At 41.7% G+C, this 60,948-nt stretch overlaps 1 protein-coding gene across 3 annotated transcripts; it reads left to right on the forward strand.

Annotated features, from left to right (window-relative positions):
- Nucleotides 1–31,713: 31,713 nt before the first annotated feature.
- ARGLU1 (arginine and glutamate rich 1) lies at nucleotides 31,714–57,942 on the forward strand. Of its 3 annotated transcripts, none has more exons than XR_003519007.2 (4): nucleotides 31,714–32,667; nucleotides 40,763–40,988; nucleotides 42,799–43,366; nucleotides 57,079–57,942. XR_003519007.2 is itself a non-coding variant. In XM_027588504.2 (4 exons), the coding sequence occupies exons 1-4, from the start codon at nucleotides 32,321–32,323 to the stop codon at nucleotides 57,241–57,243; spliced, it is 822 nt and encodes a 273-aa protein (XP_027444305.1). In that variant the 5' UTR covers nucleotides 31,733–32,320; the 3' UTR covers nucleotides 57,244–57,942. The 3 variants fall into 3 exon arrangements, 1 of the variants encoding a protein (XP_027444305.1); XR_003519006.2 differs by having other exon boundaries at nucleotides 31,728–32,667; nucleotides 40,763–42,856; nucleotides 43,283–43,366; nucleotides 57,079–57,275; XM_027588504.2 differs by having other exon boundaries at nucleotides 31,733–32,667; nucleotides 43,283–43,366.
- The last annotated feature ends 3,006 nt before the right edge of the window (nucleotides 57,943–60,948 follow it).

Genomic DNA, 60,948 nt, shown 5'->3' on the forward strand with positions numbered 1-60,948 from the left:
GAAAAGTTACGGCGGATGGCCAGCCTCCAGGGCTGGAAGTGGCCCTCTCCGCTCACCGGCAAAGTGACTCTAATAAGCAAGCCCCTTAACTCCTCCATGTCGCTGCTCACCTGTGCCGTGAATAGTAGAGCAGCGCCTAGCTCACCAGGCTGTTGGGAGGGTTAAGGAGTTAACACTGAGCTAAAATAAGAAACAAAGGTCTTTCTTTCAGCTCCTGAACTATACCGCCGGCATTTTGGGGAGAGAAATTTTCCCAAGGACTCGTGAAACATCAATTTTAAGAAGCTGTACCCAAGGAGAGCTGGAGGTAAAGCTAGCTACGCTTTTTTTTCCCACCTCCTAGACTGTGCCCCATCCTCTGTCCGCACGGCTCATTCTGTCTTTTAGCTTCCCCATAGGGTGACCGTCGACCCAGCTCCTTACGGTTCTGTCCTTCCCGCACTTTTCGGTAGCTCGGTGTTAGGCTGTCAGAGGTTTAACCATGGGAAGGACAGAAAGCTGATAATTAATGGATACTAATGACATCTGTCTACCAATATGAACATCTGACTTGAGTCCGAGGTAATTCTATCATTTCGGGCTGAGTGACGCAGGGCAAAATTTTCAGGCACAGCAAGGGTCTTCCTAGCCTTTTTTATATCGCGTGGCTTACGCCATCCTTCTTATGACTTTTCTCAGCCTCGGATATACAGACTTAACCTGGTGTCATACAGTTTTTTTCAGTAAAGCCCTTTCGACTCCACTCAAAGGGCAATCCATATGACCAATACCCAACCTTACGAAATCTACTTCCTTTACAGTGTATTGCAAATACAAACGTTCAGATGAAAGCTTTTCGCTTTTCATCAATTATACTTTATGTCTAATAAGAGAAAAGTGCCTCAGGCTTGATCGTGTAAGTTACAAAGCCTGATTTATATAGCTGTACCTTTTCGTGTGTTTATTTAAGCCAATTAATAGAGGATAATCGTCTCAGTATTTACGACAGGACTGTCTGTGGTGGTTGAGCTGAGAGTGGGACCTCCTCGGAGCGATAAATGCTTGTCTTCGTCCGCTGCGCCCTCTTTGCAGCGTGCATCAGGACAGGGGAGCCTGGCTCCTGGAAGCCAGGCTCTGGCGGGTGATTTATCCAGCTTGCCGCTAGGGGGAGGTGAAGGTAAGCCGTGACCAGGATCTGCAGGAGGGAGAAGGGCGAGGGCAGGGAAGGTAGTGGACACCGGTGCAGCAGCAAGGGGAGAAGAGGAGTCTGGGGCAAGAAGAAGAGCTCTGGCTGGACATCAGGGATATTGATTTATTCATTCACCAAATTCTTCAGATGAGTGATTAGGAGCCCTGATAAATGAGCCGAAGCAAGACGGCCAGGAGCTTCTGTTTCCGAGGGAAGGGGGGTTTCTGCTCCTTCCTTCATCGGTGCTCACCGGCCGTGAGTGCAGGAAAAGGAAGTCACGGTTCCTGATAAGAACGGGGGTCATGGAAGAATTATCAGCCATGACATGGAACCCATTACTGAGAACATGCTTGGTTGCGTTTCGGTTTTGCTCCGTCTTTGTACCCAGCACAAGCTCCTTCCCTAACCTCAGTGACCTAGATTAGAGACTGGGTGCTGGGCTAGGAGGGGACAGTGAGAAGCCTGGGGGCCACAGACCAAGCTCCAGGGACAGGCTCAGTAGAAATGAGCATTGCGTCTCCGGGTCTAAAAAAGAATCTCTCCTCCCAAAAGCCCTGTCCCATTCAGCATTTCCCAAAAAGAATGGCAAAAGTCACCATTGAAATGGATCGTGAATTGTCTGGGTTCAGTCACTGATAAGAATAAACCTGCTGAGGCAGCTAGCTGGCTTTTGTCGCTTTGGCTCATAAGCAACATTGTTCCAGCGCTGGGGATCCCAGGGGGGTACGGGGAGGAAGAGGAGATGGGGAAGGAGGCACACAGAGCAGACGGCCTCACCTCCAGGAAGAGCCTACCATCCAAAACGCCCGAATCCAAGGGGCCATAAGGACCCCCAGTCCAGTCCTCACCAGGGGCCCAGAACTTGTCTCCATGGGAGTCTTTTGTGCCAAACTAGAGTCTGAACTGCACCCAGAAGACAACGGGAAGCCCGTGGTGGTGTTCAGTCGGGCAGCGGATATTACTAGAGACCGGCCCCGCCAGCACTCCATCATATCATTCTAATCCTTCGCATAGCAATTATCACTACCTAATATTTATTTATCTATTCGCTCGTTCATTTCTTCATTCTTACCTCCTGTCTCTCCCATTAAAATATAAGTGCCGTGGTGCGAGAGACTTCATCTGTTTTGTTGACCACCATTCCCAAGTGTCCTCCAGCAGCAGCGTGGATGACGGATTGTGGTTTTGGAGCAGAGAGAAAAACTGGGTACTGAGACCACAAGGAGGACACTCGCAGCCATGTGTCTCATTCCCACTCCCAGCTGGGTTGTGCTGGCGGAGACGGAGGGCAGAAGCCAGAGTCTGTGGCATGGGGGGCAGGGCAGGCAGTTGAGGCACAAGTATGGACGTGGTGTTTGGGATCTAGGGGAGCTCAGAGGGGCGCCTGGGTGGCTCAGTCGTTGAGCGTCTGCCTTTGGCTGAGGCCACGATCCCAGGGTCCTGGGATCGAGCCCCACATCGGGCTCCCTGCTCCGCGGGGAGCCTGCTTCTCCCTCTCCCTTTGCCACTTCCCCTGCTTGTGCTCTCTCTCTCTCTCTCTCTCTCTCTCTCTCGTTCTATCTCAAATAAGTTGAAAAAAAAGAAAAAGAGCTCAGAAAGAGACAGTGGTTGCTACAGTGTGCCCGGGTCCTGCATATCATCCCCCAGCTGCTGGGAGTGTTGGTGGCTGCGGGCTCCCCGCCGAGCCCCTCTCTGGGAACTGCCCTCAGGCAAGAGAGCCACCTTGCCCAAGTTCACAGCAGTGGTATCCAATGACTGGTCAACGAAGGGGGTGGGTGATAAGGGGCCGGCCCCTCCCTTATGGTAGGACACTCGGAAAGGCCACCCCAGATCGGTCTCCCACTGGGATTGGTTGAGGCCCTTCTTATGACCGCAACAACAACGTTCAGATTCTCCTTCTGCCCAGGGTTACTTCCGTCCTTCCTTTATAGGTATGGATACCAAGGTTACTCCTCCATAAACTTGTCTCACACGGATTTTCAAAACTACCTCTGTTTCCCAGAGAACCTGACCTAAGACAGTTGGTGCCCGCAGGGATCTGCAGAATAGCCTCTCAAACTGAATTAGAGAGCGGGATCGCCCACCTGCCAACTGGAAAGGAAGACCCAGCCCTGGTGGTAAGCGAAACCCTGACAATCCCCGGCTCTCTGGAGCAGCACAGCTGTTCAGACCTTCACGGGTGACCAGCTGCGATGGGTTACAAGGTGGAGGGAATGTGCTGGTAGGCTGGGACGTATAATACCCAGGCTTTGGAGAGACTCCGAAAAGCTGCCACTCATGAGAACGACGGAACTGGTGGCTGTTGCTGAGTCACTGACACGTTTTAGAAAGACCGAGTGAGGCCCAGGGCTATGAATCACCACCAGAAGCGTGGGAGTTAGAAAGCCTCATGGACAGCAAGCACCTGAAGAGCTCCTACGCAGCCCGAGGGCAGAAAAAGTCGAAGATAAGGAGCAGGGCCCAAGTATGAGGACAGCAGTGCTCCAGGGAATCGGAACCCCCAGCCCTGGCAGATCTGCTCATCCTTGCCACAGGCTGGAGGGAGTGGGGCCCTAGGATTTGGATGGGGACCTCAGAGTTAGTGCTGATGGCTGAAGCCTGGAAACGCCACGCAGAGCCACGTGGGCCCCATCCTCCCTGTTGAGGCTGCGCTCGTCCCTCGTTCGAGCACGAGGCAGAGAGGTCTCCACACTGCAAGACCACACAGGCCCCCGAAGAATCGACCCCCACTCCCACTCCCACCAGACCAATAACTAGATTCGGGGGCAGACAACTCATGGTGGGAAGTGCTGGGAGGCTGGGGGGAAAGAGGGACTAAGCCCCGAGGGCCTGCGGGGTCCGGCCCACGTGGACGGGCCAAGCTGGAGACGGTGTAACGGTCTGGGTCCTGAGGGTGAGGGATCAAAGGGGGCGGGGGATAAGGTTGGATAGGGAGAATTTATTTATACAGGAGCTGTCTTCTACCACAGGTGGCCTGCCCCCCTGGCAAGGGCTCCGGGAGACGGTTGCCATCATGCTGCTGGGAGGACTCTTTGGAACATTGGAGAAAATCACGGTCCATACTAAGTGAGGCTGAAATGCTAGATCGGTTGACACAGATGGTGGAAGAAGTGATGAAATCAGTCTCAACCCTTGAGCCAGTTTTCTGACCGGGAACCTACTAATGAAAGGGAGGTCGGGTCCTGAGGAGTCCCGATGGCAAGCGAATACAGTAATGGTCCCACAGTCCTTTGCCAAAGAGATCTCCGGTCATTTATTTAGGAAATCACGTACTGGAAAAGTGGAATGCTCAAGTATAGACGTGCCCGGGCACTTTAATCTCATGCCATAGGGCCATCAGGCAAGAAAAGGAGAGATCATCCTGGCAGAGGGGTTGAGCCTTGACCCTGATCATGAACAGGGAGTGCCCTGCTTTGACACAGTGGGGACAAAGAAGAATAAATTTGATACCCAGGTAATCCACTGGGTGGCCCTTTGTGTCCCATGACCAGTGCTACAGGTAAGTGGACAGATGCAGGAGTCACAGCCTAAGAAGGTCGTTGTGAGTGAGGACATAACCCTCTCGGAAATGGAGGTCACGTCACCAGGTAAGCCACCTGTCCCAGCAGAGGGGCCGACTGAGGGGGAAGGCCGTCCGGAATTGGTAACAGAGGAGGAGACGATGACTATCCGTTGTAGTCTTAAGATCAGCTGCAGAGTCTGTATTTGATCCTGCCGTGGACCGAGGGTCTTTGTCCCTCAAAATTCCCATGTTGGAACCTAACCTTCAGTGTGGTGGTATTGGGAGGTGAGGCCCTTGGGAGGTGATTATTAGGCCACGCGGGTGGCGCCCTCACAAATAGGATTAGTGCCTTAGAAGAGAGACCCCACAGAGCTCCCCAGGCCCCCCCCACCATATGAGGACACCATATGAGGACCCCATAAGAAGACGGCCATTTATGCTCCAGGACGCTCTCACCAGACACTGGATCTGCTGGAGGCTTGATCCTGGACTTCCAGCCTCCAGCACTGTGAGAAGTCCATTTCTGTTGTTTGTAAGGCCCCTGGTCAGTGGGATTCTGCTACAGCAGCCTGACTGGACTAAGACACATCCCAGCAACCTTCCTCTTGTAACTTCTAAGAAAAGAGAAGAAGCAAAGTGTTGAGGAAGCTAAAGGATACAATAGCATGAGGCGTGGACTGTGATGGGTGCTGTGAGCCATGCAGAGCCACCCTCCATGAGCTGAAGAGAGCGCCGCCCAAGTGCATGCCCTCCCCGGGGTGGGGCAGGGAGCCCCGACTCCATGACTGGTCCAGGAGCGCAGAGGAATAATAAAGACGCACCCCCCCACTAACCTCAAGGTGAGACAACTCTACAAAACCATCCAGCTCCAGAGCTCTCCATGAGATCAGAGCCTAAGGAGGAGTGGTTAGAAAGAAAAGGTATAATAAACAAGGAAGTAGTATCCCAGAAACAAGAGACGTTACTAAAAGGAGTGTGTGCAAGTCTCTGGGATTTTATTTAATGGAATCTAGTTAGAGGGGCAGAGAGGGCGAGCAGAGGCAGGTAAACAGGAAACTGGATTGGCTTCTGTAATTGTGAAATTGGGTGACGGCCACAAGGAGTTTCATTTACATTTCCTCCACTTTATATGTATTTGAAATATGTTATAATTAAAAGTTAAAAAACAGAAACGGAGTGAATATGAGTGACTATCAATACCAACTGGGTGGCCAATACAGAAAACCAGGAAACTGGGGCACCTGGGTGGCTCCGTCAGTTAACCGACTCTTGATTTCGGCTCAGGTCATGATCTCAGGGTTGTCAGGCTTCACGCTTAGCTCAGAAACTGCTTGTCCCTTTCCCTGCCCCTCCCCCTTGCTTGTGCGCACACACCCTCTCTCTCTTTCTAGAATGTATTTTTAAAATCTTAAAAAAAAAAGAAAAGAAAAGAAACCCAGGAAACCAAGACTTACCTTTTCCTCATCTCTCTGCAGCACTGTCCTAGGCACTGGGAATACAGCGGTGAACAAAACAGGGGAAAATTCTTGTCCTTTATGAAAATTACACTCTAGTCGGGGGAGACAGACAATAAACAAAATAATTAGGACTGGGAAAGTGATTTTGTACACCTCTGTGTTGGCCCTGCCTTTCCCTCCCTCCCATAAAGGTCTAGGATGGAGTCTTGGTGACACATAACTGGTTCAGGGATTGAGGCAGTACAAGAAAAATATTCTGTGAAAGTACCAGGACCACAGATTGCATATACAAGTTCTTCCTGGGCCGTGCCGTTAGGCACCCCCCAACCCAACCATAAAGGAGAACTATAGTTTCCTCCTTCTCAAAGCTAGCAGGGGTTATAGCACGGAAAGAACCAACTGTACGTCACCCAGAGCCAACTATGCATTCCACTGGGCGGATTTTTACTGCGGGCTCTAAAAGATGCAAAATGACCATAGCAGCTCCACGCCCTACAACCCCTGCCGTTCAAGTTGCCAGAGGACGACCAGAGTCTCTTTCCCAAGATGGTAGGCTAAAGTTCCATTATGTGTCATTGGCTCCAACGGACTCATGTGCCCTAAACCAGCCGTTGTCACCAAAAGATACAAGACACTGATTGAGTCAGGCTAAGTCTTAGGCTCCTTTACTCAGCTGAGGGTGGAGTCTTGCTCAAGGACTAATCATATACTAGGAATGGCAGGATTTGTTTCGACAGTGTAGTCCTCAGGACTTGATGATGAATTTTAAACAATAGAGCAGTGATTTCCAATGACGGTACCGCCACTCACAAGGCAGTTTCAAAAATTTGTGGGGGTATTTCTGATTGCTACAATTCTTAAAGGGGAATTTAGTGGGCAGGAGCCAGGGACGCCAGATACCCTGCCTGATATAGGGCAGCTTGCAAAGAGAAGATAGGCCTGCGTCCTGCACAATTTCCATACATCTCGTCCAGAATTAAGCCCGAATATATGCTCTACAACAGGATGGGTTGCAAAGAGATTTGTTCTCTGTGATACTGTCGCCACCCCTGACCCATATCGTAACAAAGAAACTGTTTTGTCCCTACACTTACAAAAAATAAAGCTGCGCTCATTTACAAGGTTACCATACTTCCTCAGTTTTTCACTTCGAGAGTCTCCGGCTGTAACGTGTCTTGACATGTTATCAAGTATCCACTCCAATTAAGGGTATTTCCCTCATGCTCGTATTTTATGCCCTTGTGGGAAACAGACCACAGACTCTGAGGCCCCTGCAAGATTTTCCCCGTGGTCATCAGAGAAGGAAGGGCCTCATACAATCAACAAGGACGATGGGGCATCCTGATGCTCAGAGGAAAAGGTGCAGCTGTCACGAAAAGTTAGCACACATTTGAGGGGGAAAAAAAGGCATTTAAAAGAGTATTGGAAATATGCGTTTTCAAAGGATTACAGTATCTATTCAGGAAAACATTTAGGTTCTAAAAATAAATCACAGTGCTTGTCCAGGGAATTTGCTCATTGTTAGTTTTTTAACTTAGAGTGCAGGGCATGAAGATCGCTCGGCTGACAGGGGCTGATTTTCTTTCTTTCTTTCTTTCTTTCTTTCTTTTCTTTCTTTCTTTCTTTCTTTCTTTCTTTCTTTCTTTCTTTCTTTCTTTCTTTCTTTCTTTCTTTCTTTCTTTTTCTTTCTTTCTTTCTTTTTTGGTCAACATTGGAGTAGCTCTGGTTTTCCTAAAGCTAGTTTCTAATCTAACATTGGTTTTTAATCAGTGTCCACTTGGATCTCTGCTCTTTCCTGTTCCTGAACTTTCTGTTCAGAGTGACTTCTGATCTTCCATCTCTTAAATCCAAATGCTTCCCCAGAAGCAGATGCAAGCATCTCGCCCGTTCATCGCGGACCATTAGTATCTCTGCCGAGGAACTCATTACCTCAAAATTTAGTGGCTTAAGGATAGTATTTATTGTCTCACTGCGTGCCTGCATCAGGCCTATGCCTGTGCTGCCTCATCACGTGATGGAAAGATTAGAACAAGAAGTGGCTGGAATAAAGGGCCATTAAGGCTCCTCCCAACCACAAGAGATCCTTGTAAGAAGACATCTGCACTAAATGCTTTTTGCATTCCCAAGGAGCTTATCTTTCAGAAGAGGAGAAGCTTTGTCTCTTTAGTTCTTGTGTCCCACTTATGTGGAGGCAGAAGTCAGCATCTTGTCAAGCTTACACATCCTAGGAAGCAGAAGGTGCCAACTAAGACAAAGAGAATATGAGGCAAATGGGTATGACCCATCCGAGGGTTGAGTTAAAGAGGTCCTTCATTCAGAATATTTATTGAATACCTTCTCTGGGCCAGATCTGTGTTAATTACTGGGAACTGTGCTGGAGGCTAGTTAAAATTTTAATAGCAAGATACCCTCATCTGTGTGAAACCAGGTCAGGGGACAGCACTCAGGCAGAACTTCGTAAGTAACTCTAAAAATTTCAGACGCATGATAGACCGACGTCTTGGCCAAGGTTAATTGCAATAGTAGCAACATTTCGTATTTGACCCAGATGTGGAAAGTTTCGCTGGACACCCAGTATGGGACAGAGGAACTGTCTTACGTTGGGCTGCTGGAAGCCGAGCCTGAGAGAGGATCTTGGTTCAAGAGGTTTACTTGGTGATCTCGGGAAAGGGGAACAGAGCCGGCAGGGCAGAGGAGGACGAAAGCAAAGCAGGAATGTGGTTTCCTGGAGACGGGCTCCAGTCTGGCGCCACAGGGAGGCTTGGGAGTGGAGCCTGCGCCCAGAGTTTGTCTTACCTTGAGGCCAGGGCAGTGATTTGTACCTCTGGGCCATTCAGTCAGTCACTGGCTGTGTGGATTTAGCAACAGGACTACCAGGAATGACCTTAATGAGCAGGTCCAGCGGTGGGCTGGGAGTGTGTTCAAGAGAGAACGGGGAGTGAGAAACTGCAGGCAGTGGGAACGGGCGACTCTTTCGAGAAGTACAATTGCAAGTGAAAGCGGAGAAGAGGGGTTGTGCGTGGCTGGGTGGGCACATGGGCTCAGAGGGTCTTCTTTAAATGGAAACAATTACGTCATACTTCTCTACTGATAGGGAGAATCTAAGAGAGTGGGAAGATGATGATACTGAGAGAAAAGTGAGAGTTGAGGGGGCAAAGGGAAGAGAAGCCCGTGCACAGGAGGCGGGCGTGACCCTGGTGTGGACAGCGCGCTCGGACGGACGTGGGGGAAGATGGCCTACGATGGGCCGGGCAGGGATGGCGCCCAGCCACATGGACATCCCCTCCGGGCTGCTGTGAGCTCGTCTCTGGACCGGGAAGCATGGTCCTGAGCAGAAAGTGAGGGTGCCAAGAGCCTGAGGAAGAGAGCAAAGGTGATGGAGTTCCGAGGAGAGGACAGAGGGCCAACAGGCACCGAGAGAGTGAGGAAAACAAGAAAAATTCGGTTCACAAATCACTTCTTTAATGCAAACAGATTTTCAGTTGATTTGAGATCCCCTGGGGATACGGTCTGAAAGTAATGACTTCTCATATTCTTTCTGTGTCATAGCACGGATTTTACCTCTGCTACATTCTCATTCTCTAGCCAGGACTTTCCAAGACACAGACTCCTGTTGGCTTTTGTCTCCTAAATATCTCTCATTCTACTTTGTTCTCATCATCTCCACTCCCAGCACCTGAGGACAAGCTGGTGTTTCTGGCCTGGACACTATAACAGCCTCGTCGTTAGTCTCCTGACACCCTGGCTGGCCTTCATCCAGTCCATTCTCTTCCAGAAGCTGAGTGAGTTTCTCCATACACAGATCTGATCCTGCTGTCATCACTCTAAACCTTGCAACGATCCCCACTGCTCTTGGGTGCAAACCCTCCACAACCTGTCCCGCCATGTCTCATACCTGTCCCTTTACTCCTTGAGCATCGGCCATGCAAGCTTCCTCTCGGCTTTGCTCAAGTAACCACATACTCTTCCCTCTGAAACACTCTTGCACCTGCCCACTTTGCTCCATTAACGCCTGCTCCCATTTCTTGTAAAATATGAAAGAGAAGTAACAAGAAGTAGAAGGTACATTGAGTTGAGTAATACATGTTTGGAGCTCCAGAAGTAATGGGAAGAGAAAGAGTGAAGAACAAGAATATTTGGAGACATATTTACTGAGGACTTTTCATAAAGACATCTCTCTCTCTCTCTCTCTCTCTCTCTCTATATATATATATATTTTTTTTTCTCTTTTGTAAAATTCTCTTTGGTAAAAATTCCCTTTTACCTTCTGTAAAATTCCTTGTTTACATTTTTTTGGTTGTCTTTTCTTACTGAATGATGGGAGTCTTTTTATCCTGCAGTATCCGTGATATTATATGTATGTATATACCTCCAGCCAATTTATATCTTGTATGTTTACCTTCTCTATGGCATCTTTTTATGAACAAATGTCTTTAATTTTAATATAGTCCAATTTATTACAAAATCTCTATATTTTATACACACCCACACACACACACACACATACACACACACACACACACGTACCCAATACATACAAACCCCATAAATAAAAAGAATCCATACCTGGACACATTATAGAAAAACTGAAGAACATCAATGACAAAGAGAAAAACATGTTTAAAAGAAGAGGAACCAGAAGAAAAAAGACGGAGTATCTTTAGTAAAGTGGCAGTTGGAGTTTCAGATGATTCCTCAACAGCAACAATGGAGGCCAGAGGACCGAAGAGTGGTGCTGTCAAGAAATAATCCTTCCCCTGAAATTGTAGACCAGTCGAAGTATTTCTTAAGAACAAGGAAGGCAGTGAAAACATTTTCGAGGACTTTCCTGCCTAAAGGCAGAAAAAGTGATCCAGATGGAGAGGAAAGAAGAAATGAAGAGCAAAATGGTAGTACGTAAGTGAATGGGCAGGCTGGCAACATGCGGGACAGCAGGGGCGCCCTTGGAAAGAGATGTAATCTTCTGAGTCCTCTTGTTGTCTCGCTGTAGGATGAAGCCATTGATTAATTTTAGACTCTGACAATGTAGGCATGTGATTGGACTTCTAAAATTCCAATCTTCGTATTTCAGCCAGACCACCTGCCTCTCCTGCATTCGACTACTAAATTAAAGCTTAGCTGTAAAAGGCAAAATTGGAGAACACGAAGAGAAATATGAAAGATATTTACAACCTCGAGGTAAACAAAGATTTTTTTTAAGAAACAACACACAAAGACCATTTATCATAAAATCAAGATTGATAAATTGGACTATATTAAAATTAAGGACATTTGTTCATAAAAAGATGCCGTAAAGAAGGTAAACATACAAGACATAAAGTGGCTGAAGTTATGTACGATACATATAATATCATGGATACTACAGGATAAGAAGACTCCCATCATTCAATAAGAAAAGACAACCAAAAAAATGTAAACAAGGAATTTTACAAAAGAACAAACTCAAATGGTCAATAAACATTTGGAAAGATGATTAACCTTATTAGCAATATGGGAAATGCAAATTAGAGCCATAATGAACCAGCATTTCATATCCAAACAGCTGGAAAATGAAGAAGTCTGATGATACTAAGGTTGCCAAGAGTACAGAGTAGGGGAAACGCTTCTAGAATGCTTCGGGCAATGGACTTTGTAGAACTACCTTCAGGAAAAATTGGCAATATCTAGTTAGCCTGAGAATGGACAAGCTTATTACCCACCATTTAAATTCCTAGAGAATCTCTTGTAGTAAGTTACATACAATAATATTCATAGCAGCATGTTTTGTATTAGCAATAAAAGAGGGAAAAACTGGAAACAACATAAATATCTTTCAACTGTACAAAAGATAAATAGTCTGAATATATTCATGTAATGCCATACTATACTTTGAACATAATTCAGCTACCCACATCAACACAATAGAAATTCGATATTGTTGAGCAACCCCCCCAAAAAAAGAAAACTGGTTTAGGATGTATACAATAATATGTCCTATATAACAGGCAAACTAGAAAATGTATTAATATAGTTTAGGGAGACATACAAAGCAGGAAAACCATAAAGAGAGAGATGATTATCACATCTCTCTGTGGGTTATTCTGAACCCACAAAGTTCAGAAAAGTGGTTATTTCCATGGGGGCAAGGATATGTGATTCAGGAACATCATATGCGGGATTTCTAAGGCTTTGGTGATGTTCTAGTTTGGACATAGATTTCTAAACCTGTTTTATATTTATATAAATAACATACATTTATATATAAACAAATACATTTATGTTTTATGTACTCTCACATGCCTGCTCTATTTCATAATAAATCTCACGATTCAAAAAGTGAAAAGTAAAGAGCAATTGAGTATTACTACTCAATTGAATAGCTACAGTAGCACACTTAGACTTTTTCAGTAAGTTTTGCTGAGACAGCAGAGAAATGGTGTTGTAGTTAGAGGAGTAGGACAGGTCAATAATAGGTCCTTTTAAAGATTGTACTTATTTATTTGAGATTTTAAAGATTTTATTTATTTATTTGAAAGAGAGAGCATATGCACAGGAGTGGGGGGGGCAGAGGGAGAGGGAAAAGCAGACTCCCCGTTCAGCGGGGAGCCCTACGGGAGACTTGATCCCAAGCGCCTGGGATCATGACCTGAGCCGAAGGCAGATGCCTAATGACTGGGTCACCCAGGTGCAAAAAATGGGAAACCAAACAGCCTGCTCAGGTGCCCATGGGAATGAGCCTGTAAAGCAGAAGCAATGGACGATGCATAACAGAGAGACAGACTAGCTTCGGAAGTACGAGCCGCCAGCAGGTGGGAGCGGACAGGGAGTGCAGATGGGAAGGAGAGGAGCTTGCCCTTGAAGAACAGCACTGATGTCTCACTCTTACAACAGGTTGTAGGGCCAGACGAGCGTGGGACTTTGAAAGGAAGGAAAGAAAGGAAGGAAAGATGAGGGGTTGCCCATCTAATAAGTCAAGGCTGGCGACTAAAAGAGAAGCAAGTGGAGAGGAGAGGATATAAGAATCTCGAGAAGAGTTGAGAAAATGGGAAACATTTTGGAGAGTGTAGCAGAACCCCGAAGCAGTGTCGAGTGCCCACACAGAGCTTGTGGTCATGAATGTTCACTGAAACCCTCCCACCTTGTTTATAATTTCCCCAGATCGCTTGTAACTTCCCACAGGTGAAAGCGCCCAAGAACTGGAGGGCTGGGTCCGTGGGTTAACCAGGGTCAAGCTCAGGTTGGCTGGAAGGAGGCTCTTCATTTGGTAATGTTTCCCAAAGTCTGCTCGCGCATTTGTCTCTTATTGTTTCTTGAAACCCCAACTACCAGAGCCCCAATCTCTCCAATGCCCTGAAGGCCATTCTAGGATGCTTTCGAAGACTGGCATTGTGTTACTCACCAAGACAGGAGGGTTTCACTTACTTAACATCTGATACTAAGTTACTGAATGTTAAAAAAAAAAAAAAAAAGCGTTCACTCTCACTAGTCACCAAAAACATACAAATCAATGGAAAAAGGAAAACACAATGTTTTGGCAACCAGTTCGAAAACATGAAACAGATAATGCCCAGTGTGGTTAGGAGTCAAATGAAACAAACACTTTCATGTGCAGCTGGTGGGAAGACAAAAGCTCTGCGGGGGCAATCTGGCAAGAGTGTCGAAAGTCTTTAAAAATGCTTCCCCTTTAACTCAGTAACTTCTAGAAATCGTCACCAAGAAAATACACTGGGAAATATACAAATATTTAACAACATTAGCTTCACTACATTTTTTTAAATAGTAAAAAGTTATAAGAAGCATAAATGCCTAAACAAATTAAGAGATTTGTTAAATGAATTATGGCCCACCAGTAATTTCTTTGCAGCCATTAATAATAATCATATAGTGTGTACTTATTGATACAAATAATACATACATTTTAGAATAAAGAAGAGTTGCAAAACAATATATAGTTTCTATTTTTAGTTATAAATATATTTATGTACTGTTGAGGTCTATCCCAATGGGGCTTTTTCTATAGACCTACATTGTTGGGAATGCCTCATATACATGTGCTTTCCTTTACTCAAAGAAGTCCAACTGAAAGAATTGTGGACTGACAGTGACAACTGTGAATTGAACAAAAATTCTTTTTTAAAGGGCTATTTTGAAGATTATGATTCTGACTTTGGTGGAACTAAGGTGGTTGGCAGTGGAAGGAATTATGGGCAAAATTCCTTAAATAAAAATTTATTGACTTTAAATTAAAAAAATACATTTATGTATTATCTAAACAGAAAAAAAAAAGATACTCTAGTACTATCTGTGTAACTCTTAGGTAAATCTACAATCATTTCAAAATAAAACTGCTAAAGAAAAAAACCTCATCTGTTGAGGTCTTCTTTGCTAAAAGAAAGCATATGAACTCCATAAAGTCAAATCTTAGATCAGCATGTGAATATGCGGGGGTAAACTCTGAGTCCACTAAAGCTAGGACGCAGGTCACACTGGAATACCTAGATTTGGGGTCAGCCTCTGCCTGCTAAAACACAGAGGTAATTGCTCCCCCTCCTATAACTACGCTGTTATGAAATCAGGTGAAGTAAATAGCCTTCACCTTTCGACATGGAAGTGAGATAAAATAAAACGTTTACGGTAAGACACAAGTTCTAGTTGAACAGAAAACACATCAAATTAAAGGAAAATGATAGCCCAAGGACACACACACACACTGAATGCCAGGGAAGACAGGCTACAGGTGCAGAGCGCAAAGCCCTGGTAAGGTCAAGGCGGACGTGGGGTGTAGGGCAGCCCGAGCCTGACTGAAATGACAGGAAGTGTGGGTATTGTGTTTGGGAAAACTGAGAAGAAATGAAAAGAATGGTCTTGTAGAAATGCTGTGAGAGGTAAGGGTGCCAAGGTTTAGATGCTACACACACACACCCCCCTGCAGCATACACAACACACACAACACAACATACACAACACACACACACAACACACACAACAGACACAATACACACACTATACACACCACACACAATACACACAATATACACACAACACACACAAGACACAATACACACACTATACACACCATACACACAACAGACACAATACACACACTACACACAACAGACACAATACACACAATATACACAACACACATTACACACAATATACACAACACACATTACACACAACAGACACCATACACCACACACAACAGACACAATACACACCACACAACAGACACAATACACGCACTATACCACACACAACATACACAACATACATAACACACATACAAAACACACCCCACACACAATACACGCAAACACACCACAACACATACAGCACATACAACACACACCAAACATAACATACCCCCCAAGTACACACAATAGACACAACACACACAACATACACACACCCTGCATACACACAACATACACAATACATATAACATGAACAACACATACACTCACATACACCACACACCATGCCACACGAACTAAACACACACACACATCACACACCACACAAATCATAAGCATAAAGTAAAAGTAAACACCTAATTCCTTGATCCAAAGTTAAGTTCTGTTATGGACAAATTACATTTGTTTGGAATAGAACTTAATTTATTCCCATCTCTGTCATAAGATACTTGTGTGCATCTGTCATGTCTCCCCCTCCCCTCCTCTCTGCTGGGCCGTGCCTCCCGCAGTCTGTGACAAGAGGAGAAACCAGCAGAGTGATTCTTCTTCCTGTCAACCCTTCCTCCCCTCAGCCCAGACCTGCCTCACCCACTACCCCACCTGCCGCCGCCATTGGCTTGCTTCTTCTAAGGTCCCCTTCTAGAAATACTAAGATTCCAGATCCTGCGCCTCTCCTAACTCAACCAGTTACTATTTGGCTTCCATTTTCCCACTTCTAAAAATGCTCTGATCACTCACCTGATATTGTCCCCTCCCCTAGTCTTTTTGTTTTTGTGTTTATTCTTATACCTTTGCATTAAAATGACTTTGTTGCCATTCTGTTGGAGTTTAGGCGGGTCGGGATTGTTAATTACCTACGGGGACTCCTCCTACTTAAAGCCTCTAAAATAAGTTCTAAATGTGGAAATGACAAAGGGGTCTGGGTAACAGTAATGATTAAACCTATTCCCTCTCATCTGCATAAAGTTTTGCTTTTAATCCAACCTCTAAGTTTTTCCCAATAAACGCCCACAAAAGCATTGACTTGCATATCTACCCCCACCCCCACGCACAGCAGAGCTTCTGAGACCAACCAAGGAGAACCACATTTCAAATAAAATGATCTCAGACTCTTGGCAGTAGGAGTGCCCAGCATGATATACAGTCTGTTTAGGCAGAAATAATAATAAATTTCCACACAGATATAAATTGACTCTAAGCGTGCGTGACTTTGCATTTTAATCCTGTCACTATCAGGTGGAACCAACTTTTATTAAACCAACTTAAGCAATGGAAAGAAAAGTCAGTTATTTAAAAATGAGCTGGAGTCCCTAGTCATCCAAACAAATAAGAAGAAGAAAATCATAGACTTAAATTTCTGATAGCATCTGGTTTTGCTGCTCCTTCGGACACCATGCAGGTGAATCTTTAAAGCAGTATTTCCTGCAGATGAATCTTTAAAGCGGTATTTTCTGCCATATGCCAGGCTTTCCAACGGTGCAGCGACTGTCGGCTTTCCAAAGCTGCTGATGCTACCACTCTTACTCAGATATTTTACGCCTTCCTCCCTTACCCACTACCCTCCACTCCCTCTGCAAACACATACCCCATTCAGCAATACCAGAAAGAAGGAGCTGATGAGCCCACAACATTGGTTTTAGGGGTGCTGCTGATAGGAAATGTAAAGGCCTTTTAAAAAAAAAAGGCAGAATTGGTATGAGAAGGGGTATTGAAGAGAGTTTCCAGGAAGTTGGAGGGAAAAAAAAAACAACACTTCAGTTTTGTTTTTGTTTTTGTTTCTGTTTTTAAAGATGATGGACTTAGGGGCGCCTGGGTGGCTCAGTCAGTTAAGCGTCTGCCTTCAGCTTAGGTCATGATCGCAGGGATCCCAGGATCCCATGGGATCGAGTCCCAGGTCTGCTCAATGGAGAGTCTGCTTCTCCCTCCCTCTCTCCCCCTGCCATTCCCCCTCTCCCCCTGCCCTTCCCCCTGCTTGTGCTCTCTCTCTCTCTCAAATAAATAAATAAAACCTTAAAAAAAAAAAAGATGGTGGACTTAGATAATGACTCTGGGCTTCTCCAACTCTAGCCCCGTCATGGACTCTGTGAGCAGAGTGACTTCTGAGGTCAGGAGCCTTGTCTTTCTTGTCATTGCTTCGTCTGCAGAGTCCAGGGTGCATTTTTGTTGGGTGAATAAATAGAACCAGTAAAGGGAAAATAGCTCAGTAATAAGCCTGTATATGTACTCTGAAATATTATGTAGCATTAAAAACTGATTTAAATCTATGTGCACTGACAGGCAAAAACTCTAAGACATATGGCTAAAGTAAAAAGTTAAAGAAAAAAATATATTTGATAAATATAAGAAAAATCCTAGAGGCTTGTGTACCAGATATAATAGATTTTATCTCTGGAAACAGAAAGGCCAAGGAGACCATGTTTCATCCATATTATTTAAATATTTCCAACAAGAGTGCATTCACAAATTACTTGGGTAGATAAAAAATAAAGCAAATGTTTCCAGTTGCCAACTGATGTTTTTATGTTTTATGTACTTGTGGTAAGTTTTCATATTTTTGTTCATCTTTTTAATTTCCTGTTTGCTTTTCATATTTTTTACCTTACCTTTTTAAAATTAATTTTTCGTAATTCCCATTTGTCCTTGGTAACATATTTTTACTGTAACAAGTAACATGCCTGATTGTTTTTGATTTGATCTCATGTAATAAACATACACTTATTAACAAAAATCGAACTATACTATTTTGAATCTGCATACTTTTTAATTACATATTGGATCTTTCCATGTAAGTATCATAGTTCTATGTCAGTATTCGTAATGACTTTGTCTTATTCCTTTGCACAGATATATTAAAATCCTACAATGTCCTATTTTTAGATACTTATATTGTAGCCCAATTTTTTCTTTTTTAAAGATTTTATTTATTTATGTGACACAGAGAGACACAGCGAGAGAGGGAACACAAGCGGGGGGAGCGGGGGAGGGAGAAGCAGGCTTCCCGCGGAGCAGGGAGCCCGATGCGGGGCTCGATCCCACCAAGCCGAAGGCAGACGCTTAGCGACTGAGCCACCCAGGTGCCCCTGTAGTCCAATTTTTAATATAACAATTTTAGGAAATACAAGTTTAGATTTGATTAGTTTATGTTTTTTTTATAAAAAGCTATAGTAGTGCCGGTTACTATCCAGGAAAGTTGCACCAATTTAAATTTGTAGTGTATAGGAACTCACGTTCCCCTTTCAATACAAGGGATCACTTCAGCATTTTAAAAAAACCTTTGCTATACAGTAAGAGAGAAATAGAATCATGTTGTTTTAATGTATCATTCTTTATAAGTAAAAAAATGTTAATATTTGTCTTTAATTCTTTAGTGAAGTAACTGTTCATGGGTATTCGTTTTACCTACTGGGTTTTCATTTTTCTTATCGATTTATAAGCTCTCTTTATATACTAAGGTTATTAGGTCTTTGCAACATATATCGAAATCTTTTTTACTAGGTCATATAACTTTAAACATTGTCTCTAAGTTCTTATTTATTAAAATTAAGTAAAATGTCCCCTTATGGTTTTTTCCTTAGGATCATGGTTTAAACAATCACCCAAAATATACATGTAAGACAATATAAATTCTCAAAGCACTAGCAGAGTTTTGATTTTTACCTTTAAATATTTAAAATATAAATAAAAAAATACACCAGGGGGCACAAAACATAAAAACATAAATTTAAAACATAATTTAAAGACTTTAATTCTCCTGGAATCACTTACTTACCTAATTTATATGCATACAGGTAGGAAATGAAATTTATTTTTCCCTATATGGTTAATTAATTATCCTGATACCAATAAATACATATCATTTACCTATCTAGTGTTTTGTAATACCATTTTCATTATATGCTAATTTTTTGCATAAACTTGAGTTCATTTCTGAATGTTCATTCCTTCCTTCCTTCCTTTCTTTATTCATTCAACCAGTTTTTATTAAGGCAATATTATGTTCTAGGCACTGTGCTAGGCAGAAGGGACACAGCAGCACTGAATAAAATGGATGAGATCCTTCCCTTTTCTGACTGCTGTTCAACAAGTAGTCAGAGGCAATGAACAAATTGGGAAAAGCAGGAAGAAGAAAACAATGCCAAGTAATCCAGCAGAGTGGCATTGTGGACAGGAGGACAGCTATTTTAGCAAAAGGCGTCACAAGCCTCTGTGAAGAATGATAACTGAGCAGACACCTGAAAGAAGCAAAAGGAACATGAAAAACGCAAGGGAGTCCCCCATGGAGTACAGAAAAAAAAAAAAAAACCGTGACAGCCTGGGGGTAGAGGAACTGCAAGCCCGAAGACACTGGGGCAGGATCAGGTTTGGTATTTGGGGGAGGGGAGGGAGAGCAAAAAGGCCGAAGCAGCTAGACGGAAATCAGTGAGCAGAAGTTCAGGGATTTCAATGTGGGTCTTCGCAGGCCATGGGATGAAGATTCGGTAGCTAGGGAGTATGGTTGGATGTCCATTGATGAAAAGAGCACCCTCGGGGAGCACTGCGCGGAGGACAGGCATGGAGAAGCGGGAGCAGGGCTGGGGAGACCAGTGAGGGAGCACCTGAGGTCACCCAAGAGGGGCAGAGGCAGCAGCTCTGAGGACGGCTGGGAGCGATCGAACTCAAACGTAGCTACGTTCAAGCTTGCGGGACTCGGTGATTTGCTGGACATAAGAGAAGGGAATGTGGATACGGTAACTGAGGTGCTAAAAGCTTGGTGACGCGCTAAGTTCCAGGTAGGAATATCCAGAGCTTTGTCTTAAATAAGCTAAGTCTGAATGAAATTCTTTCTCCCTGTCAAGTGGTGGCATTAAGCAGGTGGTAGGACCTCCCTCAGGAGGAAAGTTCTGGCTGGAAATAGAAGTTTGGGAGGGTCATTAGCATTCCCGAGTCTGCAAGGATCAAGGGTCTCCGGGACAGAAAGTGTAAATGGGGGTGGGTGGTGGGCAAGGGAGGAAAGGAGAATGCAGAGGAACAGCCAGTGCGGGAGGCCAGGTGGCGGCTTCCCAAAGCCCAGAGAGGAAAGCGCTTTAAGAAGGAGGGGAGGTCTGCTCCTCCAGAGCTGTTGAGGCGTAAGATGGGCACTGCAAAAGGATCTTTGGGTTTTGTCACTGCAGTGGAGGAGGAGGGCTCCCAGCGGAGGAGAATGGGGGTGAAGACACAGACATAGGGAAAAGAGAAATGCAGCTGGAGGAGTGTGCGGAGACGTGCGTACAGTCAGGGAGCTTTGTTTTGTTTTGCTTTGCTTTTTTACTAGGCGCTAATTCATCCTGTTTGTACCTTCATGAACTGACTCAGGAGAAAGAAGCAGCTAACCAGGCGGGTGAGAGGGGTAAGGGCAGGAACAAGAGGGGATGGGATCTGGACCCATCAGGGGGCTGAGCTGTGTTCAGGGCAAGGATGTCTCTTCAATTTCTGTTCCATCCCATCCATCTGTGGCTCGGACATTGGCCTAGACCCACTTAGCTCTATAACTCTGTGGAACATTTCAATGTCTGATAAAGCGGGAGACACCTTGCCAACATTATTTTTAGTCCTCATTTTAAAAATTAACACATACATTTCCAGCTGACCTGTTTTTTCTTTTATTTTTATTTGTACCAAGTTCATTTCACTTGAAGTGATCATATGGTTAAAAATTCCAAAGTTACAAGAGGCATAGAAATGAAAAAACTCTCCCTTTTGACAGTGTCTCCCAAATACGGATTTTTTCCCCACATGGAGGCCCACAACGTCACCATCTCTTGAATATTATATTAGAAATATTTTATGCATATACAAACACACTTATATTTCTTCTTTCTTTTTCCCTTTTTATATAATCAGCGACACAGAGCTTTGCCTGTTGCAGACTCTACTGCTCAAATATAAATATTGACAAATATATAATGACTGACAAAATCAGGTTATGGATGAAAAAGAGGGAGGGGGAAGATTCAAACGTCACCAATGCTGTCGAAAAAAATGAAGGAGCAAAAGTGTGGGTAATATCATACTTACACAAGGGGCGCCTGGGTGGCTCCGTGGGTTATGCATCAGACTCTTGGTTTCGGCTGGGGTCATGATCTCAGGGTTGTGATATCGAGTCCCACGTGGAGCCCCACCTTGGGCTTCATGCTTAGTGGGGAGTCTGCTTGAAGATTCTCTCCCTCTGCTCCTCCCCCCAATCTCTCACTCAAATAATAAATAAATCTTCCAAAAAATATTATATTTCTACAAGTAGCCAATAAAATGAGACTACACACCTTAAATATAAAGACTCTATACAAAAAGCAAAGAAAACAAACCATATAGAGAAAAACTTTTTTAAAAAAATGCCCAGAAACTGAAATACAACATAAAATAATAGGACAGAGCTAATACCAAATGTATGTGTTAATCATTAAATGATTAGAGGATTAAATCACTTATTAAAAGAGAAAGATCTTCAGGTTTTACCACAAAGCAGAATCCAACTGTACACTGTGCACGAGAGACACACCCCATAAATGTGACTCAGTTCAGTGAACGAGATGAGCAAAGTCCAGCAAAGCATATACAAATAAAAAGAACACTGTGTTCCTCAGAGGAAAATCAGACAGAGCAGGATTCTGCCCACAAACCATTAGAAATGGCGTGAAGGGCACTTTATGATGAACTAAATAACTAGCAGCAATATTCACAAGGAAATGGTAGGAGACGGAAGAGGAAAGAAACACAACCCACCAGCAGGGAGAGATTTTAATTCACCTGTAAGCATACGTCAGATTCATGGGACAATAGGCATCTATAATCAAGACAGAGTAATATGAATAAACTGGGGGAAAATAGTTTCAGTCATGTCTGGGACAGAGGACTGAGCTTCCTGATATGAAAGAGTTCCTAGAAATTGAGGGAAAAAACAAAAACTTAAATAAAAAAGAGAAAAAAAAAAAAAAACCCAACCATGCAAAGGATATAGACAGCTCACAGCAATACCAATGTGAATAACCCTTACACATATGAAGGACTGCCCAACCTCAGCCATGAGAAGAAAATTAGTCCTAAGAATTACACTGAGATGCAGAGTTTCTCACCAAACAGGAGCCAGATTCCCAACTTTTACAATATACTGTGTGGGAAAGCAATTCTCTCACAGAGCTGGTGGGGTGATCACAATGCTCCAGGAGGAGGCAGCCACCTCGGCAAATCCGAAGGGATTTCTGTGGTGTCCATGAAGTATGATCAGAAAGCCGCCACGGTTCACGGGTACAGCAAGAACTGCCTTGACAGAAAGAAAACCAGGAAGGATGTGCTGTTAGTGTGACAAGATTCAGCAAATAAAAATACAGGTCATCCCGTTAAATCTGAATTTCAGATAAACAATGCATTATTTTGGTATATGTATGTCCCCTGCAATAAGGAGGTCCCCTGCAGTATTTATGACATACTCTCGATACCCCCTGGTTAGAGGTTTGTGGCAAGGTACTTGGCATAGGACTTTGGTTAGTCAGGTTAGGCGCAACCTCCTGCCCCTGACCGCTTTCTAGGTTGATAAGCACACCAACTGTGCTTCAGGTGCTCGTAACCTTAGGTCTCTGGCTGAGTGGAGGCCTCCACGGTAAGGGGTGGCCCTGCGCAGATCTACCCCTCGGGAAGTACCGAGGCTGGGCTTGCTGTGAGCATAGAGAGCCAGCGAGGCCAAGAAGCGGCCTCCAGCACTTGCAACGCACGGCAGCCATGTCTGCTACTAATCACCATAGGAAGAAGTAGAGTCCAAGGCCTGAGATCAGACGCATTTCTGCTTCATTCTGCCTTGGACGGCTTTAAGTGGCAGGAACATCACTGCAAAATTCAAACAAGAACCTCTAAGGTTTTGACTTGTGAGATGACAAGGAAGAACCATAAAATCACAGCTCTGTGCAGGAGCTCTGGGGCGGGCCTCCTGTGGCCCCTCCTTTTGCAATTAAGGATTGAGGAACGTGAGTGCCAGGCAGGGGCAGTGTCTTGCTCAGCTCAAACGGAAACCGTTGAATGTCCTCAGCTCAGTGCATCCCCATTGTCATTGCATGCCACGTGAAATGTTTCTTATTTGTAAAGGGTGCCTGTGGGCTGATTTGTACACACGCCTGCACATTCCTCAGACTCATCAAGAGGCAGAGGCTAGACTCCTCACCTTACATCTGGGCCGACCTTAGTGACTCCCTTGTAGCCAATAACATGTAGCAGAAATGAGCGACACAGCTTCACAGGTGAGCAACACAGGTGAGAATAGGCTGGCTTGCTCGCCTTGAAGCACTGAGCTACCACAAGACTGCCATGTAGTGAGGAAGCCCAGGCCACAGGAGGAGGCCACCTGTAGGTGAGACAGCTGACCACCTCCAGGCAACCACCAGCATCAACGTTTTCTTCCTACTGCTAAAAACTTTTAGACAGGAAGTGAAGAACAAAAGTCATTCCTGGTCTACTTTATCTTCACTTGAGGCCAAACAAAAGCCAAAATACTTTTTCTGCTTTGGGAAGACAATGAAATAAAACCTGTTTTTGAAATTTAACTTTCGGCAGCACAGAGTCTTTGGGGAACAAATATAAGGCAATCCCAGGAGATTGTTCTTTTTTAAAGGTCAGGAGATTTTCAGACGATAAACACTTGATCAGCAATCCAGTTCGCAAGCAATACCCAGGCAATTAATCACAGGTAGACAAGATCTTTCCTGTGGAGAAAATTTAGCTGTTTTTGGAAAATACAGCTTTGCTTCAAAAAGTATTTGAAAAGGGGGCGCTTGGGTGGCTCAGATGGTTAAGCGTCTGCCTTTGGCTCAGGTCATGATCCCAGGGTCCTGGGATTGAGTCCTGCATCAGGCTTCCTGCTAGGCGGGGAGCCTGCTTCTCCCTCTGCCTCTCTCTCTCTCTCTCTCTCTCTGACTCTCATGAATAAATAAATAAAACATTAAAAAAAAAGTATTTGAAAAGAAAAGCAAACCAGGGGCTTCTCCGCTCTAAAGCCCAATATGGCCGATTTACTTTCATAATGTAAACATGCTTACTTTTTCCTGATTCTCATGAGCAAAATGAACAGCAAAGTGGGGCGAGGCCTTGAGTGGGTCTAAAGTGTTCTGAGCAGCCCCTGAACCTGCCTGATGACAATCCATCCAGAAACACGGAAAAGCAAAGTGTTGTATTAAGTGTTTCTACTAGTTTCCTAGGGCTACTCTGGCAAATTACCTCAAACTTGGAAGCTTAAGATAACAGAATTTTATTTTCTCAAGTTTTGGAGGCTAGAATCCTCAATGGAGGTATAGGCAGAGCCACATTCTCTCTTAAGTCTCGAGGGGAGAAGGCTTCCCTGCTTTTCCAGCTTCTGGTGGTGTCCGGCCAGCAGTCCTCTGTGTCCCTTGACACGTGACAGCCTTACTTCACTCTCTGCCTCTGTCTTCGCACGGCATTCTTCTCTGTGCATATGTCTGCATCTCCTTTCCATTTCTTATTAGGACACCCATCAGATTGCATTTAGGGCCCCTACCCAGGATGACCCCATCTTCACTTGATTGTATCTGTAAAGATCCTATTTCCAAATAAGCTCACATTCGTGGGTCCTGCAGGTCAGGACCTGAACACACATTTTTTGGGAAACAGAGTTCAACTCATAACAGTGCCCTAAAACAGAGATCTAACTAGAGGGCTGTGGTTGTGGGGATGGCAGGATAATTCACTGGGAGGCATCTCGTGGCTACTTCTTTTGTAGTCTGAAGAACTTGGATTCAAATACTGACTAGCTGTGAAGCTGTGTAAAAGCTATGTCTCCCCTCAGTCTCAGATGAGTTACATATAAGTGGGGATTAATTGAAACAAGTGTGGTCCCAGACCAGCAGCCTGGGCATCACCTCGTGAGAAATGCTAAAGTCAGGTCCCGGCCCAGACCAAATTGAGCTGGAGTTTGCATTTAAAACAAATCTCTAGATGACTCAGAAGCACAGTGAAGTTTGAGGAGTACTTAGCACAGTCCTTGGGACATAATTTGCCCATAAATACTATCCCATCCCCAAAACCATATGAAGGCACTTCAAAAAACAGTTGAGTTAAAAAACAGAGGAGCATAAGGGAAGGGGGGGAAATAAAACAAGATGAAATGAGAGAGGGAGACAAGCCATAAGAGACTCTTAATCGTGGGAAACAAACAGGGTTGCTGGAGGGGCCGGGGGTGGGGGGATGGGGTCACTGGGTGATGGACATTAAGGAGGGCATGTGATATAATGAGCACTGGTGTTATATAAGACTGATGAATCACTGAACTCTACCTCTGAAACTAATAATATACTATATGTTAATTAATTGAATTTAAATTAAAAAATAAAAAATATTTTAAAAAACAGTTAACATTTAATTTAATAACTATGGATGAAAATTAGAAAAGAGAGAGAGGATGAGGGTAGGCCATTTTTAAACTACCCAAAAAGAAATTGGTTGACGAGCAATAGGCTGGTAGTGAGATTCTAAATTTTAGGACTCTTTGAATATTTAAAAAAGAAAAATATTTTTTAATTTATGAAAATATTGCTCATACTAAGTGGGAAAAAGAAATCCAGAGAGGGGAGAGGGTTCAGATACATTTTTAAGACTGTGTTATCTGAGGGGCACCTAGGTAGCTCAGCTGGTTAAGCGTCTGCCTTCAGCTCAGGTCATGATCCTGGAGTCCAGAACCCACGTTGGGCTCCCTGCTCAGTGGGGAGTCTGCTCCTCCCTCTCCCTCTGCTCCTCCCCTCACTTATGTGCTCTCTCTCTCTAATAAATAAATATATATATATTTAAAAGACTGTGTTATCTGAAAGAAACTGAATTTGGAGATTACTGGTGTGTAATTCTTGTGAGAATTTTAAAAATTATTTAAATGTATAAACAAAAAAACTCCAAAGCTTGGAAGCACATTTCTCTCCCTCAGAAGAACAAAGAAGCTGGACAAACTGAAAATCAATGGTTTTTCTTACATTTACCAAAGAAACGAGGTCACAGGATAAACCAGCACCCTGACAACTGGAGAGACAAGTGAATACAGAGACCACAGACCAGCTGACCTGAAGCAGAAGCTGCTGGAGCCAGAATAGGTAGGAACATGTATGTGCTTCAGAAATTGCTGGAAGCTGAGGATGAACTAACCTGAGAGTTAAGAGCTCCTGGAGGCCCAGCTGAAGCAGGGATCCCCCACATTTTCACAGAGTTCTACTTCCAGCACCCCCAGTGGGTTCTCACGGTGAAGGACAGGAGAAAAACCCTTCATGTCTGGCTGTGGGTGGGGCCGGGGAGTAGCCATTCTGAAATACGTCACAATAAACACCTACCCAGCAAGAGAAAAGACTTCCCTGGAGCCTCCTTAGGGTAAGGAATGTTAGCCAATTCCAGCCAGCCACTTCTAGCCTTCCCATCTCACCACAGGGGAAAGAAAATTAGCTGAGAAACTCTTATGAAGGTCACAGACAGGGGTACAGACTCACTGAAACACTGAGACCCAATTATAGGATTAGAGAATGGTTACCCTGCCCACCCTCCTTACCACCAAATCAATAGGCTCAAGGGCCTGTATAATAACAGGGGGTCAGAGCTAAAAGAACTACAAGGCCCAAACTCTATCTAAGGAGGAGTTCCTAGGGAAACCCAAAGACAACGGAGAGACAAAAACCAGGACACTAGAGGAAACTGAAGTCTCTGATACCTACAGCCACTATAAACACAGCCTGACTCCTAGCCAGATAAAAATAAACTTCACACCAAAGTCCTATCTACTCAATTCTTACTACCCAATACATCACGTCTAGTTTTTAACAAAAAGTTCTTGCCAAGAGGCAAGAAAAACCCCAAAATCTGAAGAGATAAAGCAAGCATCAGAACTAGACTCAGATACGGCACAGATTTTGGAATGATCAGATTGAGGATTTAAAATGACCATAAATAAAGATGCTAAGCACACTAATAAAAAGAGTAGATAACATGCAAGAACAGACGGGTAATGTAAGCAGAGAGATGGAGACTCAAACTCAAAGGTAATCATAGAAATCAAAACAACTCTAACAAATGAAAAATACTTTTAATAGGCTCATTAGTAGACTGGGCACAGCTGAAGAAAGCATCAGTGAGCTTGAAGACATGTCAATAGAAACTTACTAGTGAAATGCAAAGAGAAAAAAGAATGAAAAAAAAAATTGAACAAAATATCCAAGAACTGTGGGTGCAAATACAAAAGGTATAACATAAGCTAATGGGAATTCCAGAAAGAGAAGTGAGAGAAAGAAGCAGAAGAAATATTTGAAATAATATAGGCTGACAATTTTCCAATATTATTGACAGAAATAAACCATGGACTCTAGAAGCTCAAAAAAAAAAAAAAAAAAAACCACAACACAAAAAACAAAAAACTCAAACCAAACCAAAACAAAAAACAAAAAAAACCAAGTATGATAGGGCGCCTGGGTGGCTCAGTTGGTTAAGCGACTGCCTTCGGCTCAGGTCATGATCCTGGAGTCCCGGGATCGAGTCCCGCATCGGGCTTCCTGCTCAGCGGGGAGTCTGCTTCTCCCTCTGACCCTCCTCCCTCTCATGTGCTCTCTCTCTCTCTCAGTCTCTCTCTCAAATAAATAAAAATCTTAAAAAAAAAAAAAACAAGTATGATAAATACCAAAAAATTCTACACCTAGGCCTATTGTACTCAAACTGCAGAAAGCCAAAGCCAAAGCCAAAATGTTGGAAGAAGCCACTTGGAAAAAAAGACATCGCACATATAGAGAAATAAGGACAAGCATTACATCAAATTTCTCATCAGATTCCATGTAAGCAAGAGAGTGGAAAGAAATACCCAGATTTTTAAAAGGAACAAAACAAAACAAAACAAAAACACCAACTCAGAATTTTGTACCCAGCAAAAATATTCTTCAAAGGTAAAGGAGAAATACTTTTTCTCAGACAAAACCTGAAGGCATTTGTCATCATTAGACCTGCACTACAAGCAATGTGGAAGTTTCTTCAAAGAGAAGGAAATGGATAAAGGAGTCAGAAACTCAGATCTATGTAAAGAAAGAAGGACTCAGAGAAGGAATAAAGGAAGACTCTGAGGTTGTCCTTGGAAGCTCACTGCCGATAGTGTTGAATTTGAACTGAACCCCATGTTCCTGGAAAACAGCAAAGAATAAGAGATATCCCACCCATATTTTACCTTCTGGGAAATGGTATATTGCAAAAAAAAAAAAAAAAAAAAAAAACCCTCCTCCACATACGACTTAGGTAAGACTTAACAGGAGCAGCTCCCCCACTAATTACCTAGGACAAGACCAGACATAGACCCTCCAAATTCCCATTCTTTGCCTCATAAATGAGCTGAACTACTTTGTCTTCACTGATCAATGGGAACAAAATGCTTGTTCATCAAACTTTGGTTAAGCTTCTCTTCTGCCTCCAGGTGCCCAAACTTTGGTCCACCCTCAGCCTGAGCCAGTTGACAACCCCTCCTGAGACTAGGCTGACCTCAGACTAAAATATTCTCTTATGTACAATCCAATCATGCTCTGCTTTCACCCCTGTTTCACACACAACAGGGTATTTCTCTTCTTGTTTATCCCTCTTTATCAAAGAAAACCCTTATCTGCCTAACTGTGGAGACGCCTGCAGGTGTTATGGTCATGACATTCTCCCCATTTCCATGGTCCCCCACATCCCATTGCAATAGGGCTTCATCCCCCACATGCTACACCCCACTCCTTGCAATAATCCTTTTGAATAAAGTCTCTCCTTTTTAAGTTCAGACTTGTTTCTTATATGACATAAAATTTGGCCTCTGCTCTGCACTGGCTCCATGTCAGAGCTTGCCAATCTCATGCTCCCATCTCTCAGAGATGGGATCTAGTCACTGTCTAGTCTGGGCAAATTTCTGGAGGGGCTTTCTTTGCCCTTCTGTGCTCACAACACCAAGACTTTTTGCAGCCTTGCTCTTAAAGCATTTGAGCAGAAAGGCAATCTGCATCTGTTGCTGACTATCTGTATGTGCTCCTAGTCTGAAGGTTTTTTTCTTTCTGAGTAAAAAATTCCCTGTTTCTTAGGCAAACATTGTATTTTTTTTTTCATAGAGGTGCACTTACAATTTTACAATTAACCTTGCTTAGCATAGGGCCTCCTGACAATACTTTTAGGTGGAGAATTGGAGTAACATTTGCCTAGGACAAAAAAAGGCGGTATGTTTTGTGGTTTTGTGCAGAACTGAATATTTTTAATTGAATCAAAAGATAGTTGTTGGAAGCTAAAGTTTTGCTGATTTTATTACCAGAACTGTGATTAAATCAGTTTACTCTATATTCGAAGTATGTAACATTCTGTAATTTTGAATTGTCAAAAGCAGTTTTAAAAGAAGCCATGTTTTATGGTTGCTAGGAGAAACCAGGCAATGCATCCCACGTTTATTTACTCCTTCAGATTGTTTTGTTAAATGCCTCCCCATTGTGAAGTCCCATGGCATGATGGGAAAACAGCAGCAAACAAATCAGACGTGGTCCCCCTGCCTTGAGGAGCTCACTAAACAACTTTTTTTTATTATTATTATTACAAGTATGTAAAGTTCTGCTAAGGAGAACTAACCTGCCAAGGGGTAAGCAGTTGAGTGGGCAGGGAGGGATGAGTATGTCAGATAGCTCAGGGCAAAGTTAGGGAGATGATCTTCTAAGAAACAATAATGAAAACTAGTTGGTTATGTGAACTATGGGGAGATTTGCACCTGGTGCCCATGGCTCTGCCTATACTTGAAGTGTAGGTATGAATCTGTAAGCAGTTAGCACAGTATTTTGCACAAACTACGTACTCAATATTTATGACCTGAATAAATGAGGCTTCATCAACATGTTTGGTACAGGATACACCTCAGATTTTGAAAAGCTGACAAAAGGAGTTGAGGATTACTAATGTAAGAATTAGGAGGAAAGATATATTTATGCAGTTCCTTGGCATTTTTTAAAAATATATATTAGGAGATCGTGCTTCAGAATGATCTGCTTCTAAAGGATCCGTTATTTACACCTGGCTATTGTGATTATTCAAAAATGAACCGAGGGAACACTTTGGGAGAAAGGATTGCATGATGGAAATTTAAACAGAGGGAAAAGCAAAACAAATGAAACCAAACTCAAAGCAAAACACACTCGAATCCTCATCATTCAACATGTACTCAGTGTACCTTTATCAAGGTTAGCATACTAACCTGTGGGTGTCAGTGAACACAAAGGAGCAAAGGGGTATTATTTGTTTTTTTTTTACTTGAATGTATCTGAGGAAAATAATAGATCTATCCTCCTATTCCGTTGATTATTTTCCTATTGCTGTGTATCTTGGTGTTCAGTTTAATTTTTTTGTAGGGCACATGCTTATTACTCTTTTTTAAGCGGTTTTCTGATAATTCACAGCAATGTGATCTTTTTTTTTAAGATTTTATTTATTTATTTGAGAGAGAGAATGAGAGAGAGAGAGAGAGCACGAGAGGGGGGAGGGTCAGAGGGAGAAGCAGACTCCCCGCCGAGCAGGGAGCCCGATGCGGGACTCGATCCCGGGACTCCAGGATCATGACCTGAGCCGAAGGCAGCCGCGCAACCAACTGAGCCACCCAGGCGCCCACAACAATGTGATCTTCTATATAAAATAAAAAATTAGTTCTAACACATTCCCAAGAGAACTTGGGACTCCGATGGAAATTGCGCTAATTTTGTGACTTAACTTGAAAGAATTGGCATAATTTTGATACTGACTTGTTATCCAAAGATGTGGCACCTACTTGCCATTTATTCAGGTCTTGCTTCTGCCTTTCAGCAAAGCTTGAGGGATTTCATCACGAGGATCTTGTAACTTGTCAATGTTCCTTCCTAAGCACTTTCTATTTCTTGTTGCCGTCGTGGAGAAAATCTTACTATTTCATTTGTAACAGGCTATTATTCGTTCAAAAGGGAAGTTTTTAGTTTTCTTCTCACCTCTCTTGAGTTAAGCCTTTTACTAAAATGTTTTAAAATTGAGGCACTCAGATTGTCAAGGCTTTCTACCACCTGTGAGAGCAGCGTCCCCCTCCTGCAGCTGTAGGGCTTCCCTGCCAGGACGCGGCGGGTCTTCCCGGGGCGGAGCCGCAGACGCGCACCCCTGCGCGGCCAACCCGCGAGCTCTGTGACCGGGACCACCAGCTGCTTCACCTGCTGCACCACCAGCTTCTTCACCTGCTGCACCACCAGCTGCTTCACCTGCTGCACCGCAGCGTCCCCACCCCACAATGCGAGTCGGGCACCAGTTAATAAACGCAAAGCACTGAGAACCCCCGGCACGTGGGGTCCTCTACAAGCACTGGCTTCCCCTCGTCAGAGCCGACGTCACCTCCTGGAAGCCTCACAACCACTTCATAAAGCGCGGTTATCTTCATCGAACGAATGCGGCAGCTAAGCTCAGAGACCCAAGTCATGCGCTCAGGGTCACTCAATACAATTTGGGGCTGCCTGAGACAAATCCGGCTCCTAGGAAATGTTGCAGTCAGTCCGTTCCTGCTGAGGGACGATTTCATTCTCACCGAAACGTGACGGGTTCCTTCTCCCGGCCTTGGCATCTTACCCGAAAGCAGAAGCGCCCTAAAGCTAAGGTGGGGACTCGGGCTCCGGAGCGTCCGGCGGGCGCGGGGCTGGCGGAAGGAGCCGAGTGCGCTCGGAAGCGCTCGCTTCGCCTTCGGCAACCATCGCCAGGGGGCGGGGTTCGCGCAGCGGCGCGTTCCGCGCGGGGCAGTGTGGGAAGGGCGGCCGGTGCAGCCGCGGCTGCCATCTTTGCAACTCCTGGCGTTGCGGCCTTGTCGTTGGAGGCGGCCTTCGCGGCGGCCGTCGACTTCAGAGAGCGGTATAAAGTCGGCTGGCTGACAGCTTTCCTTCCCCCGGCCTCGGCAGCCCGGCCAGCCGGGGTCCGGAGGCGGAAGCGAGGGCAGTGGGACGCGTGCGGGACCCGAGGCCAGCGGCTAGTCACAGCGTCGCCCGGAAGGATGGGCCGGTCTCGGAGCCGGAGCTCGTCCCGCTCCAAACACACCAAGAGCAGCAAACACAATAAGAAGCGGAGCCGGTCGCGGTCGCGGTCCCGGGACAAGGAGCGCGTGCGGAAGCGCTCCAAGTCCCGGGAGAGTAAACGGAACCGGCGGCGGGAGTCGCGGTCCCGCTCGCGCTCCACCAACACGGCCGTGTCCCGGCGCGAGCGGGACCGGGAGCGCGCCTCGTCCCCGCCCGACCGCATCGACATCTTCGGGCGCACGGTGAGCAAGCGCAGCAGCCTGGACGAGAAGCAGAAGCGAGAGGAGGAGGAGAAGAAAGCGGAGTTCGAGCGGCAGCGAAAAATGTGAGCGCCCGCGGGGGGAGGGGCGGGGAGGCTGGGGGGGGTGGGGGCCGGCGGGGCTGGGGGGGCCGAGTGGGCGGTGAGCGGCTGGAGGGGCGTGGGAGCCCGCCCGAGGGGCTGCAGCCTGGCCGAGTTGGAGAGCCTGGGCCAGGACAGACCCACGAGTTGGCTGGGAAGGAAAACTGTGGGGCTTGCGCAGGAAGGGCTCGGAGCGGAGAAAGCGATTTTGGCGCGAGAGAGGAGCGGAGTGCCGGAAGTAGGGGGTGGAGTTGAGAGTAAGGTGGGAGAGCTGCGTGGGCCAGGGAGGGCGTGGGGTAAGCGAGCCTGAAGCTGCGGATGGGGAGCGTGTGCAGGCCGGCTGGTGCAGCGTCGAAAAGCAGTTAGCCCTCGGGAAGCAAATTGCAGCTGGCCAGAGCATTCTTGTATGGAGGCTTCAGTTTGGGACAGGGCTTCCTCGGGAGTAAGACACTGTAGGTGGTCAAACCGTACACCCCCAAATGCACTTTCTGTTGGTGCGTTTCTTTTGTTAAAGATGTCGCGGTTGCGTTTCTTTTTTCGGGCCTGCTCGGTTTTTGTTATTTTGTTATTTTGTGAGCTGTGAAAACAAAATGCACACACTTTTAAGCATGCAGTCCAATGAGTTTTGACACTTGAGGTCCCTTGCTTAACCACCATCCCAATCAAAACTTATTCCATCTTTATACTTCTTATTTATATTCCTTTGTAGCAAACTTAAGTGCAATCCTGTTGCTCGTTTTCCTTTTTAGTATACTTTTGTTTAGAAGACACTTGAATATTTGCTTTCATTTTCGCATTGCTCACATACAGGACTTAGATTTAGGGAAAATCAGAGTCACAGTAAGGTTTCCAACTTGAAATACTGTTTGGGTGAAAGTATTTCTCAGAGAGTCACCTCTCAGGTATTTTTTTAGATCCAGGAGTAGGTGCAAATAATTCCAAACTGATGACCTTTTGGTTTTAAAATGTAGGGTTTTGTTTTGGTTTAAGACCATCGTCCTTTGATGCTCTGGGTATTCATTTCCCAAAGTTAGTTTGCAAACTCTCCCTGTTTAACCAGCTGTCTTCCTCAGTTCATGTTTAGAAAGTGCACATGAGGCAGGAAAGTTAACTGAATTTAGGATCTTCTTGGGACAAATACATGTGTGCTGAACTGTCTAGGGATTTTAAATTTTTTTGTGTTTGGGTTTGTATTATGTAGATTTTCCAGCAGAGTGTGTTTCAGAGAAGCAAAGTTATTAGGAGGTACAGGACTAGAGCACTAACAGTATTACAGAGGAAGCAGTACCAGGAGAGCTATTTTGTTGCATCCCTTTATTTTTCCTTTATGTAGAACTGTTGATTGTACATGTATGCATACACACACACACACACCAAATACAAATAATTGTTTCGCAACAAACCTTGATTATATAGAATCCAGGTTTTTTGGTCTGGAACAGGATCCTTCACTGTAAAAATGCAGCTCTCAAATGTCAACGGATGAGCATTTGAGAGATTACTGAAGACATCTCTGAGATAATTTTTCCATTTGAAAACAGATGTCCAAAGAGAAATGATTTGCCATTCACTAGAAAGCTAAGACTTGTAGGAAAAATGAAAGAAACCTTGGTATGCAAAGAATAATTAGAAGTATTTAGCAAGCTACCCATGAATAGCAGAAACAAAATCCAGGGATTACATGAGAAAATTGGACAGTTGTATAGTTCCAAGTTGACAGAAGCAGCAAACTATCATTAGCATTTATGAAGGGAGGAGGGGGCAGAGCTAGCAGCCACCTATACACTGAATTCCTCTGTGCCATGCAGTAGGCACTCCTTAATTTGATGTAATGTCTTGGAGATAACACAGGGAACAACGGAAAGACCTAGGTTTTGGAGCCATGAAAATGGGCGTTAAGTAGTTGTATGTCTATGAGTCTCTGTTGGTTAGCTCATTCATTCGACTAATGTTTATTGAGCATTTAATAAGTGGCAGACACTATGCTAGGTGCTGTTAATATAAAGATAATTGAGCCCTCTCCAAGAAGCTTAAAGACTTATCAGTAGCTACATAATCATACAGTGTGGTAAATTCAGTGACTGTCATGTGACTGAAAAGAAAGTTTGTGGGTAGGTAAGTACCTTACTTCTAAGGAATGTGAGTGATAGATAAAGAGAAAATAAGAGACTGTCAGGTGAGGCATAGGAAGATACATGTGGACCAAAGCAGAGTCCCCTCCACCCCTAGCAGAATAAAGGAAGGCAGGGCGGGAATGGCCCTAAAGAATGGTAAAACCGTGGACGTTGACTGGAACGTGAAGGTGTGTAAGTACTAAAATCCTGGAGTGACTGGGGAGGTACATAGTGGCTTAGAATCATGAGAAGTCTTTTGTGTGCCATGTTAAGGAGCTTGGCTTTTTTTTCATCATAGAAACAGGAAAAGTTTTTTTGCTTTTTTTTTTTTGTTTTTTTTTTTTTTTAATTTTACTTATTTATCTGACACAGAGAGACACAGCGAGAGAGGGAACACAAGCAGGGGGAGTGGGAGAGGGAGAAGCAGGTTTCCCGCGGAGCAGGGATCCTGATGCGGGGCTCGATCCCAGGACCCTGGGATCATGACCGGAGCCGAAGGCAGAGGCTTAACGACTGAGCCACCCAGGTGCTCCAGAAACAGGAAAAGTTTTAAGGAGGTAAACAGCGTGGGCTTTTTTTCTTCTTCTCCCCCCAAAAACCGCACGGAACGCTGTATAGGACAGATAAGTAGTTACAGTAAGGCCACACAGGAGTAGTGAGGGGGTGGTTATTGGAATGGAAAAGAGGGACAGATTTAAGAAACATTTAGTGCAAATAAAACTGGATCGGAACATAAGGGAAATAAAACATCAATGTTGGTTCTCATGTTTATGTTGTGGCTGTTGCACCTCAGCTACGAAATGTTCATGTAACTATTTGTGTGGCAGACAGTGGTTAGAGTGTCAAACCCGGTGGGTAGAGGACAAGGAAAAATGAAGGGGAGCGTCCATTTGTCACTTCCACTGTGGGCACTTATACTTGGACATGGTGAGTTTATTCAAGGTTGACAGGGGAGACCGAAGCCTGCAGGAAATCTTGAGAGTAGATAAAATGACCCAGGAAGAGCATGGAGGCAAAAGAGCAGTTGGGTCACAGGACTGAAAGAACCTTAGGAATGTTTGTTGGAGGAAGACAAAAGTTTCCTGGAAGCAGAGAAGGGATGTCAGAAGAATGCATAGCGTCAGTGTACCTTGAAGAGGTTCAGTGTAAGATGAGAGACCGCAAGAGAGCAAAATTAGATTATTCTTTTGGGCTTAACCAATTAGAAAGTTTGTGATAATATTGGAAACTAGATTGCTTTGCTCTTTATAGTTGTGAGGCCTTGAATAAATCACCTGTAAACCTGATTTCTTTTTCCTGAAATGGAGATACAGATCTTGCTTATTATGAAGATCAGAAGTAGTGCATTTGTAGTATCTAGACATACTTGGCATATAATGGGTATCAGTAAATAATGTTGGTAAGACAATTTTAGGTACATGCAACCAGATTGAGCCTGGTGAGTTCAGAGTGATCTTATGAGTTATGCATTAATACTGTGAAAGGCAGACCTTAACATTAAACCTTTTTTTCCCTCATTTTTGAAGAGCTAATTCACATGTTTCAAATTAAGTTCTCTCTTCTGTGTGCCAGCCATTCACTGTGGTTCCCTCTTCTTATCATTTTCTTACATATTCTTTTGAGATGCTTTGTGAATGTTGTATTAAGTGCATGTTGAAAAAATGGGCACCTGTAAATGTCTTGGAGCAAAACAGGAAACGTTAATTCTTACTGTTAATTTACTGTAGCCTGTGACAATCTGTGTATGATTATGTTTAGTGTTCGACTGCATGACAGATTGAGAGCCTTCTAAGTATCTAAACTGAGCTGGGATCTATATGAGTGATTCTTAGAATACTTGAAGAGCTCATTTTGAGGGCAAAATGAGCTTTTAAGAGCAAATTCAGTATGTGGAACTGTGTGTTTCGGGGGAAGTTAGGGCTTTAAGACAAAGTATTAGGGCCTAAGATGTAGCTGATGTTGATTAAGAATTTTAGGGATTTTTAAAATAACCATTTTGGTAGTTAAATCTTTCTGCATGCTTTTCCCTTTCATTTTTGTCCTGGAGAAACAGTGTAGGGTAGTATAGTGCTTAAGATGATTGGCTTTGGAGTCAGGTTACCTAGGGTCGGTGTCATCTTAGCAAAATGCAGTGAGCTGGAGCCCCGCTAATAGATTGTTCCTATGCTTGAGGAACCATCAGAGGTGTAACAGGTGACATGGTGCATAAAGCTGTTGGCACAGTATTTGGTACCAAGTCAGTACTGAATTACTGCTATTTGCTGATGTTATGTAAGCACTTCCTCCGAGTAAGCTCCTAGGGTTGAGTTTGTATATATTTGTATATATATTGTACTTAAAATTATATTGCTAGTGGCTATATACAAAGTCATACTCTGTGCTGTATTGCCTGGCCCTTGCTGTTTTAATAGTTGCCATTTTAAATTGATTGTGACTAGTGTGTTATAAAATTCTGAAAGCATGGAGAAAATGGGGGCCTAATGTTATATATACTAGTTCCTTTGAAAACGGAAGCTTCATCAGTGGCACAAATTCTTGGTAAGGCAATATATTCAGCAGAGTAGCCTGAGGAAAAGATTAGGGACCCTAAACATCAAGAAAGTGACAACTCCTATGGGGAAAGTTTGAAGGAGTGAATAGGCAGTGACATTAAATGATAGGTCTTCTATGAAGTGCTAACGACCAGAAGTTTTTTTTTCCCCAAGAAAGTTTCAGTGTCTCTTATGAAAGTTAGCCTTACAGCTGCTTTATCATTGATTATGATAATAAATTTGTCATCAGTAAAGACGAGCTCATGTTTAATTCAGTTGTACATGTGGCCATTGTTTTTTTGAATTCAGTGAGGGGAGAGGGGAATCGAAGCAATAACTTTTCAGGGCAGAAACTGAAAAATTTCTGTAAAATTTTTTTTCTGATTACTGAAATAGTAATTTTAATCTTACTGAGAAAAACCGCAACAACAGAAATTTACATTCTTGATAACCTTGTAGGGAACAATTCTGCTGTGGCTCCCCCCTGACCTTGCCTGTTTCCACGTGGGACCCAGCAGAAAGCCTTAATTACAGTCATGATGTCATGATGGTATGCCCTTCATGTTCCTAGAATAAGGAACAAAGGGAGATAAGCAGCCTTCTGAGAAACCCCACTAGGCCATTTCTTATCCTCCCAGTTTCATTTGAGGTTGGGACTTTCCACTTGCCCTCCCCTCTGGGCTATAAAACTGCTGAGCAGTTCTTAGAATTGACTCCACAGCAGCAGACCAGCCCACTGCCTGTGCCTCTGTTGTGTGTCATCTGGCCCCTCTGGTTTGGTGTCTCTGAGGGGACAAGAGACAGAGCTCACACCATGCTGATCTGGCTTTTGCTGTAAGTAATAAACTGAATTAATTTATTTAGGCTTATTTTCTCCTTACTGACCAAATCGGTGGAAATGTGGCCCCATTAGCCATTGTGCTACTGCTATTACTTAGGGACTGCTTGAAAAAAACCCTGACTATGTATCAGGTGTCTTCCATCTTTACCAAATTCCTAAGTTGTTTGGCAACTTTTCTACTGATAAGCTAACCTAAAGCCTTATTCCAGTCTTTGCTCTCCTTTTTACTTTGTATTGAAAGTTTTAGTTGAAACTGTTTTACATTGTCCATAACAGTTGAATCGTACCATTTTTGACATTTTAAAATAAGATTTCTTCTTCTTTAAAATAAAATTTCTTCTTTCTTCATAGAAGACCTATCATTTAATGTTCTTAGGCTTCTTTACGTTTACTAATACCATAAGAACCAACTAGCAAAACGTATGTTTGTGGGGATGCTATATACTTCTAAAACTTTGTATTATGTAAACTTACCGATGTATGCAAAAGTAGAGAGACTATTGTAACCCTAGTGTACCCATCATCCCTGTTCAGCAGTTACCAGGCATACTTATTTCAGCTCATATTTCTCTTTGGATGAAGTAGAGAGACAAAATTTTTATATTTGAAATGTAGTTTAATTTCCACTGAAATTACTGCCTGATTTCCTTTAGATATTTCTGGCAGTTCATTTTAGTGTTGGAGTAGGTAGCTATTCTCTTTTATTGAGCTGCTATAGATAAAGCCTCCTTGAAACTACCTTAAACTCTATTTTTTTTGGAATTTCAAAAGGAAAAGGAGCATTGTTACATATTAGGCTTTCATATCTATTTAAATAAAAATCACCATTAATTTGGGGCGTCCTGGTGGCTCAGATGGTTGAGCGTCTGCCTTCGGCTCAGGTCATGATCCCAGGGCCCTGGGATGGAGCCCCACCACATCGGGCTCAGTGCTCAGCGGGGAGCCTGCTTCTCCCTCTTCCTCTGCTGTTAGCCCTGCTTGTGCTCTCTCGCTGTCAGATAAATAAATAAAATCTTAAAAAAAAAATCAGTAATTGAGAGTTGGGAGGAAATATTTGAGAAACAACAATAGAGTCTTCACAATGGGTATTGCATGTTATCTAGAACCTAAAATTGTGTTTTTTCAAGTAACTACTATCTCCTTGACAGAAAAACGGATTCTAAATGCAGAAACTGAAATGAATCAGAATGTTAGAGATACACCGGTGTTAGTATGGTATCACTGTGAATAAGTAACAGGAGTTGAGAATGAAAGCACTTAAGTGAGAATTTAATCAACCCCCCAAAATAGAGTTTAGTTGAAGTGAATTGGGGTGTTTAAAGGTCACTTAGACACTATAAAGTCTTTACTAAACCACGTAAATTGAATGACTGGCTCATACATATGTATGAGTCATCAAAAGATAAAAGGTTACAGGTTGTTATTTAATTTTGTGGGTTGTGAGAAAGTTGAAGCATTACTAATAATAAATTGGCTTCTTGGGATTTAGATACACTTCCAGAGCCTCTGAATTTATTAATTTAGCACAAATTATTGTCTCAACTAGTGCAGTTCAATAGAAAATACAACGTAAGCTACATCTGTAATTTAAAAATTTTCCAGTAGCCACATTAAAAAGAAACGAGTGAAATTAATTTTAATATATTCTCAGTCTTTAAGATGTCATTTTAACATGTAACCAAATAAAAATAGTTAAAAGATTTTTTTTATACATTTTCTTTATACTGATCTTCAGTTCAGACGAGGCAGATGGGACCAAGGAGCTATCATGTTGGGTATCAGTGGTATAAAATGTGCATTGTTTCCACTATAGTGCCTTGATAAATGTCGGTATTTTCAGTGTGAAATTTCATTTTGAGTAATTAAGTTGGTTTATAATATCTAAATGTGAGTAAAAGAACTAAAACAATATCATGCTTCATTGAACTTTTTATTAGAACTGATGATATATTTTCATCCACTTTCCCATCTCTTGAAGAGCTTTTAATTGAAAATCAGTTAACCAAAGAAAGAAAAGGTACAGTTAAAGGTGTTAGGTTCAGAATCTGAATTAAGGTCTCTGTATTTTCAGTAAAAGCTACGCTACACTGCCTTAGCAGTCTGAGTCTCTTTGAATCTGCATATATTTTGATTTTCCTGGTGGGGCTGGGGGAGGGGGGTGAACTTTGTCAATCTGAATTGCTTGCTACATAATATTTTCTCCTGACTTCTCTGTAGCTCAACCCTTAGACTGAGTGCATTGGCAAATGAGCAAATCTGTACACTTAACAACAGTTTGTCCTTTCATTACAAAGTTGATACCAAAAAAGTAAGACTTCTTATTGTAGATTTACTCTACAGTTCCTAAATTAAAACTAATGAATTAAGTTCTTTGTACATACATACTAGTCATTTTGTACTTGGAAAGTGATAGAAAACAAGTATTTCATATTTATTTGAATTTCTGTATTAATATGTTGGTATCTGATATTTCCTTGAATGTTGCCTGAAAATGAATTATAGAATTATAGAATCAGGCTGTATGTTTGACAGATTTATAACTAGTTTTGTTAGGTTTACCTATCTAAGTCATTGTTTTCTGCTTTGTTTGCTAGTCGGCAGCAGGAAATAGAAGAAAAACTCATCGAGGAAGAAACAGCACGAAGAGTGGAAGAATTAGTGGCAAAAAGGGTAGAGGAAGAATTGGAGAAAAGGAAGGATGAAATTGAGCGAGAAGTTCTCCGAAGGGTGGAGGAAGCCAAGCGCATCATGGAAAAGCAGTTGCTCGAAGAACTCGAGCGACAGAGACAAGCTGAGCTTGCAGCACAAAAAGCCAGAGAGGTAACGCTCGGTCGTTTGGAAAGTAGAGACAGTCCATGGCAAAACTTTCAGTGTTGGGTGTGCCTCCTGCTCAGTTCGGAAAGAGATGGAATACAGACTAATTCCTTTCTCATCTAAACTTAACATTGCTGCGAAAGTTAATTTTTTAGCCTATTCAGAAGTGCTGACTGATATTTAAAAGTTACTTTCATAAAACGTATTCAAGGATACTTTTTGATTTAATGGAACTGGCTTACATATTTGAGAAGTGTTTGAAACTTTTGCCATGGCTGCAGGACTTACATTCTTTTTTGGGAGGGTGGGGGGAGACAGGGAGTGGTCAAGGGAAAAGGTTAAAATCCACCTGTGGATATGCATTCTTCTTTTCTGTGTGTCATTCTTACTGCTGGACTGTGAGAGGCTGTTTGCCTTCAGTCAGATTACAGAGCAGGGCCTGACATTGAGTGACCGCACCTGCTTTTGATACATAGGTTTTCTCGCTCTTCTTTTTGTCCTCCTTTTATCCCTCACCCCTACCCCAAATCCTGCTTCAACACAGTGGACTAATTCTAGCACTCTGATCATAAGGCCCTCCATTTTCCTAATGTGTTTCAAAGAATCTTTTTAGGAAAAATGTCCAGATTATTCATCCACTTTTTTAGTATCTACTAACAACTCCTTTTTTTCTCTAGAGAGTTATGAAGGAACAGGTTGTCCTTGTCTGGAGTCAAGCTAAACACATGATTTGTTTTATCAGCAGCTGGAGCAGAAGTTGAAAATGTCTTTCTGTGAGACAGTAATTTGCTACTGAAGCTTTATGGCTTATTTGCACTGATTACTCCAGGTTCCTAAAACTTGTTGAAAGTCACTGAAACACTCAAGGCAAATTACTTTACGGCCCTGAGTGTCCCTTGACATAGTTTGCATAATGAATATGAATTCCATTGGTGTATGCCATAGAAAATCCTGTAGTTATATTTTCTTGAATTTAAATATTTGACTCAAAATATGTGTCTCATATCATTATTAATCTTGGCCTTATTGTGTACAAGTTGGCATCATATTAAATCTGTCTTTTTTTCCAGTAAGCTTAGCTTCTCAAATGCATTTTCCCTTGTGCTGTCTTTAAGTAGATACACGTGTTTATATTTGGTAGCTATCACAGACTGTGCAATTGAATGTATGAAATTTTATTTATGTCAGTGCTTTTAATAACGAAGATAATTTTGGAGTAATGGTGCTGTCTTGTAGCGAGTTATTAATCATAGGAAGATTTTTTTCTCTTCGTTTGCTTTTTGTTTCATATTAACAATTTTTTTTTTTTTTTACACGGACACAACCCTCTGACAGTCTTTCCAAATATTAAAATCATTTGAATATGTATGCTGTGATCTGAACACTGCCCAAACCATCAAGCAATCTTCATATAGTTTGCATTATAAAATTTCATTAAATTCTCCAATAAAAAATAAATTACAGAATTTTATTTCCGGACCATGCACCCCCTGGATTCCTGAATTTCAGTTCAGACTGTAGATGACAAGATAAGCTGCCTTTAGAAATTGTCAACATCTGAATGTTAAGTCCATTTTCCCCATGGAAGAGCCCTTAGTTCCATGAAGTATGGATTACCATTTGTATTTTTCACTAACAGTAAATGTATTTTTCTTATTAATTGTTTGCCTTAGGAATGATGAATTACATTTTTTGTTCCTTCTTACCATAAACATCTGCATTCCTCAGCTCAGCCTTCCTTGTATGTTGTTTCTTTATAAATGGTTGAGCTGCTGATGCAGGTATTGCCAAGCTAACAGTACAAATCATTTTAAAGAGGAAGCTGGCGCGTATGGCAGCCGAGGAGCACACTCTGCAGGACACTGGACAAGACAGTAAATATTCAACTTTTAATGCTGATTAAAGGAGTATAGGTAAAGAATACGTAGGTATACATAATTGGTGAGACAAATATTCACTTTATTTATATTTTATATATTATTTTTTTAATTTGGTAAATACTATCCAGTTTTGTAGTTGTCCTTGTTGATTTGTGTGATATTAAAGTATTAGTAATAATTGCCAGGAAACTATCATTAGGGAGGGTTTAGTCGGTTGCTGTTTGGACTGGGAGGGATGATTTAAATTTCGTGCTAGAAACAAATTTTAGTGGCTGCACAGTTTATCATTTGTCAGACAGAAGGTAGCTATAAAGCTACCCTCTAAGTCAGATCAAAAAGTTCAGAGGAAGATTAGTAAATATTTATCAGTAAAAATAAACATTTTATTTTTCTAACATCTTAACATGTCCTCCCCTTTAGGAGGAAGAACGGGCAAAACGTGAGGAACTAGAGCGAATACTGGAAGAGAATAACCGAAAAATTGCAGAAGCACAAGCCAAACTGGTATGTATGAAGTATATGTGAAAATTACTTTATATTTGCTTTATTTTTTTCAGATTTTGTGGAATGCTTTTTTGCTCTATGACTGACCTATATCTTAGAGTTTTCAGGGCCCTTTTCAGGGATTTGAGGCAAGAGCAGGAATAGTTGACTAGATTTTAGCGAGTGTCTTCCAGAGGAATCTGTTGGGGCTATCCAGAAATTCTACTTATCTGGAGAAAATTCTAAAATTTGCAGTGGTTTAAGACCGGTTTCCTGGGAAAATTGGACTAACCCCACTCTATAAAGTTTTTCTGTCTTAACCTCATTTACATTTTTATGCCTAACCAATAACAACAGAAGTTTGGAAGTGTTTAAAATGCAGCATTTCACATTAGTTACCTTGTTACCTACCCATTAGTAGGTAAAGTAGATAGCATATGTTTGGTAGTTAAGTGTACCAGACTAATAGGCTCTTTTCCTATTCCAACTTTGTAGTCTAGCACGGAATACAGAGACTGAAGTAATTGTGATCTAGGGCAGAGCGATTTAAACATTTTAATGAAGAAGCCAGTGTAAGAATATTGAGGTAATTTTTTAAAAAATAGAAAAAGAACTAATCTACTTTTCCTTCCAGTTCTGTTTTTTAGTACTCTCTGAGTTTTTGCTTTGTTTCTTTGTTTTTAGCACAGACTAGCATTTAAAGTGGAGTAAAGTAGAATAAAAATTTTGGTGTCATAGGGTTTTCCATTTAAGAGTATATATTTCGAAGCAGTCTCTGTATGAAGAAGAAAGCTAGAATTAAAGGACTGTGGATACAAGGAAGCCAAAAAACAAAAGGAGGATAGGCTTTGGAAGGAAAAACTTTCTTTTCTCCTTGAAGGTGGCATATAGGAATTCTGCTTCAGAGTAGGAACATAAGTCAGAGATGGAAGGAAATTTACTGAGGATGAATGGGGGATGAGTGCTATTTAGTGCCCAGGAATAGAGACATGACATGACCCAGGAGGGACGCTGGGTTCTAGACTTTTTTTTCTTTTTTTTAAAGATTTTATTTATTTATTTGACACACAGAGAGAGATGCCAGAGAGGGAACACAAGCAGGGGGAGCAGGAGAGGGAGAAGCAGGCTTCCTGTGGAGCAGGGAGCCCGATGCGGGGCTCGATCCCAGGACCCTGGGATCATGACCTGAGCCGAAGGCAGACGCTTAATGACTGAGCCACCCAGGCGCCCCTGGGTTCTAGACGTCTTACAGAAGTTTTGTCTAGTTAGAAATGTGTTGAGACCAGTACAGTCATAGGAAGACATTTGCTACCAACCCATACTGTTGACTGGGTTGGGGGGGAAGCAAGTTGTAAGCTCCAGGTAAGTGATTTAGAAAAAAGAAATTCTGTGATTGTTTATAAAGGCACAGAAAAAGATCTGAGTTGGGCTAAGTAATTAATTTACAGTGAATCCCAAGGAGAGTAGGGATGAAGGAGGACCATAAATAATGTGTCCTGTAGGTGATAAGATGACTTTTTCCATAAAGTTAAAACTATGGGGCAATCAGTTCTAAAGCTTGAAGTTTTAAAAGATAGCATACCCTAGAGAAAAGCCAGTACTGGAAATATCCGAAGCAACTTAGTGAGCGTGACACCGTGGATTCTTAGCTATTACTGCTGTTCTGGCTGTTGTAAAGGCCATCATGAAAGGGAGAGACTTAATCCTGCTTTCCCAATGAAAAGACCTTAAAATCTCTTAAGGTAGAAAAAGCCCTATGAATGATGATGCACTATGAATGGACTAGGAGTCATTATAAGGTATCTCCCTACATGTTTATCAATTAGTATATGATAATGCCTTTTTTAGTGATTCTGTGTAAGAAAAAGATCTCAGTGCAGGTAGGAGGAAGTAAGATGGAAACTAGGAACCTTAATTTTGAGTTTGGAAGGTTGAGCTTTGGAAGGTAAATATAGTGTGGTTTGTAAGGTATGGATATTTCCAGAAGGGAGGAACAGTATAGTTGGTATTTAAAACGGTGAACCAGAATTGCCAAGCAGGTGGAATAGAATTCCTCTTAGAACATGATAAAGGATTGGCTAGCATGGTGAGTTCAGTTTTTGGGTCACCTGGAATGCCAGATTGTGACTTATAGAGCAGAGCTCCTCAACCTGTTAGGCCCCGCCAGGATCCCTTCTGATCCTGGGATAACTGGGTACCCTTAGGGAGACTTGGTTGGGCTCTTTATATTCCTTTTGGCAGCTTTCTTTGTTTACCCACATGGACCTTAAAAATATGATTTTGTGTGTCATTACTGGGAAAAGATTAGCAAGCTTATTCTAGAGCAGCGCTTCTCAAGTGGTGGTAATTGGCCAATTTTTGTTCTTTTAATCCTAATTTGTCTCAGACCTCTACTTTTGCAAAATACAATTAAGATGAATTACTAGAAAAATGAGGTCAAGTGGCTATAAAAGCTTCTAAAACACTCCTGGTTTCTACATATCTTGTTAGGGATCCATTACAGTTTGCAGACTGTTTGCTGATTCATGAGCCATATTTAAGACTAGCACTGTTCTAGAACATTTGAGTTTGACAGAATAGATTGTACACTGACACTATTTTGACTGCATGTTGTCAATAGACGTCAGTGAAAAGGTATCTTGGAGAAAAGGAGTTTGAATTTGAGAATATTTGGCAAGGATTTGGACGTAACTCATTTATTTCCTGTGTATGTTAAAGTTGTAAGTGTAAGAAATTGTCCACATGTTGGAGAAGATTAATTTTTATTTGGTTCTATTGGTAGTGAGTCATATGCTTGCAGGGAAAGTGGAGCATCCTTTGTGTTGGAAAAGACAAGGAAATGTTGCTACATAAAGATGCCAGGCACAAATGGAGATTTCTTTAATTTTCGTTGTCCATTCCTTATCCTCTCAATTTTGAGCAAGTTCTTTAATCTTTTCACACATTTATTAGGAAATATTACATGGACTATATTGAATGTCCCATTAGAAGAATGGATATTTAAGAAAGGTAGGGGAGTGTGCTAGCATTACAGATAGCATGGGACTTGTCCTGGTTATGTCAGTAGTGGTCGTTTATCTTGTTTGCAACAGCAGTTCTGTTTGCTTTATGACATAATAAGTATGCTAGGGAAAACATGGATCGGCTCATTGTATGGCGAGAAGAATGTGGCACATTCTTACTTCTAGAAGGCAAGGAAGGAAGAGGCAGTAGCCAAGCTTAACTATTCACATAATCTATATTGAGAAGTTAGGTATGTGTAAAAAGCAATTTGGAAATAAAAATGGACAAGACGTTAAGTTCTCTTATTTAATGTATCAATGGTGGTGGAGGCAGGGACAATCCCAAGAAAAGTTAACAAGTAATACGAAAGTATTTGGTAGTGGGATGGATGATGTATGGTAATTGACATAATTGCCCCGGGGTGGCCTGGGAACCTTCCTGGAAGAGACAGCCATGTGCCAGGCCTCAGTGGCCAGTTAGGAATTGAATTTACCATGGGTGCAGGAGTGTGAGGAAATGAAGCCTGGCAGAGGCCTTTTCGGGATTTCACAGAATTAGAATAAAGACAAGAGTGTGTGGGCACTCTGAGGGTGGTGGGCAGGGTAGCAGTAGCTATAGTAGTAAACCGGCTTACTGCCATAGTAAGTCTGTGGGGTAAGTAATGGTAGATGCGGTTTGAAAGCATATTAAAGACAGACTGGAGAAGACAGTACCCTGGGGGAGATTTCTTAAACATCATAACCATGAGAGAATAATACAACAATTTCTTATAAGTCAATAAAGAAGACCAACTCTCTAATAGAAAAAGAAAAGTGAGAGATGTAAATGAGAATTCACACAAGTAGAATGAAAAGTGCTATAATCAGTTCTTGAAAATATATCCCAGTCTCCCAACTTCTGAAGGAAAACAAAGAAATGACTCCCCCCATCCCCTTTTCTTTTTCTGCAATAGTAAATACCAATAGAAAAGACTTTATTTCCCTCATTAACACCAAGTGTTGGCAAGAGTAAGGTATAAAGAGACCTTTTATATGGTGATGGAAGGAGTTTATAATGGCCCATGACCATTTTAGAAAATAGCACTGAATCAGTGAATATCAGGAACCTTGAATCTGTTTCTAAGAATTTATCTTGTGAATCGTATACAAATATGGTAATACAGAAAAAAATTCTCACCATATTATTTAGAATAGTGAAAATTTCGCAGGTTTTTAGATGAATTATAACGTGCTTACAGCTGGTTTTCCTGTAGTCTAAAAGTATTTGGTAATACAGGGGAAATAGCCAAATACAAAACTTATGTATACATTATCCTGATTTGAAAAGTATATTTGCGCAGTTTAGTAGATGGAAAAATAGGCCAAAAGGCTAAAAATAGTTACCTCTGATTGGTAGACTTAAATGTAACTTTATACTTTTCTCCAGTTTCTATATTTTATACAACTAAAATACATCACTTTTCATGATCACATAAAAATAATTACTAAAGTAAGTAAATTTAAACCACACTTTAACGGACTTTTAAGTAGGTCCTTGTGACAAAAGTTCAGATTGGTTGCAGTAATGACTGTAATAAGGAATGCATTAACTTAGCCACATGGGCTCTCTAGTATGTGAAATTCTTTTTTTTTTTTTTTTTAAGAGACAGAGATAGGAAGACAGCAGGAGCAGGGAGGAAACAGGAAGCAGGCTCCGCGTGAGCAGGGAGCCTGATGTAGGACTCAGTCCCAGGACCCTGGGATCATGACCTGAGCTGAAGGCAGACGCTTAACCAACTGAGCCACCTAGGCGCCCCTCGTATATTAAATTCTTATGAGGTGCTCCAGACCAGGGGTAGTTTTTGCTCACATTTCAAATTGTTTGTGAAGATACTTGATTTTATCTGTCCAAAAGGAGGCAAAAGAATATTAATCAACAGACACGTTTGATTTATAACATCAAACACGAATTAATTCACATGTGGTTTGGCTTGACTGGACTTGGCCTTTTGGCAGATTGGTTTCTAGTTCCGGGTTAGTATTGGCAGTGCACAACTATCTTCAGATATTTGAAAGGCTGTTGTTAATACAATGGAGAATTTTAACTATTTATTTTAAGGATTTTATTATTTGAGAGAGTGAGAGAGAGCATGAGAGGGGAGAGGGTCAGAGGGAGAAGCAAACTCTGCACCGAGCAGGGAGACCAATGTGGTGGTATTGATCCTGGGACTCTGGGATCATGACCTGAGCCCGAAGGCAGTCGCTTAACCACTGAGCCACCCAGGCGCCCAAATTTTAACTTTTTAAACAAATATTAAAAATGGTACCTAAAATTTTTTTTGCTCCTCTTTTCCATACAGGTTTTTTGTGATGTGTCTGGGAAAAGCCTGGGTATTATTCTGAAATGTGTGAGAATTTTACTTCTCCAAAAAGGGGAACAGAAGAAAAGTGATAGGTGTTGCTTGGAATTAAATGTCCTTCCAGGAGGCTGTATCAGTAGAAAAATGACCCTCAAATTATCCATTGGTGGATGAAGGTGGTAGTAAAATGGAACCTGGTTAATTTGCATGTAAATACCTGAACTATAATAAGAGATTGACAATTTCTAATAAAATTATAAGAATTATTACATTATGGTGATAAGGTAAAATTAATTTTACCTGGGAAACCTTCTTTGAAGTTTTGTGTTTTTGTTTTTTTTCTAAAGATTTACTTATTTATTTATTTGAGAGAGAGAAAGAGCGTGCATATAAGCTGGAGGGGCAGAGGGAGAGGAAGAGAGAATCCCGAGCAGACTCCATGCTGAGCACGGAGCCTGATGCAGGGCTCGATCTCCTGACCCTGAGAGCATGACCCGAGCTGAAATCAAGAGTTGGACGCTTAACTGACTGAGCCACACCCAGATGTCCCCGAAGTTTTAAAATATATGCAAATCATAAGTTTGAGATCTACAGTGTATTTCTGCTCTTTAATACTGAAAAGTTTTCTCTTTACCTACTTGCCAAATAGGGAGATTTACCTGTTCATCACTCCTTTGAGAAATGAAAAAAATAGTACCATGTTTGGAAGTTGATTATATGTGAAAATGTGTTCCACGTACTTAAGCTAGATCTCACTTTGCAATTAAGAGATATTTCTGGAAAATCCCCCCCCACCCCAAATCTGTGTATTCTATGTCCTGATCCCTGGAACCTGTGAATATTACCTAACGTGGCCCCAAAAGAGGGTCTTTGCAGATATGATTGAGTTTAAAGATCTTGGGTGGTTTATCCCGCGTTAACCACTATGCCCTAAATGCTGTTGCATGTTATCATTAGGAGGAGGAGGCAGAGGGAGATTTTTTTTTACTACACAGTGCACACACAGGAGAAGGCTGAAGACAGAGCAGAGAGAGATTTGAAGATTCTGACCTTGAAGATCGGAGTGATGGGGTCAGAAGACAAGGAATCCTGACAGCCACCAGGAGCTGGAAGAAGCAAGCAATAGACTTTGCCCTCAGGCCTCCTGAGGGAGCATGGCCCTGTTGACACTTTATTTTGGACCAGTGATACAGATTTTGAATTTCTGGCCTCTAGAATAATTTTATATTGTTTCGAACTACATAGTTTTGTGGAAATTTGTTGCCTAAAAATGTGGAAGTGGTTTTGAAGTTGGAGGTGTAGAGGTTGGAAGAATTCTGAGGCATGTGATAGAAAATGCCTAGACTGCTTTAACAAAGACTGTTGGTAGAAATATGGACTTTAGAGGTGCTTCTGGTTAGGGCTTAGACACAAATGAAGATGTTACTGGAGGCTAGAGGGAAGGAGGTCCTGGTTGTCTAGTGGTTGGAAACCCCGGGTGGATTGTGCCCTACAGTTGTGTGGAAGGTGGAGCTTGTAAGGGTTGAACTTTCATATTTAACTGAAGGTGTTCCTAGATAAAGTGTTGAGTACAGTGTGCTTTCCTCTGGCAGTTTATAGTTAAATTCAAGGAGATAAACAGAGGAAATAACTGATAAGTAAAAAGGAATGAGCACTTGATGTTTTGGAGAAAATTTTAGCCTGTCTAGATTACAAAAGATGCTGAAGTCGGTTATTACTGTTAGAAAAACTCTCTGGAAAGAAGGCCAAGGGTATGGCTGGACAACCATTTGCTCGGGCTGAAGAGATTATGCAGGTGACTCAGGTTTCTTCAGCCACTTTAGCAAATGCCAGGAGTGAATGAGATTATCCAGGAAAGATCTGTGGAGGAGCCTCTTGTCTGATGGCCTGCCAGATGTGGGAGACCCACAGTGTTTTCAGGGGTGCTGTAGCAGCCCAGATGTGGGAGACCCACAGTGTTTTCAGGGGTGCTGTAGCAGCAGAAACACTGCCAACTCGGATCGAGAAGGACAGAGGGAGGACACGATGATGAAGACTCTTCAGACTCCCAGCAGACTCCGTTCATACAGGAAAAGTGATATGAGGACAGAACAGGGAGAGATGTGCAGACGCCGGTCTTGACAATTGGGGCAATATACATGTGCAAGCCAGGAATCTTGGCAGCCAGCAGAAGCTTGAAGAGGCAAGGAGCAGATTCCCTGCGAGCACCTACAGAAGGAAGGTGGCCCTGTCAACACCTGTTCCAGTGATAACGATTTGGGACTTCTCTGCCTCTGGAATAAATTTCTGTTCTCTTAAGGTATCCAGTTTGTGCTACTTTGTTAGAGTGGCTACAGGAAACTAATGTAATTGGAGAAAAAATGGGCCGTTTATACTAGAGTGAGGGGATATAAGTTGAAAGGGCACAGTACCTAGGATAGTTAATACTGATATATTTATACATTGTAAGAAACAGGCAAATATAGCGTGGTGCCAAATGTAAATGTCAATTAAATATTTTAATTTGAGGGGCGCCTGGGTGGCTCAGTTGGTTAAGCTTCTGGCTTTGGCTCAGGTCATGATCCCAGGGTCCTGGGATCGAGCCCTGTGTCAGGCTCCCTGCTCAGCGGGGAGTCTGCTTCTCCCTCTCCCCCTGCTGCTCCCCCTGCTTGTGTGCTCTCATGCACGTTATCTTTCTCTCAAATAAAATCTTTTTAAAAATATTTTAATTTGAAATGAAATGGTGGGGAAGTTATGGAAGGATGTTTAATCAGTGAGAAGGTTGTTTCCAGTTGATAAGATAAAAAGCTCATTTAAGGTTATGTCAATGTATTTTGGGCAACAATTTTTTTAAAACTTCCTGGACGTTAGTGTATTGGCGCCATATAAGGTGGCTTGAAGGACAGAATGTCAACCATAAACCACTGAAAGCCCGTCAGAAGATGGGGCTTGAATTGATAAGGTGGCTGTAGGAACTAAAGAGAGAATGAACTTGGTGAGTGATAAAGGGAGAGGGAAGGGGAGTACTGAAGGAGGAAGTGGAGGAAAAAGAAAGGGGAGAAAATCTGGTGTAGGAACCAGAGAAGATGTCATCATGCCAACAACCAAGTGTCAGCAGGCACTTGAGAAAACTTCCACAAAAGGGAATGAGTGACCAACACAAACAGAACTAACTTGAAAGAAAAGAGAATTTAGGGTATAGAAGATTAAAAGAACCACATCTGGATGAGATCGTTTTTTGTGAAATTTTAGGACATAAATGATAAAATCCTGAAGGTATGAGATTGCTCTTTCGGCAGTTTTCCAGAGCAGTCTCTCCGGAGCTCTGGAGGACAGGGATTCTCATGCCGAGTACCCCATACCAGTCCCAATTGTCAGTTCCTTCTTGGAGCCGTGGTCTCCACGTTAGGTAAAGACGGGCTCTCAGGAGATATTATGCAGTGTTGAAGTTCCAAAAATATATTTAAGATTGTAAATATATTTAACAACTGGGTAATTAAATTGAGAAGGAAAGGGGCTAGGAAGAGTGGCTGGTGGTAGGAATTCTCTTTAGATGGTAGCTAATAATATCCTGTAATGGTAGTATATACTGTAAGGAGAGTAACTATCAGAATAACCAAATTGCCATTGGTAGGGATTGCTTTTTTAAATCCTGTGTGTTATTTTTTTAACGTTGTACATTAATAACTTTAGAAAATGTTACTGATCCATAGTTTGCTAAGGGTCAGAATTTATATCAAATTTCTTTTTAAATTTTTTTCATTGCTTACCTAAAGTGGGCTACACGTGTTATAGAGGGGAAGATGAATCAAAGAATTAAAATTTATAAATGGCAGAGTGGAACAGGATGTGTGTGTGGGAAAGTTAACATGCAGAAATCCACATTTCTGAGTAGTGGCATGACTTCCTAATTGTAATACTCGTTCTTATCGTTTCTGTAATCACTTCTGATAACAAATATTTCTCTTTGTATTTTTAAAATTTTGTAAAATTTCATATATATTTTAAGTAGAGAGTAGTAGATTTCAGCATCCTTATTTACTGAAAGAAACTGCTGCTAAGGATCACCTTGATGTACATTATTATAGACAGTGTAAGAAAGGAGAATGCTTAGAAAAGAGTAATTTTTTTTAAAGATTGATTTTTTTTTTTTTGAGAGAGAGAGAGCACAAGCAGGGAGGAGAGGGAGAAGCAGGCTCCCCGCTGGGCAGGGAGCCCGATGCGGGGCTTGATCCCAGGACCCTGAGATCATGACCTGAGCTGAAGGCAGATGCTTAATGAACTGAGCCACCCAGGTGCCCCAGAAAATGAGTAATTTTAATAAAGGCACTGAGCCCTCTGGATAAAGGGGGAGTGGGACAGAAGGTCCTTGGAGAGTAAATAGGTCCTTCTCCTGGAATGTTGTATTTTGCTTTCATGTATTTCATCTCACCAATCACTGGAGTGAGGTGCAAGGTTGAAAGCCACCTTTGTGAGGGTTCTAGACTTAATGGCTTAGGAAGGCCCACCCTAATTTCATGGCTCTAGGATTGTGGACGTTAGCTTTCTCTTGGGCCCCCACGATGTCCATCATGTAATCCTTGTAGGAGAGCTTAGGATTGTTTATCTGTATGAATACCATATACATACCTCCTCCCCACCATTGGAATAGTTCTTCAGCATACATTTGAAACAACAGAAGGGTAGAGGGGGAGTGGTGGCTATTCTGACAAGTGGAGTCATCAGGAAGGAAATGGCATGTCAGATTGCAGAGGGAGGCTTAGGGTTTAGAAGAACACCTAGCAGATAAGGTATAGGGTCAGACCTCACAGATTGATTTTCATCACTTGAGAAGCACTATATTAAAATAGTAGATGGCTTTGGGTTTTGCTCAACTAGTCTGTTTTAGCCCTGGTGTAATTGAATAGCATTTGTGCTTCATTTAAAGCTATAATGGAACAAAGTACAAATATTTATACGTAAAGATGGGATATTCACCTGCGCACTTTATTTTTAAAAATCATCTCATTATCAGGTACTTCCAATAGGCACTTTAGGCTTAACTTAAGGGACAAACCAGAGAAATTACAGCAACCCTTCCACACACACACGCACTTTTATCTCCTCTATTTGTAGACCTAAGAGAAATTGAAACTTGCTTTTTCTTTACCCAATCTAAAGTTAATTTCAGTGCAGAATTAGTATTTCCTATCTATGAAGGAAATGACTTTGCTTTAAAAATCTTGTTTTTAATTTAGGCAGTGTGATCACATCATTCAGATTTATTTTTTAGAAAAATAACTGGGTATATCTCTTTTTCCCCCATCCACCTATTTTTTATTGCCATTCCAAAAGGTATATTCGATTATGTTTTTTGTCTTTTTTAGAGTTTAAAATGCGTATTTTGGCAGATACAAGCACATGTGTTTTTAAATTCTCCCCTTTTTGCAGGGAAATAGTATACTATATATACACATACACACATATGCACACACTATTTGGGACTTAGTTTTTCTTAACAGTGTAACTTAGGGATTTTTCCATTTTAGTATGTAGGGATTCCTATTTTTTTTTTAAACTACACAGTATTCTATTATATATATTTTCCATAGTTTTAATAGTCTCATATTGGGGAATATTTAGGTTTTTCCAGTCTTTTGCAAGCTACGTTGCTTTAAAAAAAACCTTGTTCAATTTTGCACGTATGCATGTTATTTGGAAATTTATTTGCTGGGTAAAAGCATTATTAAGATAGAGCTTTTGGTAAGTAGTGCCAGTGTACTCCTCACAAGATAGTATTGTGTATCTTACTTTGGAATTTGTCAGTATGGTAGGGTGAAAAATACTGTGTAAGATTTCTCTTAAGGGTTAGGTTGTGATGTTCAAACCCTTCCCTCTTCAAGGTTCTAATTTGCTTTTCTAAGGGCTGAGCTCGAACAGTAGGGAACAGTGAATCTCGGTGTTTATATTCCTAAGGGTTTCCCAGGCACATGGACATCTTAAGATTCTTTATCTTGATTTAATTGCACTTGCCAAACTCTTACCCAAGTGTGTGATGATTTGTTAAAACTGGATAAAGTAATTGGCATATGAATTCACTAAAGATGATCAAAGGCAGTTAATTCTTTTCTTTCGTAATTATCAGTGGAAGTCTAAGCACAAAAGTGGTGGTTAGAAATGGATGTACAGGTAAGGTTTCAGTAGGTGGAAAGAATGGCATGAGCAGAGGGGGAGGCATGATAGAAACCAAGCATAATTTGAGAAAGAATAGTATATACACAGTGGGAGCCAGCTTATAGGAAATCTTAAATAGTATGCTCATTTGGGAAGTTAGGTCATATTCTGAGCATGGTAGAAGTCACTGGAAGCTTGAGGGCATGCGAGAACAGAATGATGTTCCAAAATGGGGAGACTGGTAGCGTTCTGTAGGGTGGATGAGAGGGTACTGGGAACAAGGAAGTCCTGTGAGGTCTCTAAGGGAGGTGGTGTGGTGTGTGCTGGTGTGGTGGCTGTGCATGTGGAGCTCCAGATGAGACATCTTAGTGGAAAAGGGAGCATGAAGGAAGTAATAACCAACTGGTTCGCTATTTGCTTGTGTCAGGGAGAAGGGAAGAGACAGAAGAAAGCTACAGAATGTGGTGGTGGAGAAGGTCCTAGGAAACTTTTTTATTGATTTTTATATTTATATACTGAAATTTATATACTGATTTATTCTCTGGTTAGGTTTGAGGAATTTGAATCTTGGACACGTTGAATTTTGAAGGTACCCGGAGGTCTCCGTGGTACGTGTCCTACTAGTCAGCTGTAGCTTAGGAAAAAGGTCTGCGAGATGGGAGATCTGTTTTACCTCTCTGTTGGGTTCTCCATCTTGCCTGCTGACCACATTCCCACTTTTTTAAAATTCTGATCTTCCTCATCTTCGACCTTTACTTGCTTACTGTGGATGTCTCCTACCTTTTTGTCTACACCCCCCCCACCACCATCTTAAAGTAAAACAAAGACTCTTTATGTTACTTTGGTATTTAAAAGTCAGGGTTTTTTTGTTTTGTTTTGTTTTTAAACATTTTATGTTGCCTACCGGAGTCCATCACCTTTCCCATACTCTGGCATAAAGCCTGTGATGCAGTCACATTGAATGTTACTATTTCTGAGCAAAAAGCCTATCAGTGGAGACAAACCGGAGTGAACAGGTGGAGAGCCTTAATGTTTTTGAATCACCAGTGTTTCGTATTAACATTTGGGAGGGGAGAAGTAAGTTCAAGTGAACAGGAGAATGAATAAAGAGGTCATTAAGCATTGTAGTTCTGACCATCTAGAAAACAATTTTAGTAGAATAATAGAGATGGGAGCAATGACTTTAAAATCTGACTTTGGGAATAGGAAAGCATTAAGTGGATGGGATGCAGTGAATGTTTTAAATTGAGGGTCAGATAGTGATTTTCCTGAGATTTAAAAATTCAAGGTTAGAGCAGGTTTTCTTCAGCCTTGGCCCTCTTAACATTTGGGGTTGGATAATTCCTTGTTGTGGGGGGCTGACCTGTGCATTGTAGGATGTTTAATAGCATGCCTGTGCTCTGCCCACTAGATGCCAGGAGCCACCTCCTGTTTGTGACAACCAGAATCACCAGCACACATTGCCTAATGTTCCTTGGGAGGGGAGAGGAGGGGTAAAACTGCACGTGGGTGAGAAATTAGGATGTGGGCATGGGGTTTGGGGGAGGCAGAAGGAGAGACTTGATGAGGGAGAAGGAGAATGGCCTGAATTTTTTTGGGGTAAAGACAGGAAATGGGTAGACAGCACAGGAAGGGAGTTGATTGCATAAGACTGAAGGACTTAAAGGCCCTGCAGAAGTTAATTATGCCAGTGTCCACTTGAAAGTGAAAAGCATTTCATAGCTAGGTGGAAAGGGTCTTTAATTTTTTCCTCTTCAGAGAAAAGGGTCTTTAGTATTTCTTGGTTGTGTATTGACAATGTAATGTAGCCCCAGTAGGGATTTTTTTTTCTTAGAACTTTGTCTTTCTAATGATAAATTTATGGTAATTGGTAGATAACCTGCTCTTTGGATAAATTGATTCCTGGTTTCATAATTGAAAATCTCTTCGTCTGATGCACTGAAAGTGTAGGTAAAAATAGGTGTAATAGGACAAAATCTATACTGATCTTAAAACATTTTAGAAATTTCCATTTTCAAAATGTGTTGTGCTTTTTTGCAGTTTTTAAAAACATTTTTCATAACAAAATCGGAAAATGTAGGCAGAATTAATAAGGAGTTCTTTTCTAATTCCTCAGTGTTTTTTCCTTGATCACTTTTTGTGTGACCTTACATAGGTTTTATTCAACATACTGTTTGTAAGCTGTTGCCTGATCTCCCAATATTATTAATAGAAGACATGAAATTCATAGAAAATTTTAATGTTTACTTTTCACTTCCAGGCTGAGGAGCAGTTGAGAATTGTTGAAGAACAAAGAAAGATTCATGAGGAAAGGATGAAACTAGAACAAGAGCGGCAACGTCAACAAAAAGAAGAACAAAAAATTATCTTGGGCAAGGGGAAGTCCAGGCCCAAACTGTCCTTCTCACTAAAAACCCAGGATTAAATTGCAAACTCTGAACTTTTTACAAAGAAAAATGGAAAAACTTTGTATGGTAGCTTCATGTTGAAGTGGTTTTTTGTTTTGTTTTTGTTTTTTTTTGTTTTTGTTTTTTGTTTTTTTTTGTTTTTTTTTTAAATTTGGAAAATCTGGAAAAGTTAGCTTGTTCTAATAGGGGCTATGCTCTGCATTCCTTTCCCCCCCCCTTAACTTCCATTAAGTCAGATCCTTATCAGATCATTGTTGTCTTCTAGAAAGTGATCTATTTTTCACCTGTTTGCATTCTGTATTAGTGGTCTGAAGAAGAGCAGATCACTTTGTAAACTGTTGATGGTCTGATAAGGTTTTTACTGACCCATTGACTTCAGAGTTATACTCTGTCTGTTACATCATAATGCTGGTTTTGCTGACTTTTTGTTTTTTTATATATTTATAAAAAAAGAAAAAGTTGGAAAGAGCATTGGAAGCTCCCAGGGTGTTACTGGACCTATGTGGTGTATTGTTAAACCAGTGTCCTTGTGATACTGTTGCTCTTGATGTTCCTGATACAGGTAAGGAAACAGTTGGTCAGCTCTGGTACAAAATATATATACAGTTCAGTATTGTCTCTGTTCAGTTTGTTTTTATTTCATTGACAAAATCAAACCAGCATTCCCCATTGTGTAAATAAATGATTTTGCTGAATAAAGTAAAGTCTTAAATTCATATGTTGAAGCAATTTTTTTTAAAGTTCTGTTAAGTCTTAAAGAGGGTGGTTTACTTTTTGATGGTCAACAGTTTAGAAATCCTAGAACTATGCTATATTTCCTCATTTATACTTTTAATGTAGGATTTATATGTACATTAAATATACTCATGAACTAGTATTTAATGGCTATTTTTACAAATACCTAATTTATGCTGCTACGGCAATTAAGACATCAGTATTACCTGTAAGAAAGACTAAGCACCCAGAAGAAGATGTAAATTCTCAGTCCTGTGCCTCTGTTTTAGGATAGAAGTATTAACTACCACAAATTATACTTAATAAAAGACTAGAAAAATGCTTCTAAAAATTTATAGGATCTTAGATTATTTTCAAAGTGGGCCATCAGAAAGAACTTAGCTTTGTACTTTCAACAAAAGGCTGAGGTAGTCAAATCCTCTTCAATGTAGGGTACCTGCACGTTTATTTTCAGGACAAACACATTTAAAATTCTTATGAGTTTTTGCATGTGAAACCTTATGGATGATTTTTATACACTAGACTCTGCCTCATTTATCTTTACATATGTTTGTTTTAAGTCTACTGGTATTAAAACATTTATTGAAGAAAGCGATATACCTGAGATGCATAAACATGTCATCAAAGTAGAATGTTCTCCAGTATTTTTAAGACCATTTGATCACTCTTTCCAAGTGAAACATAAGTTAATGAGATGACTAAATGGTAGATTATTTTGTGTGTGCATGCTAAGAAAAATGCTATTGCTTTAGTTTGAGCTCTTCAGTGAGTCTAATTGTGGTAAGGAACAATACTATCAGTTTAAATATCCTTAAAGGTAGAATTTTAAGTAGGCATGAACTGTAGTGAGAACTGACTTATAAACATGATACCTATTACTCTAAAACAAATCACTTTATTTACCTAAAGAATATAGGTTGCTTATGAATCTTCTTTTTAACCTTTAAATATAGGTTAGCTCTAATTATTTCATGATTTTTTTTTTTTAATGTAACTTTTTTTTGGTGCAGATCCATTGTTCTTGGGCTGTGTATTCAAGTTTTGGGAAATGTTTACTTAAAATTGTTTTGCTCTTCAAGTGTTATAAACATTGTATCTAAGAGAGTAGCCTGGACTTAATATTTGAAATTAGCTTATGCGTGCCTTTTAATTTTTAAAGAATCTCTTACTGCCACATATGGTGTGAAATCACAGTAAGTTGCTTAGTGACATCGCAGTATCTGCTTGCTGTTGGAGACTCGCATCAGATATTGAAATTGTTCCTGTGCCAGGCTACAGGAAAGAGGATGTAATTGTTAATAAAATACACCCTATCTTTTCTGTGCTGCAACAATGTGTAGTAATTTGTTTTCTTCATTTGTTTCCACTGCCTTTGTATACTTTATTATAAAAGTTCATATTCTCTCCCAATTTATTAGCGGTTCAGATGTTCCCTAATTTATTAAATATGCCTTTATTCACAATTTGTTTTTTAGGTTATTCTTAATGCATTATAGAATTAACTAATGACTTGTTTATTTTTATTACAGTATTTAAAATATGTAGTTACTGGATTTTTATTGTGGAGTTTGCAGAATTATCAATTGTATAAACGAAACCTTTAAATTAGCTTGGTGTGAGGACTCTTTAATGCTTGCAAAGAGGGGAAGGGGTTTGTAGTTAAAGATTTACCGTTCCAGTTTCCCTTATGAAGATGTAGCAAAGTAGGCCCTGTCTTCAGTTAACCTACCCAGTCACGTAATTATGCCTAGTATAGGTCTACAGCTATTTTGTATGGCCACCAGGATTTTAAAAAATTTTCGGTGATGTTGCACCTCTTTTTGATTTTCCAGATTAAAATAAGCATAGAATCCTGGCTTGTTGAAGCCCATGTGTCATTTCTGGTACCTCATTTTGTATTAAGCGTCCTCCACTTGTCACTTAACTAAAATTTCTCCAAAGCCGTTACTATTAACTAGAGCTTCTGATTTCAGTTATCTTAATTTTCTGCTCTTTTACACCCAGAACCATCCGTTTTGGATTACTAGCCATGAGAATTTCTGAAGACAGGATATCTTCATGTTTGAGACTTGCCATTCTCTCCAGGAGTCTCAGGAACACTCAAATGCCAGAATGCTATTAATTAGTGAAAGGACCACTAAAGGGAGAAGAGCCTCAATCTAGGAGTCTCGAATGGGTGGTGAAGCCCAAGCAGTAGGTCCTACTTTCTCGTTGGTTGAATTGGCCACTTAGCCTAGATGCCTTTATCATCTTTGTTATTCCTGTTTTTTGTTCACTCTGGTTTTGTTTTTCTGAACATTCAGTTGTCCGGAATTAGAGTTGCTACTGGTTCAGTAATCTAGAAGATTTGCACTTGTTAATGCACTGCACAGTACATTTTGAAGCAGATTTGTCATTGGTTTTCAGGTGGTGAGATCACATTGTCTTATCTGATATATTGTGTATCTGTAGTTACTAGAGTAACTGATATGCAGAAGATCGTTCTTTTCCAAAGCATCCAGTGGTTGGATCAGAAGATGTTGGAACAGTTGTATTTTATATTTCTTTAGACATACTACTGTGAAGCCAGTAAGTTAAAAGAGTAAAATTTTCAATGGTCCGGCAGTTTCACTCTCCCTCAGGAATTCCTAATTGGGGCGGCGGGGGGGGGGGGGGGGGGGGGGGGGCGGTGCTGTATGTTTAAGAGTGTCAGTTACAAACTGGTGATTGCTAAACCTGGCTTACGAGCATTAGAATAAAATGGGTTTATTCTTTTGTTATATGTTTGAATAATGATTTTCTTCCTCATTTTCCAGGCTTACGGAAATGCAGTATGGGTTGAAAAACAAGTAGCAAGGAATTTTAACAAAGGAATACATAATTGCAGCCTCTTCAAAGTGCTGTTGAATATCTTACTGTAAAGTGGGATAGAGGGTGCATAAATGGTTTTATGGACCCATAACCTATTAATCTCCTTATGATTTCTGTTAGTGATATCCCTTATGTGT

The sequence above is a fragment of the Zalophus californianus genome, chromosome 3, assembly GCF_009762305.2.
Source record: "Zalophus californianus isolate mZalCal1 chromosome 3, mZalCal1.pri.v2, whole genome shotgun sequence".
NCBI lineage: Eukaryota > Metazoa > Chordata > Mammalia > Carnivora > Otariidae > Zalophus > Zalophus californianus.

What these genes read in the sequence shown, in the direction of transcription:
- ARGLU1 (XM_027588504.2), top strand. Translation starts at nt 32,321, where the DNA reads ATGGGCCGGTCTCGGAGCCGGAGCTCGTCCCGCTCCAAACACACCAAG. An exon ending in CAGCACAAAAAGCCAGAGAG is followed by an intron (nt 40,989 to 43,282) that starts GTAACGCTCGGT and finishes CCTCCCCTTTAG; the next exon opens with GAGGAAGAACGGGCAAAACG. An exon ending in CAGAAGCACAAGCCAAACTG is followed by an intron (nt 43,367 to 57,078) that starts GTATGTATGAAG and finishes TTTCACTTCCAG; the next exon opens with GCTGAGGAGCAGTTGAGAAT.